The 72089-nt window shown below is 40.2% G+C and overlaps 2 protein-coding genes and 1 long non-coding RNA gene across 4 annotated transcripts; 1 reads left to right on the top strand and 2 right to left on the bottom strand.

Moving 5' to 3' along the window:
* The first annotated feature begins 1565 nt into the window (after nt 1-1565).
* ZCCHC9 (zinc finger CCHC-type containing 9) lies at nt 1566-11936 on the top strand. Of its 2 annotated transcripts, none has more exons than XM_044916968.1 (6): nt 1566-1774; nt 3006-3415; nt 6646-6796; nt 7011-7103; nt 9232-9300; nt 10543-11936. In XM_044916968.1, the coding sequence occupies exons 2-6, from the start codon at nt 3032-3034 to the stop codon at nt 10659-10661; spliced, it is 816 nt and encodes a 271-aa protein (XP_044772903.1). In that variant the 5' UTR covers nt 1566-1774; nt 3006-3031; the 3' UTR covers nt 10662-11936. The 2 variants fall into 2 exon arrangements, with proteins under 2 accessions (XP_044772903.1, XP_021557567.1); XM_021701892.1 differs by having other exon boundaries at nt 1566-1665.
* A 1503-nt stretch (nt 11937-13439) lies between these two features.
* On the bottom strand, nt 13440-57775 carry ACOT12 (acyl-CoA thioesterase 12). The gene is made up of 15 exons (XM_044916830.1): nt 57510-57775; nt 50415-50484; nt 44696-44756; nt 42463-42564; nt 36667-36799; nt 28129-28285; nt 26275-26394; nt 25000-25150; nt 24276-24331; nt 23898-23961; nt 22671-22754; nt 17518-17651; nt 15594-15722; nt 14255-14381; nt 13440-13789 (listed from the first exon to the last, which is right to left on the bottom strand). The coding sequence occupies exons 1-15, from the start codon at nt 57634-57636 to the stop codon at nt 13640-13642; spliced, it is 1665 nt and encodes a 554-aa protein (XP_044772765.1). The 5' UTR covers nt 57637-57775; the 3' UTR covers nt 13440-13639.
* Nucleotides 57776-66189: 8414 nt separating this feature from the next.
* On the bottom strand, nt 66190-70832 carry LOC110589196. Its single transcript, XR_002480873.1, has 3 exons — nt 70803-70832; nt 67509-67566; nt 66190-66247 (listed from the first exon to the last, which is right to left on the bottom strand). It is a non-coding gene; the product is annotated as an uncharacterized LOC110589196 (long non-coding RNA).
* Between the last annotated feature and the right edge of the window lie 1257 nt (nt 70833-72089).

Consider the following 72089-nt stretch of genomic DNA (forward strand, 5'->3'; position numbering starts at 1 on the left):
TAAACAACTTATTACACAATTCATTATTTGGGCGGCAGGGGAGGGGAATAGGAAAGCTTACTTAAGAATAAAATGTGAAAAGCCTTTAAGGGTAAATACCTTAGCTGAAAGAAGAAAGACTGCAGTGCAAAGACAACAGCTATAAAGGCCTCAAGATAGCGAGGTACACGCAGCATTTGAGAAACTGAGGAAAGTCTCCTGGTCAAAAAAGGGGAGATTGTGCAGGGTGAGACTAGTGAAGTAGGGAGGTATTTAATACCAAGTTGAGGAGTTTGAAGTTCATCTTAAGAACAATGGGAGGGGTGCCTGGGTGGCTCAGTGTGTTAATCGTCTGACTTTTGATTTCGACTGAGGCCATGACCTCAGGGTCATAAGATTGAGCCCTGCGTGGGACTCCACGTTGGGCATGGAGCCTGCTTAAGACCCTCTCTCCCTCTGTCCCTCTTCCCCCCACCCCCACCCCATGTGTGCTCCTTCTCTCTAAAATAAAAAAAGATGTTTAAAAAAAGAAGAAAAAGAGCAATGGGAAACTATGGAAGGGATTAAAGCAGAAGGGTAACAATTTGATTTTTTTTTTTTCTTTTAAGATTTACTTACTGATTTGCTCAGGAGTGGGAGGGGCAGAGGCAGAGAGAAAATCTCAAGCTGACTCCTTGCTGTGCATGGAGCCAAATAGGGCTCAGGACTGGATCCCAGGACCCTGAGATCTTGACCTGAGCAGAAAGCGAAGAGTCCGCGCTTAACAACGGCAACACCCAGGCGCCCCTAATTTACACTTTCAAAAGTTCACTTCGCTAAGGCATGGAAATGGATGAGGGAGTAGCGTAAAAAGTAGATGCCCAGACCAGGTGCCAGTAATCCAGGTAAGATGGGATGAAACCTGAGACAGAGGTAGCAGTGGAGATAAAGTGGAAAGATAGTTAAGGGGCAAGATGGCTTGACCATAATGATGGTAATGAAGTAGCGACCTTGGTGAACTGAGTGATGTGATAATGCCTTTTGTCCCCACTAAGTACAACTGGTGGGGGTAGCTGTTTGAAGAAGATTGAGATAATGAATTAAATGAGGGTTTTCGTCTTAAAAAGACAACATTCTTTGGCCACAAAGTATAATTATTTCAATTGAAGGCTTAACCAGCATTGGGCAGGAGGATCACGAGGCACCAACTCTCCACCCAATAGGGCCCTAAATGTCTTTTTTTAGATTTCTAGGAGAAAGACCCACTACTACTGCGCTAAGACTTTTACCTTACATCTACCTGGAAAGCCCTTAACTCATTCCCGCCCCAAATTTGGTAGACTGTTTTTAGAAGTACAGTTCAAAGGTCACCTTCTCAAATCTTTCCAGTGTTTCCCACACCCCCATCCTGCCGTACAACTCTTCCACTACACTGTGGGTTCCAGACAGCACGGATTAAGCACTCTTCATCTCTGTGTCCCCGTTGTGCAGCACTGCACCCTTCAAACGCTAGGCGCTCCACAAATACTCAGCCGCATTTACCGGCGCAGGGCACTACTCTAGCTTACGCCTCCGACACCAGCTTTGCCTGCCGGAAGTGACGCGCTGTCGGGGACAACGTGTTTCCGGTCCCGAGTGCCGACTCGGTCGCCGGGGGACGGGCTTCTCTGGCTCGCTAACTCAACTGCCGTGGAGGATTCGTGCGCGGTAAGCGGTTACGCACGGCTAAGCGAGATAGGACCCTGGGACCCCCAGATGCCGTAAAGTCCTCCCGTTCGTTCCCAGGGACCTGGCGGGAAGGCACAGCGACTGACTGGTAGGCCCCCAACAGCTCTCAGCGCCAGATGGGGCTGGAGTGCCGGGATGCGAGGCCCGCCGAGGGCGCCGTCGCGGGGACCGGTCTCAGCTGTCCGGTGCTCGCCGCCTGGGCTGGCGCATCCAGCCCCACTGGGACCCGCCGTGGGAGTGGGCTCCGTCGACTAGATCTTGATACTCAGAGCTTCCCCCTTCCCTGGTACTCAGCGGAAGGACAATCCACCTCTTGAACAGCTCCAGGCCCTACCGTGACAGTCGCAGGATCTGCAGTGATGAGTGTGCGCGCGTGGTGTAGAAGTGCTGGGTCGCGTCTCACCTATTCATTGGCTCCGCCCTTCAGCGTGTGTTGCAGGATGTTTCTAACGATGAGAGCTGAGGTTTTAACCCTGGTTGGTACACGGGATGCCGCCCTAAAGGGGGCGCGGCTTCAGAATTGCAAATGATTTGAAACCACTGGGCTGGTAGTAGTTTATACTGATTAGTAGAAGACCCAGCATTATCACGTGACCGTAAACACTTGTGTATATTTTACTTATCAATCTGCCGGGAAGAGTTGTAATGACAAACTTTGCGTCAAAGGACAGGATTTCTGAATAGTTAATTTGCTATGCAAATTGTTTTCACTGAACTAAGCAAGAAGATGGGAAGAAAGTAGCCTTGGGATTTACAGATATGAAACAGCCAGGAAAACTGCAGAATATGGGAAGAGTAACTTCATTCACTGTATTACTTTGTGATTCAAATTTTACAAAGTAATTTGGTTACTTCATGAATTGTTTTACACTTTTAAGCATTTATATACGTGTTGTTTTTGTTTTACTGGTGTGGTAGCTTTTCTGGTAAGGGCTAGATTTATAGGCATATCTATGCAGCATATTATAGAATTAAATATACAAATACCTAAATGATGGGGCGCCTGGGTGGCTCAGTTGGTTAAGCGACTGCCTTCGGCTCAGGTCATGATCCTGGAGTCCCGGGATCGAGTCCCGCATTGGGCTCCCTGCTCAGCGGGGGGGTCTGCTTCTCCCTCTGACCCTCCCCCCTCTCATGCTCTATCTCAGTCTCTCTCACAAATAAATAAATAAAATCTTAAAAAAAAACCAAATACCTAAATGATGTAAAAAGTGTTTTAATAATTAAGACTTTAATATATGGGCATAATGTGATACAGTGTGTATCTTTAGTGTTTGTTTTTTTTTAATGGTCACTAACCAGCCATGCTTGTCTTAAAGCTTTATAAGATACTGCTGATGAAATCATGACCAGGTGGGCACGAGTTACTACCGCACATAACAAGAGACCTTTGGCTGCAACATCATGGGAGGACATGAAGAAGGGGTCCTTTGAGGGAGAAGGCCAGAATCTATCAAAGAGTAAACAACTTGAAGCCAAAAGGCTCTCTGTTAGAAATGATGCTGCTCAAGCAAAACACAAAAAGAACAAAAAGAAAAAGGAGTACTTAAATGAAGATGTAAATGGATTCATGGAATACCTAAGACAAAACTCACAGATGGTTCATAATGGAGAGATGATAGCAACAGACAGTCAGGAGGTAAGGGAAGAAATTGCAGTTGCTTTGAAGAAAGATAGTCGACGGGAAGGAAGAAGATTAAAAAGACAAGCAGCAAAGAAAAATGCAATGGTAAGATCATTACTTCTACCGAAACGTTACTTTATATAGGTCATAACTATTATTCATATACTCACACATGTATATTCTAGCAGAGTCTGAATGCTCTTGCATACTAGATTTATAAAGCATCTTTTTGAGGGCTAGTAATAACATTAGGACTTTTTTTTAGCACTTCCTATATGCTAGGCACTTGATGTACTAATTATCACAATAACACTGTAAAGATGGTAGCATTATTCTCCTATGGGGAGAAAAGACTGAGGTGTAGACAGGGTACCTTGCTGACAGCCCCTCAGCGAGTATAGTAGCAGAGATGAAATTCAAACCCAGAGTTTGTCTGACTTCAGAACCTATGTTCTTAGTCCTGCCTTCCAATAGCTTCTTTTCAAACAGCCATTTAAAAAAAAAAAAAAATCAAAGTAAGGAGGAGGGTTAAGTGCAACAGGTTAAATATGTGTGGTTCCCTTGGAGAGGATATTTTGTTTTTATTCATGAAAAACTGAGGCACAGGAATGAGATCTAGTAAGAATCACACTAGTTAGTAACAGAGCAGAGTAATAAGAGTTAAAACCCCTTGGGTTTGTCCTTCCCACCTCCACACTACTCTCAGAGGAATGTTAGGGCTTCAAGTTGATTTCTATGCCTAGCACTAGATTTTTAAACTGTCAGACATAGGAAATGTAATACTTCGTATAATTCTTTCCCTTCTCTAAATGAATTTTCCAAGTCTTCTAGTAAGATACATAAAAATCAGTATTATCATTTTACACCTTCATTTTTATTTGCAAGATTAGTTTTATACATATTTGCAGATAATTATTTAGAGATAATGCTGATCAAACATTCCTTATGGATAAATTTGGATAGAAAAGGTAATCATTTTTATTTGGATCAGGATAGTTTTGTTTAAATTGTACAATTATTTAAAAATATTTTTTTATCTGGGCGCCTGGGTAGCTCGGTCAGTTAAGCATCCGACTCTTGTGAGGCTCGGGTCATGATCTCAGGGTTGTGCGATTGAGCCCTGCATTAGGCTCTATGCTCACTGAGGAGTCTGCTTGTCCCTCTCCCTCTGCTTCTCCTCCCGCTCATGTGTGCTCACACTCTCTCTCTCTCAAATAAATAAAATCTTAAAAAAAAATTTACGTTAATTTAACTCAAAGGTAATGTAACTTAAAGATAATTTCATTGACATAGGCAATATGATGACTTGCATATTATTTGAAAAAAATTAATATTGTGACCTTTTAAGAGTTTTGTATTTGTAATTAAAGGAGAAAGACATTGGTTTTCAAGAAAAAAAAATGAATGCTTTATATTAAAGCATATACTTTAAATAGTATATAGCTTGTTTTCTCGTTTTTAATACCTCATTCTAAGTATCAGTTTTTTTTTAAGATTTTATTTATTTATTTGACAGAGAGAGACACAGCAAGAGAGGGAACACAAGCAGGGGAGTGGGAGAGGGAGAAGCAGGCTCCCCACAGAGCAGGGAGCCCGATGCGGGGCTCGATCCCAGGACCCTGGGATCATGACCTGAGCCGAAGGTAGACGCTTAACGACTGAGCCACCCAGGCGCCCCTAAGTTTCAGTTCTTAATTGCTAACAAATGAAGATAATTTATGAAGTCCCATCTACATGAAGATCAGGTTTTAAAGGTAAAAACCTGGGGTGCCTGGGTGGCTCAGTCAGTTAAGTGTCTGACCAGCTCTGGTGATGATCACAGGGTCCTGGGATGCAGCCCGCCTGTAGCCCCACCTCAAGCCCCCTCCCATGGACCACCCCCACCCCAGCCCAGTGTAGGGCTCTGCACTTAGCAGGGAGTCTGCTTGTCCCTCTTCCTCTCCTCTGCCCCCCACCTTGTGCACACCCTCTAGCGAATAAATAAATAAAATCTTTAAAAAAACAAACAAACATGTAAAACCTAGTCAGTGAACTGTCAGGTTACTAGAGACCATGCTGACTTCACCAAGACTTCAAGTCTTATTATGGTGATCCAGTTTTTAGCCATAGCTTTTCTTGAACTTGTATAATAACTGCATTTTCTTTGTTTGGACCAGCTCATTCTAAATGTACAAGTTAGTGAATATTAAAGGGACTCATTCTTTTCCAGTATGTTATGAAACAGGAGAAAAAGAAAGTGAGGTCACAGTTGCAAAATATTATATGTTTGGTTTTTTTTTAAAGATTTTATTTATTTATTTGACAGAGAGAGAGAGCAAGAACACAAGCAGGGAGGAGTGGGAGAGGGAGAAGCAGGCTTCCTGCTGAGCAGGGAGCCCGATGCGGGGCTGGATCCCAGGACCCTGGGATCATGACCTGAGCCGAAGGCAGACGCTTAATGACTGAGCCACCCAGGCGCCCCAAAATATTGTATGTTTTGTCTGTTTAATTTGCTTTTTAAAAATCCCGTGCTTATTTTGAAAAAAAATTATTTTCAAAAAAATTTTTGAAAAAAACTATTTGTTATCCAAGAAATATATATACCTTTTTCAGTTTAAATAAAATAGCTTAAATATCTTCGAGTATCTACCATGTTTGATTATGACTACTGTTCTCATTCATTGCAGCGATAACTATTCTCCAAATTGCCAGGTAGTATGTAAAGCAACCAAATCATTGTTTAGTGTGATGTTGGAGCCAAATATTTCATCTTAGAATTATTCCTTTAAAATGTGTTGTGTACATATTCTAAAAATGAAACACCTAATTCTGAATATTAAGGAATATGTATTAAAGATATAAAAACTGTAAGATACATTATTGGTATGAAGTATGATTTGAGTCATAATTTAAATGGATCATTTGACTCAAATTTATTCAAATATATGAACTTTTTAAGTACTAGTATTAATTATGACCAATAATTTTTGGTCATTTTCTGTTTTCCACAGAAAACTCAGTTTTTCTAGTGGAGACATTCCCATTAATGAAATAAATAGTCCATATTTGCTTAATTCATTTAAGCAGTTTCTACGAAACCATTTTTAACTTTGTGTCTGAGATTGATGGATTTATGGATTGAGGGTTTTCAAAAGCACTGAGACTGTCTGATGGAGATGACATTTTTTATTGTTTAGGAATGTATGAGACAACTTTTTTCTATAGATAAAATATTGAGATTTTTTTAAAAAGAGCTAGATAACAAATGAGAGACGTTTTAAAGATATTTTTGATAACAAGAATTAATAAAGCCAATGTAGTTTTGTAATTTGGAAACTCATATTTTGTTTCCCCAGGTATGTTTCCATTGTAGAAAACCTGGCCATGGGATTGCAGATTGCCCAGCTGCCCTTGAGAATCAAGATATGGGCACTGGAATATGTTATCGGTGTGGGTCCACAGAGCATGAAATAACCAAGTGCAAAGCCAAAGTAGACCCAGCTCTTGGTATGTTTTCTTTCTATTGGTTTTTTATTTGGTTAATGTCGGAAGTGGGGTTTTTTTTGGACAGCAGAGTCTGTCATGAACATGGCACTTAATATTTTGAAATCAAGGTTTTGAAAAAATAAGGGTTTTTTTCCCCCAGAGTGTTTAAAGTAATATGAATTATGTAACTTGTTCTATACTTAGCCAACTTACCAGGAACTGTTGATCCTTACAGGTGAATTTCCTTTTGCAAAATGTTTTGTTTGTGGGGAAATGGGGCATCTGTCCAGATCATGTCCTGATAATCCCAAAGGACTCTATGCTGATGGTGAGTACTGTTACCCTTACATGTCAAAAAAGGTGAGTTATCATGCAGAGTTGTGATTTAACTTAACTCTTAATCAGCTCTTGAATAAATTCTTGAACAAATAAAAACACCTTAAGAATTTCAATTTTTATCAAACTCTATTCTATGTACTGGACTTTATGTGTAATATGACGATATATTAATCAAGTCAGAAAAAACTAAAGTGTATATTTCAAGCTTTGTGCTTGTTTCAGCATCATTTGTGAGAGTATGTTATAAATATCTACTTTTAGGGCGCCTGGGTGGCTCAGTCAGTTAAGTGCCTGCCTTCGGCTCAGATCATGATCCTAGGGTCCTGGGATCGAGTCCCACATCTGCCTCCCTGCTCCGTGGGGAGCCTGCTTCTCCCTTTTCCTGCCCCCTGCCCCTGCTCATGCCCTCTTTCTCTCTCCTAAAAAAGGAAAAAGAAAATAAATATCTATTTTTAAAAACAACAGAAGCAAGGGGGTTATATCTCAAGCTAAGATTTAAAAAATAGTGTTGTGAATTTAATCACAGGCTAGCATACCATTTTGGATAGATGGGCTGGTACACTCTTCAATATGTGTAGTAATCTTTGTTTCTGAATTCCTTGGTTAATAGTCTAGCATGGGATCATGTGACTTTCTTGTCTTTAGCTCAACTAACATCTTAAGCTCCTTAAATAAAGTCTGTGATGTCTAAAGCTTAAAGGAGGAAATTTTCTGTTACTGTAAGGTGTTTATGTGATAGCTGGTTCCATCAGGTTCCAGACACCTGTTGGGTGTCACGTCCTGGGTTCCATGGAAGAAGTCCAGTGAAAAGGTGTAGCTTTTGGAATCAAGCTGACTGGTTATAGCTCCAGTACCACCACTCACTAGGGTGACTTTGGCTGAGTTATTTAATTTCTCTCAGCTCAGCTTCCTCGCCTGTTAAATGGAGATGAAAAACTGTATTTCCTTGATTCTAAGATGTACATTTTTTCACATTTTAATGTCTCTGAACTCAAAATGTATCTTACCAGTGGTGAGTGCCACGTAATTGGCAGGTTTGTTTTTTTTTTTTTCTGAGAGGTATGTAAATAATGATACGTCTTATAATCAGTGGTGTCTTAGATTTGATGAATTATGGTATCCACCTTGAAGAGCTTTGAGAATTAAAATAGATTGTTCAGAGTGCTTCTCCTATTTCACTCTGGCATCTACAACAGTAAAGAAGCTGGCCCTGGAAAATGCCCAAAGGTGCCTCTCAGTTTTGAACTTACGACACAGGTCAGATGACATGACTAAAGGACAAAGATGGCTTTGCATGGTTATGCAAAATGACTACATATTTTTGAAAAGTGCAGCAAAGGAAAGAAATCACATAGAAGTGAGAATTCAGTCAGGTTTACATCCTATAGGGTCGTATTTCTGGGTAAGTCACTTCACATTATGAGCATGTCACGATAATGCTTGACCATTAAGTAATAGTGTTTGACCATTAAGGGAAAGACTAATTTTAGAAACGACGTGTGTTTTAATTCATGGTCCTGGAATGTTGCTTAAAGAAGGCAGACAGGCATTTTTATTAGGGTTAGGGTGCCTGGCAGATAGAAGGCACTAGAATGAAAGTGAATTTCATTCCTTTTGTCACGGCTCACCCCCATCTGACCTGTACAGATGAGCAGTGGGGCAATGGCTCCTAATCTTTTTTGGGGTTGTTGATCATTTGATAAGAACTATGGACGTCCTCCTCCAAAAATGTATCTGAACACCACTTTTGCTTACAGGTTCAACAGTTCACACATCTTTGCCTCTCTAACCACGGTTAAGGTCTTCTGTGCAGTGGCTCTTGGACACTCCAGAGCACAAGTACCTTCTTCCGTTACAGCTCTCCTCTCTTTGCCTCTTCTCCCCTGAAGGCCAGGTACAAGACCTGCTGTGTAGGGACAGTTTAGTGCTCTGTGGGATCCAAAAGCCTGGGGAGTGTACTTACTAATAGGAATGGTGGCACCTACCTATGTTCCTGTTTCCACCTCCCTGTGCACCTGACAAGGCTGTGAGGACAAAGGAAGATAAGAAACGTGCTTTGAGACATTACAATGCCTTGTAAGTATGAGAGGTTTTCAGTGACTTTGCTCTTTTAATAGGTGGTTGCTGCAGACTCTGTGGCTCCGTGGAACATTTTAAGAAAGATTGCCCTGAGAGTCAGAATTCAGGTGAGTTCTCTGGGCCTCCATTTAGAAGGCCTGAGGTGATTATTCTGTGTTTCTGCTGAATTTTGTTACTACTAACTCACTGAGGTACCGCTGATTTTAAGGCAGCCTGGTTTCCTACTGCAATGACAACCTAATCATTTCTCTGTCAGGAGCAGATGCAGTAGTAACTGAGCATTAGTAGCTGGTACTATCAGGTGGGGAAAAGGTGACCACTAAGCCCTAGAGGGCCCTGATTTTATAAAGCATCTTATTTATACACATTCTTATTTGCCAACTAATGAATTTAACAATAGAGCCAATTCTGTTACTAACAGAAAAATATTGATTCATTAGGAGAAAATAGTATGAAAATAACTCAATATTTTTATGATTGAGCATTCTCACATATGGTTTGCTTTATCTATACCTAAAGGATTCAGAATTGGTTGCAAGAACTTCCAAAAATACTAAAATTGTGTTAGCTACACATCAGCTGGCCAGTTGTATTTTCTTCCTAATGAAATACTACCGTTGGTCATCAAAAACTTCAAAAATGTTCACTATACCTATGTGAGGGAAGTGGAGACCATTATTATATTAGTTTACCTGGATTGGAATGATGATAATCTTGAGTGAAAGAAAGACAGGAGGGTAGAAGTAGTGCTTCTTAGGGAAAAAGCACATTTCTTTTTCTCTCAAATAGTCACAGTACGACACAAAGAAGTCTGCCCATTCTTACTTCCTACCTGAACATTTCCCTTTGAAAACCCAGAGTTCTTGTTTATGCTCTTGTCTAGATTGTAGGCAGTAAGACTGAAATGATGGAAGTGGAATTTGAATTCTCCCTCCTGGGAGGATTGCCACTTCCCGAATGACAAGACTGAAAAGCAGATGTTGTATAATTTCACAGGTGGAATCTTGTGCATTTAAAACCGATGCCTCATAAGTCCTACTGTTTATAGATTCTTGGAATTCATTGACTCTATAATGATGAACTCTGGGAAAGAATGAAAGAGCTTTCTCATCAGTTTGTGCATTGCAAAGCAGTTGCTGCATTTCCCTAATTGGGAGAGAAATTGCCTGTGGTACTCTGAAATCAAGGGTTATAATCAATTACAGGATGCTCACTCTTCTTTAGTGATGGAGTCTTCCCTCCTTGTGATTATTCATGTCAAAACTAGTTCCTTTGCTAAGCCAGTACCAAACTATGGGGATGTATTTGATTACCATTTTTCTTACATTCTAACTTCCATCCCTTGACAGATCGAATGGTCACAGTTGGTCGCTGGGCAAAGGGAATGAGCGCAGACTATGAAGAAATTTTGGATGTGCCTAAGCCACAGGAACCCAAGACAAAGATACCTAAAGTTGTTAATTTTTGATAATGATTAGTACTATCATTAGTTACCACCTCATTGTTAAACATTCTGAACCGGGCATACTTCACAAATTGGAGCTGGGCTCCCTTGGAGACCTGTTTTGTAGATACCAGTATGATCGGGGAATGGTCACATCGTTTCCTGAGTGCTGTCATTAAAGAGTGCTTCTGTCACTGGAGAAAATCACTGAAGAAGAGTAGAAGATGTTAAAATTGGATTCTCTAAAAGAACATTTTTAACAGACAGAACTTAGGTATAACTAAGTGGTTATATGCCTGATTGTAACAATCATCTTTCTTTTAAAAACCATTCATTAATGTGAACCACCCCTAAACAAAGTATAACTGCTTTGCATTTGGAATTGAATTTTTGGTTATATTGTTTTCTTGGTTCAAAATAACAATTTATTATTAGGAATTTATAAGTTGCCACAAAATCTACTGTATTTTTAAAATATTTAATAAAATTTCATTTGCTATTTACTTATTTTTCTGAATACCTTGTTCTGGATTGTACTAGCCATTGTCTGTTTATACCTGTATACAAACCCTTTGGAAACACCATCTTTTGTGAATTCTAGATGAGATTAATTTTGGTTAATGTTTGTTTTAGTTTTGACATAAAGAAGTACAAATTATTGAGGTAAAATAGAAGAATACCTTAACAGCAGCTCTTTGCTCTTGATTTTCAAGAGACATTCTAGCCAAAATTTAGTTTGGGGTATTCAACCAGAATGATGGCACTTAACAGAGTGTATTTTACACTTAATAGCATTTTGTTCACATGTCTTAGATGCGTCCAGGTGAGATGCAAGTATCACCATAATAGAACACTAATCAGAGACCCATTAGCTTCTTTGATTTGATGAATACATGCATACTTAATACATATATTTCACAAGGCTTAGGGCTCCCATTGTACTGTTTAATGGAATGACTCTAGTGGATTGTGTGTTTCATTTGGAATTTTACCTGATTGGATACATTTGTAACTAAAGGAAACAGCTGTGATTAGTCACGGATGCTTCAAAAGCAAAATATTTACCAAATAAAAGAAACACTTTTCTCTGTTTTAATGTCTGCATAGCTCAACAGTTCTAGTCTTAATAGGAGCTGTTCTTTTATTTTTGGTAAGAGAGGAAAACACGACAGAATACAGCTCAGCATCCCAGAACTTAAGGAAATGAGTGCCATTTAAAAGAAGTCACACAAGTCGTGCAGCTGGAAAAGGACAGCAGTGCTGCCTTAGACATTTAGTCCAAACATGCCCAGATTTATTTCACCCGTCCTATCAGGTGCCAAAGACTCTGGAGAGTCAAAAGCTTCCTCAAGTGAGGAAGGCAAACATTAAATTTATTTATGCACTATATATTTCTCCAGTCCCTGCTATGTTCCTGGTACTCTTTTAGGCACTTGGGATTGTGGCCATGATAAAGACAAGCAAGGCCACGTGCATTCTAATGGGGCTTTAGGATGGAGAGGAGACTTGGGGGGAAAATACATATCAGAGATATCAGTATATCAGAAAAATTTCAGAGATATTTGATTACATTTTAAAAGTATTCTGTTGAATCCCCTAGGACTTAGTCATTAGCATTCTTCCTTCAGTCCTCTGGAAATGCCACCTCTTAAAAGCTTATCTTTCACTTTTCCGTGGCTGAGTCCTAAATCCATCTGCCCTAATATCTCTGGTTTCAGTTCCTCCTTGGATGGTGTTTCACCAACACCTCAAGTCATTACTGCAGTAATTTTCAAAAACATATACATTCAAAGACCTATGATAGGCAGAAGTTAGAAACGTCTCAACTACAGGAGAGGTTTGAAATTTTACCATACAAAATTTTAGTGTAATGTAACCCCTGATTTTTTCACCTTTTTTAAAATCTAAAAATATCCTCAAAAATCTATCTACTTCTGAAATGTATAGTCATTTAAACCTGCATATCCACTCTTATTGTACATCAGTGTTAATTCATAAAATTGGAGCACAGTCTGAAATTCATGTAAATGAGAGCCTGCTGACATGGAATAAAAATAATTAACAACCAGACCTAGGCTGGGTGAATGGATGGGCTGGGGAGGGGGGGGGGGGGGGGAGGGGAAGCATGGGTAGAGATTTGACATACAGACGGCAGGATGTACCTAACCTCTTAAGTGCTCTAAACTCTAATGGAGAAGTCCTTCAACTTTTAAATGTTGTCCCGTAGAGGAGGCCAACTTGCCATGTGCTGGTTTGTCTTATGAGTTAAGACAAATCACAGAGTAGAATAATGAATGTTGAAGTCTGGGGAATAAAGTGCTAATGTAATGGTTATGAAAGAAGAGCTCGGTTAATACTCTCTGTGATAACACATTTTGCAGGTACTTTTTCTGTGTATATATAGCAATAGATACTAAATTGGTCAGCCACCTTGAATATATATGAAGTGACACTAGTAAAGTAGTTCCTATTACTAAAATTGATTGGATTCCATTATGTTTTAATGTCTTCCTAATTTAAAGCTCTAAAACATGTAATACATCTTGTCAGATGCTCCTGACATACGGATATCTGCCATATATGGAACCATCCCACACTATTAATCAACTGGCCAACTTACCATTTTTGATTTTATAAAATTTTAAACAGAACACATGTTTCACCTCTCTAGCCTAAAAATGCTTATGATCATTTAAAACCATATTTGTACCATTTTATAGTCCATACAAAATTGCATATGGGCCATTTCCACTGCCTGTGCCCCTGGAAGGGAGGAGAGCCACAGATGATCTAAAACAGTGTTAAAGCTCTTTTAATAATACGATCCAAATCACTGGTATTTGACCTGAGATGAATTTTATTTTTTAACCCCTTCCTAACTGTGTTTTGCCTAGGCCAATATTAAATTATTTTGTGGCCCAAAACCTTGCCAAGTGTCAGGGCTAAGGGTACTTGGAATTAAAGGTGGGAAATAAAATTACAGGTAATTGGAAGTTTACCATTTAAAATCTGTTTATCAACCCATCATCAGTAGCATTCTCTATGAATTGTATACAAGAGGCTGCTGTCTCTTCGATGGATTTTGACCAGCCACCAAGATTTCCAGCAAAGTAAGGAGAGATGCTAGCAGAAATCTGGTTGAAGTAGGACACCTGTTTCAAAAAGGGAATACATTACTTCAGTTGTTTATTGACCTAGAGCTTTTTTAAAATTTTTTTTTAAGATTTTATTTATTTATTTGACAGAGCGCACAAGCAGGGGGAGTGGCAGGCAGAAGCAGAAGGAAAAGCAGGCTCTCTGTTGAACAAGGAGCCCGATGCGGGGCTCTATCGCAGGACCCTGGGATCATGACCTGAGCAGAAGGCAGACGCTTAACCAACTGAGCCACCCAGTCGCCCCAAGAGCTTTTTCAAGCAGGGATCTGAATCTTGTTGGTATAGGGGAGGCTATGACTCGGATCTTCTGGGGATGTTCTGGAATGGAACTAAAAGGATGACCTTAGGATTCCCCTGATGTGGACACACATTACAGAATTACAGTTAATTAGGAAATGTGGGTAAAAGATTTCTCTGTATCTGTCGGAGCAAATTAATGTGCAGATGTTTCATCAAACTTACGGTACAGGAACTGCTGTCAATAGCATGGATGAGAAATCCAGCACAGATGATTTCACTTCTGATGTACCGTGGAGAAGGTGGGACTGATGGTAGAATAACCGATTTCATTGCCACCGTGTACGTGTCACTGAAAAATGAAAGGACATTCTCTAAGTTATTGTGAGAAATGAAGAATAGTGGTTAGAAAATAAATTCCTGCAGTTAATTCAACTTATTTATACAAGTAGAAGTGAAACTATGGAGACCCCTCTTCTAGATGAGTGTTCCACATTCGAATACAGTCTCTATGGCCACATTCAAGTGTAGGGAAGGGTAGTAAGGGCCTCAGGTGTTTTCTGCCTAAGAATTACTTACACTTTGCGTAACTCCACAAAGCTGGAGTCAAGTTCTAAGCATGTGTTGTTATGCCCCAGTGGGTTGTAAGGACCACTGTTAAAAGGTCCCTCCAGACCTTTTTATAAATAAATAACACTGATATAAGCAAATGCATATACAGATTTTTGCATAAATACAATCATTTTATAAATATTGGCCTATAATTTGATTTTTCACCTACGAGTAAATCTTTGGAGGTATTTCTCTATCAGCGCCTCTATAGCTACTTCATCCTTTTTAATGATGGCACAGTACTCTGCAGTATGGCTCTACCATAATTTGTAAGATGGACCTTCAGTTTATTTCTCTACCTTTTGCCAAATAAATAAATAAATACAGTGATACTACACTGAACGTCCATGTGCATTCATATTCACACATGTGTTTGATTTATTTCCGCAGGCCAGCTTTGACATTGGAAATGATGCTGGCCAGTTCCAGGTGTAGCCCTTAAATGTCCCAGAAGCTTCTATTCCTTATTTCTTTGAATACATAGGACACTTGCCCTTAGAACATAGACACCGTGCCCCGAGAAGTCCAATGCCCACAGAGAAGTCAAGGACAAGCGCTCTCGTCAACAACCGTAGCTGGCAGCCAGACATTTTGGATGTCTAGCATAATTGCGCCTTTGTAAATTCTAAACTGATTCTTGATGTTTTATTTGGCAGACACTGCATTTTTACTGATGATGGAATATTCTAAAGGTTTGCTAACTATCAGTGTTACGTGTGCCTACAGCAAAAGGAAAAGGAACTGCTTCAGGAATCGTGCACGGTGCTCTGCACACAGGTGGCATTTAATAGATGACTTCTTAAAATAACTAAAGGTCCAACTAGCAAAAATTCAGATGAACATCATTCAAGACCAGAAATGCCAATATTGCCTTCCTTATTTTCATATCAACTTTTTCATTCTGCTCTCTTCTACAAAACATTGTTATAACACTTGAATTGCTTATACTCACCCATCTTTGAGAGGCCTTCTTCGTGATACAAGTACTACCAAGTCTTTGGGTTTGTCACCACTCACTACAGGACAAGTGATATAATATATCTGATCAGCTTCACTCACCCAGTCTATGACTTCGCAGGACCTGTGTAAATACAACAGCAAAACAAAGGCGACACTTTTCTACCTGCTTGAATAAGGCATTCACTTCTGTTTGATGTCTACAATCACTCGTCTTCTCACATAACCATCCTGCCAGCATTATTTCTCAAAGTCTGTCTCTAGAAAGCTGTTTGGTCAGCAGGAATAATTATGCATGTGATGGAGAGAATGGTGGCCGTATGATTCTAAGGTCACTGCCCTCAACACTTTGGAGAAAGGCATTTATAGTTGTTTTCCACAAAATTATTTCTCTCTAGGATCAGGTAATAATATCTGAAGAGTAGTGAATTATATGGACAGTCATCAAAGAAGGACTCTTAGATAACAGAATATGGTATACTGGAAAGAGCACCAAGTTCAGAGTCAAACAACTTGTCTTTGAATCCTAAATGTACACTTCATATCTACGTTATGTTAGGCAAGTCACTTTATTATTTTTTTTCATTTGTAAAATGTAGATGATAATACCTATGGGGTTATTGTGAGGATTAAATGAAAACACCTGGCACAGTACCTGAATCAAGGTAGGTACACAAGACAAGTAAGTTGAATTAGAATTCATTCATTCATTCCTCCATTCATTCAAGTTCAGTTTGGCTGGAAAGTCAGGTGACATAGAAAACAGTGCGAGAAACATTTGAAATGAATTAACACCAAAGCTTAGCCATTGTTCCTGCTTAAAGCTTTGTACTTATAGAGTATCTACAAATATTGATGCAGGAAAACTGTGAAGTATTTCCTCTTCTTTCAGAGCGTTTTATTATGATAGAATTAACCATGATGTATTATTTTGGCATCTATGCAAATGTAACACATGACCCCAGAGGTGTTTCACTTTAGCGGTATTAAACTGTCTATTACAGGATATTAATCATTATCAAGTATAGCCATCTTAAAGATGAGCCTCTACCTCATCAAGATTAGGAAGTAAATGGTAATGCTTAATATAATAGGAAGCCCATCTCACCAATCCCTCTCTTTCAGCAAGATGCCCAGTGAGGGCCCAGGTGCTATGGCCCCGGAGCTGGGACTCCTCGGAGGAGAAGGGGGGCGTGGCCCGAGTGCAATCAGACCTAGTCGGCGTAGGTGACAAGGCACACAGCCTTGTACTCCAGGAAAGGAGTGAGAGTGGCAGAGATTGGATTGAGATGCAGGAGACAGGAAGTAACAGCAGGAAGAGACGTAGGCTGACAGGAGTGGGCCCTGATCAGACAGGGCAGGAAGGAATGCCTTGTACTTCAGTACTCACACAGCTGCCCTTCTGCTTCTCACCAGGGAATGCTACTTCACAGGAAAAGGAGGAACTGCTCATTAAATACCAAGAGTGGGAGGTGGGAAGGACAATTAGATAAACACTTCCTCAAGAGCAACGAAACTGTGTATTAAAGTACAAGGGTGTGGAGTTCAGAGCCTGATGGATCTGGGTTCCAATTCAGATTCGGTTGCTTAGGAAAGCAATCTTGGCAAGCCTCAGAACCTCTCTCTTGTTAAGTGGGAATAATACCAAGGGTGGAGTTGTTGGTAGGATTACAACAGATATGGGTAAAGCATGTCAACTCAAGAGAAATGATAAATAAATGATTCAAATAATTTTTGTTTTGTGTCTCTAACACTTGATGCAGTTTTCAGTGCACAGCAAGTTTTAAAACATACTCTTTATTTAATAAACAATGGGTCACATGTTGGGCAGTGGAGATGAATTGCAATATGGAGGCCACCCTTTACATGATGTCATTTACATGACATTACTTAAGAAAATATTTTAAATGTATTCTTACACATAATGGGGGTCCCACAAAGGTCTCTTGGTAAAGTCAGACAAGAGATGATAAGTCACGTGTGCTGGTCTTTCCACATGCTTTTCAACCCAAACAGATAAAATGTCATGCTCTTCCAGGGTATATATTTTTATCTAAAAGATAATAAAAATACAAATTACAAGACAAAAATGGGTGTTTTGTCTTTAAAAACTACACACAGAGTCTTAGGTTGATTGTACTCGCTAAGGCATCTTGGCACCTGGATAACAATGAAGCCAGACAATGACAATTTCACTTCAAACACTTGGATGTCTAGAGCTGAGACCAGGATGTTATCCTCTGTGCCTTCTAAATAATATGGGACTTGAGTTATTTAATTATTGTGCAACAGTTTTCTCTTGAAAAAAAAAAAAAAAAAAGTAAGCCTTTCTCTTTTTATGTCTTTGTGATGTTTCCCTGCCTCTACCCAGCAACAACAGAAAATAGCATTAAGCTGATAGGCAAGTCAGTGCCTCATCTCCCTCCAAAGAACTTGGACACTTTCTTAGGATGTCAGGCATGCCAAGGGGACCCAGGAAGCAAGCCACCACCTCTAGAACCAACTCAACCTTTCAGAAGGGCTGCTGAAGCGCCATGTTTCTTCAGCACAAAGCGTTCTTTCATTTGTGAATCACAAGGGCCCATCCTCCTGAGAGGCCAATTCCTGGGTTTCTAATGTTGTTATTCCTTACATAAGAGGACGCCTGTCTTGGGAGCCATTTGACATATACTTAAACAATAACGTATCCCCTGTTACTCCAAACTCTCCTGCTATAGCACCTTTGCTAATAATCAGAGATATGTGCTCAGCTGAGAGCACATTTCTATCCTGCCCATTTTCTCCATCTCTTTCAGGGTGCTTTGAAGTTAGTGTTGAAACGTGCCATCTTATAATCATCCCCATGGCAACAAGCTGTGAGAAGACAAACAGAGGGTTAAGACTTCACTGCAGGAATCAAGCAGATGGACAAGTCAGGCTGTGAGGGAGAAAACCTTTATTTAAACATAAACATCTTCAAGAAGAGAATGAAGAAATAAGAAATCGACTAAAGGCAGCTTAGTAAGAAAAGGAGTGGCTATTTGTTCAGACCATTTTAGCTCCCCAACTGACCTTTGTGCTAATTAAAGCCACCTTTAAACGAAGCCCACAAAGGAGGACATATCCTGGGCTGTGGACATGTATCAAACAGAAAGCCATGAATGGGGCTCCAGTTGGTGGCTGAGACTCACCCCAGCACAGTCATGCCTAACTTCGCCCCCTGTCCAGCAGGAGTAAAAAGATGGTCCCTGGTGTAAATCCTGAAGGACGTCATCTTATCAAAACTTGGCGGCCCTTGTGGCCCTAAGTCAGGTTTCTGGGGCTCTGCAGTCTCAGAGGAGGCAAGGGCAGGTGGCCAGGGTGAATTCCTTACCTTCTGTCAGATTTAGGCCTTGGGGCAGCCACCGTCTACACTGATGGACTCAGGGCAGGGAGGGATGTAATACTGGGCTGAGGGCTCACTAAGGGTTGAAGTGTGTCTCCTCAAATTCGTATGTTAAAGTTCTCTGAGTACTTCAGAATGGGACCTTATTTGGAAAGAGGGTCATTGCAGATGTACTTAGTTAAGATGAGGTTAAACTGTAGGAGGACGGGCCCCTCATCCAATAATGACTGATGTTCTTACGAAAAGGGAAAATTTGGAGGCAGGCATGCACACTGGGAGCGCACCATATGAAGATGAAGGCAGAAATCAGGTGACACATTTACAAGCCAAGGTCCACCAAAGATGGCCAGCAAAGCAAAGCAGCAGCGGCGAGAGGAGAGGCCTGGAACGGATTCTTTCTCACTTCTTCAAAAGCAATCAGCCCCGCCAACACCTTGATCTCAGACTTCCCGCTTCCGTAAGTGCGGACAATACCTTTCTGTACTTTAAGCCACCGGGTTTGTGGTACTGTTACAACAACTCTAGGAAACTATCACAGCACTTTCCCAGGAAGCTGCTCCCCAGGTTGTAGACACAGGCTTCCTGCTTCCTGAAGCCGCTGCAAACACCAAGCTGAGTAGCCGCCATTAACCTCTGCCCTCACAGAGCTCACTAAACTTATCCGGCGCCGAGGACGTCATCGGCCGAGGGAATGGTATCTTGATCCTTCTCCCAGAGGTGAAGGCAGCAGAAAGTCCTTCTCATTGCTGTGCTCTGAGAATCAATGGCACCAGTGCGGACAAAGGCCACGAGGAAGGGCGTCAGCTGGTGCTGATCTCTTTAAACCCTAGTATTTTAGAAAAGCCAACTTCTGCTTAGTGGAAAAAATTCTCCAAGACCAACTCTTCAGGAGAACATGTTCTCTTTCACGCTCAGAAGAATACAGGTTAAATTCCATCTGTAGCCAACTCAAACGTTTTTTATCGTTTGATGCCTGGCGAATTTTATTCTATGAAATGAAGCTTAAAGTGAGTAAGCTTGAAATTGCTAACAGTTCATACTGATATTGTTTTTTCATTCTAATAAGATTCTGTTTAATGGATCTGGATATCTTATACAAACAGCCGAAGAAAAAAAGAGTCTCATTTTAGAATTTTATACTATCTGTTGTTTTCGAGACAACAGTATGGGAAGGAGGACAAAACCAAGGCCTGGGTGGGGAGGGGAGGCTACCCTTCCTTGGAGGTGCCTGGGGAATGACTCCAGGGGCTGGGGGAAAGAGAACTGCACAGGTGGAGCTCTGGGACTGGCCCCTCCCCAGCTTCAGTGAGAATAGCGCCCTCTGGTCAGTTTCCTGTGCTGGGGTTTTTTTCCATGGAAAGGTTTTCAAGTGGTCCTTGCCGTTCTGGCTTTCATCATCATCACTCTGTCAGGTCAGTCTCCTACCCATGCCGATTCCTACCCTGAGGACTTGGCTGGAGCTGCTCACTGCCTGGACAGCCCCTTTCACCCTCCAGCATCTACATAAGCCGTCTGCAAAGAGGAAAGAATCATCCCCTCTCCAAAATTCTCTCTAAATAACTGTCTTGCTTTACTTTGAACTACCAAAGAGCTGACCTTTATGATTTAAATACAATTGCTCACTTGTTCATAAACTACCTGAAAATCATTCTTCCACTGTTTCACGTATATGTGTGATGTCGCCAAAATAGTCTACTAGCTCCTTTAGGGCCAGGGTGCTCCTTGCATTACTACTATTATTAATTCCATCACTGTACACAGAAATGAAATATGAGTTAAAAGAATAAGTATTGCCCAATTTAATTACAAATACCAGAAATCTTAGACTTTTGCCATTTAACTAATTTGTATCAACAATAAGTACAGATTTTTAGTGGGAGGGTGGGCAGCAAAGCAAGGTTTCTTGAGCAATAGCCAAGTGATAGTACAAAGCTCCCCAGGAGGGAGGGGACCTGAGAGGGTTGCCCAACAATAACTATGGATTTTAAAACCTGAAATGAGTATGATTCGTAACAGATAGTTTAAAAATTATTCAATGAAAAGGTGACAGAAAAAAGTAAGCTGTATTTTAAAATTAAAACAATATAAAAGCTTTAAAGAGTAGGAGAGAAGAGGATAGCCTGGAAAGGAAAAAAATTCAAGTTTTATCATAAATATAATCTAAAGAACTGGAGGGCTTCAAATTCAACAGAAATGGCATAAGAAGGTTGCTATAATTATACGGTATCTTCTAATAAGTATCCGTACAAAAATTAAGAATTAAATATTGATGGCTCGCCTTAGATACTAACAAATGCAGCATTTCTTTGTTTAGGTTTATTTTGGCCCCAAACTCCCAAAGAACTGAAGTTTTTATATATTATACGGCTTCACAAAACATGCTGTCTTCCTTCAGTCCAGACGCACGTTGCCCTTTCCGATGCTGCTTAGATGTCAGCAATGAAGCAAGAAGCAGATTTCATACTAGTAAAAAGAAAACAAAGTCTTGAAGCATCTTTGATGTGGGATAAAGAGAAAAAGATCATTTTTATAACGTGAAACCTATGTTTCGGCATCACTGAATTAGGCATACGTGGAAAGATAAGTGGATCCAAAGAGGGTAAAGGGAGATCTTGAAAGGACTCAGAAGTGAAGACAAAAACACGATAAAAGCCAACAACCCAGAACAAAACACTGGCAAGAGGTCAAAGTTGAAAAGAATCAGTAAAGTAGTATCAGAGTTTGCTTCAATTTTAGGGTAAATGAGCATGTCATTTATTGTCCAGACTGGGGCACGGAGGCATTATTAGTAATTATGATAAGACAACAGATTATGATGGACCAGTCACTAATTAGGATGGGACAACCAGGACTGTCCCAGGAAAAGCAGGACATATGATCACCCTCCTGTAGAGGCTTCACTGATGAAAACCAGTACACACTGAACGTGAGCACAGAGCTGGCATGACTGAGCACCTCCTGCGTGCCTGGCCCTGCTCTGATCTGGGACTATCTCTGGTGGTGACCTTACAGTCTAGTTAGTGTGGGCATCAGCTTCCACGGCTCTCTTAATATACCTCCGAAATTGGATAAAATTAGAATCCAAATGATACATGTGTACTTAAGTTTGATGACCCGCAAAACAGCGTAAAAGGTGCTAAGAGAGATACCAAGAAGTGAAGACAGGGCTTCTTTCTTAAGTGTTTGTCATCTAGGGTAGGGAAAAAGACCATGTGTAAAAAGTTAAACTACTACGTAAGACATTGATGTCAATTCAGTGTAGCTGTGGAAGCAATGTCACAAGACGGTGCAGAATTAATTGACAAATTAATTCTGAAAAAGTAATTGCTAAGGGGGTTCCTACAGGGGAAGTTCTTCAGTCAGGGGTGATAGGAGTGGCTTCCCGCAGAAGCATTTCGTCTCGGGCCTTGAAAACCAGTTAGGACTGGGGTAGATGGAGAGGAAAAGGAGAGACGAGTATTCCGGAATATGAGAACTAAGTTCAGAGGTAGGAATGTGTGGGGTTCACTGAAGGACCCCAAATCCACCAGCATGGAGGACTAGAGACAGCGCTGGAAAGATATCTGGCTCTTAGAAATAGTTTCCTAGAAAGGTTTTTTACCTTCTTAAAAGCAGCAGCAGAAGCAGTAGAACCCCCCCCCCCCCCGCCCACGACCACTTTCATTGGTGCTGGACAGCAGGTTGGGCATGTACCTGGATGCCTCCTACCTTTTCCACCGCACTGGTAACCTCCCAGCCACTTCTGGCTGCCAGATTGTTGAGAGCCTCCACATTGGCGTTACTCAGGGCTACCTAAAATACAAATATTGTAAAAGCCGAGGGTTTAACCCACAGATATGGGATCAAATAGTTTCTTTTCTTTCTTTTTTTTTTTTTAAGACCTTACTTATGTATTTGTCAGAGAGAGAGCACAAGCAGGGGGAGCAGCAGAAGGAGGGAGAAGCAGCAGAGGGAGAGGGAGAAGCAGGCTCCCCGCTGAGCAGGGAGCCCAATGCGGGGCTCAATCCCAGAACCCTGGGATCATGACCTGAGCTGAAGGCAGATGCTTAACCGACTGAGCCACCCAGGCATCCTGTGATCAAATGGTTTCTGCTTCGAAAATGGGAAATGTTAGAGCCAAAGTGGTAATGCTGAGCTTAGAACTAAGCTATAGGTAACATAATTTCTGTCTCCAACTCTTAATTCAGAATTCAGACAAAATAACACGAGGCCTGCATGCTTTGCAAATTAGTGGCATATTAAGTGGTGTCCTGAGCAAAGACAACATTACCTTTCAATATGACTTGGAATGAACATGTAATCAGTAAACTTGGATTTCCCTTTCTATCTTATGGTCAAAAACTTTAAAACGCCTAATACTTTATTGTTGTGTCATAAAAATGCAAGCTGGAAGGCATGTCATTCAGCACAAATCACTGAGACACCAGATCCCACCAGGTCCTGCTGCCTGAATGTATCTGATGGCAGATCCTTCCAAGTCAGTTTTGGAAACTGCATGCAATTCAAACAAGGCAGGGAAGCAACTAGTTGGTAACTGCTTACTGACTGGTTTTGCTTCGTTTGAGATGTCTGGTTGATATAATTCACCTTTTCATCTAACCTGTGCAGGCACAACCTGAATCAGTTAAACATGGGAACTGTCATTTTTTTTTTTTTTTAAAGATTTTATTTATTTATTTGACAGAGAGATAGAGAGCACAAGTAGGCAGAGAGGCAGGCAGAGGGAGAGGGAGAAGCAGACTCTCCACCGAGCAGGGAGCCCGACGTGGGGCTCGATCCCAGGACCCTGGGATCATGACCTGAGCCGAAGGCAGCCGCTTAACCGACTGAGCCACCCAGGTGTCCCGGGAACTGTCATTTTTATAATGATGTCATTTTCCATTTTTACAATGATGTGATTTTTACATGAAGAGCTCCAAATAATAAAACCATTACCTGGTTGCTTATGTCCCAGTGTACACAAAGTGGAACCTCTTCTTTGTGGGAAATAACGTATTTTCTGGAGAAAAATTAAAATGTTAAGCAACATGTTATAATAATGTTTAATAATAAATAAGTTTGCTTCCCAGCATTTAGCACACAACAGTAACCATGACACTTTCTTGAACTGAAATCAGCAGTTTTAAAAGTTGCTTTTTTTAGTAACAGAACAATCAGGAAGAACAATTTCTGTCACATTTAGCCTCCAGCCAGGAAACATCAGACCTTTTCATTTTACATTATGTGGGAACATAGACCCAGAGAGGAGCCCTTTGTTATATAATTTGTTAGATAAGAGAAGATAGCTTAAAATCCTTACACCCACATCCTTACCTGCCTAGGCGAATTCTCTTGCGGGCAATAGCTCCATGATACCGTCTAAAATCGTCCTTTAATAAAAAACAAAGTAAAATCAATAAATTTCTAATATTTTGGTGCTACAATCCTTAAGTCTCTCTCGCCTAACTCAGTTGAAAGGGCTAGCTGGGACGCACACAGTTTCTCTGTGTGAACTGTCCTCATCACCCACAAAGGGCAGGTGCATGGATAAAAAAACAACCTTTACGGCCCTGTTCTTTCCTTTTTTAAAGCAGCAATTGCTATCATTTCTGTTCCCAGAATTATACATGTATCTCACTGTAGAGTTTGTAGAAAAGGTGAGAGTTGGCACTAAGGCACCTCTCAGATGAAGGGAAGATAGAGTTCACATGGAGCAGCAGAGAGGGCTGGACGTAAAGAAGCGGGAGAAGAGAGTCAGCAGTACGCCCCGGAGGATGATGTGCTTCCCACAGCAGCACGCAGCCGAGCAGAGGTGAGGTCTCCAGGGCCTCTGTCATTCCGACAAATGATTGGAGTGACTTGGGGGATAAAAAAACAAGGAAGAAAGAAAAGAAAATCTCCATTTTACTTTGTGATGTAGAAAAGAAAAAAAATCCAAAGAGGAATAGCTTTGGAAGTTGTTACTGGTGTGAGGTGATTCTGGGTGGAGCTCTTCTGTACCCACCACTTCCCCCCAAGAAGTGATCTGATTACTGAAACTCACGTGCTAATAACTGACCTTTGACATGGGTTTGATTCTGGGAAATGTGACCAGTTCTTCCTTATCATCGACAGCATTATAAATGAGAAAAGCACTGTTGATGTGACGGCCTTGGCCCTTAGACCACTCCTGACAGTCAAAGGCTTCCACGCGCACTCCCACTTCCACACTGCAGAGGGCAACAACACACAGGTCAGTGGGTGGAGAATCCGAGCGAGCCAGGCCTCCTCTGCCCACCGAGGCCCCCGCGGCCACCGCTGGGGCCACCACCACCATCGCCACCCACTCTCCAAGTGAGAAGAAGAACGAGGGCCCTGGGCTGTCTCTCTGTTGTTGCAAAACTATGCAACTGTTAAAATCCACTTCATCAGGTCGATGGATCTGATGTCCTAGGTCCTGGAAGTATTTCTGCTTTACTTTCCCACCATCAGGTGGGAAAAAGGCCAGTTAGGACTTTATATACATTCATGAGCATATTTTGGTAATGGGGCGTCAGTGGGGTGGGGGGAGTTAATTGTACCACAGTCAAGTTTTCTCCCCTAAAAACAACTGTTCTATATTAAAAAGCATCAGACACTAAGATTGGATAGGAAACCTAGATACTCTTTTTCACATTTTAAAAGAAATAATATGAAATTAAATCTTTTCATTGTGTATCAAGAATAATAAAAATAACTGGGAAGTCATTTGGACTTCTTGGTGATAAATAACAGGTCCACTATGAGTCAGTTGACCATGAAGTCACTGGGACTCTTTCGAGAGTGAAAGGAAGAGTTAATAACCATGACAGGGACACACCAAGACCTTACTGGGCCAACTGGGGGTCACCCTTATTAAGAGACAAAAACCAGGGGCACCTGGGTGGCTCAGTCGTTAAGCGTCTGCCTTGGGCTCAGGTCATGATCCCAGGGTCCTGGGATCGAGCCCCGCATCGGGCTCCCTGCTCAGTGGGAAGCCTGTTTCTCCCTCTCCCACTCCCCCTGCTTGTGCTCCCTCTCTCGCTGTGTCTCTGTCAAATAAATAAATAAAATCTTAAAAAAAAAAAAAAGAGAGAGACAAAAACCAACCCATCACAATTTGTGAAGTACAAAGAGGCTCCAAGCAACAAAGAGGGTGAAAATGAGTGTCTACAGATGGGGACGACTGGGTGAAGTTTCAAAAACAATTAGAAGGAACGTGGTTACTTTGCAGCAGTCCCTACACTCACCTCCAGATTGAAAGGAAAATAAAAAATTATTCATGTGCAAGTTTGAATTCGTTCACAGCCGCCTAAGAGCATTAGACAGGCTTTACCAGGTCTGAAATGTATTGTTGACAATGGCATTGAAAACAAGCCGGTCTCCAACAGTAGACGGTCCCCGGAACTTAAACATGTCCACGGACTTCAGAAGGGGGTGTGCCTGACAGAGGCGGCTGAGGAAACAAAGAAAGGGAGGAGAAAGCGCTCACTCTCTAAGTATTTTCATGAACTGTTGATGTGCTTAACACATGCAATCGACAAATATTTAATGTGCTTTCTAAATAAACTCTTCTAAGAGTGAAATAAATAACTAGATGATGTATGTGGAGAGTCTGTACATTCCCCAGCAAATATTTTGGGAAACACCATGTCCCCGAGCTGTGGGGTCTTCACCAAGATGCTTGGTGCTTCTGCTCTTGTTCTGTTCCCTATAAACGTCCCCCCGAAAAACAAACCAGTGTCTTTTGTTCTCCTTTGAGGGTTCTGTTCATCCTGATAGCTCACGATCACATCACAGGAAGTTGTGACTCTCAGGCTGGAGGGGGGGCACAGTGAAGGAAGCTCCAGCTCGTACGGTTCATACTAGTTCCTTTGCTTCATAGTTAACTGAATTTACTCGTCTATCAAAAGACTTATTTTTTTCCCTACAGGAAAATTACCTGGATTGCTACACAAAACCTGAAGGGCTCCAAGGCACACATTTTACAGTTTTTGTGTGTGTGTGAAATTTTGAAATATTTATAAAGTATATTTGATCTCAGAGTTACTTTTGTAATTTTCTACATTTTAAAGATTCCCACTATAGTCATTCAATTACTCAAAGGAATTGTGCCAACACCGAGAGAACACACTCTGTCATAGTTAATAATATTGTAAGCCTTTACAATAGAACAGGTTCAAATGTTTTATTGTCATTGAGAATCACAATCTCATTTTAAAAACAAGCTCTCTTATTTGTGCATAATTTATAAGAAGGATTTCTACAGGTTTCTAACTATCGTCACAGTTATAGGCATATTCATAATCAAATTCTTTTAATTTTGGGAAAATAAAATCTTCACAATTTTCAACAGCTACAAAAATTGTTGGTAGGACAGTTCCTGTTCAAATGCATTTTCAGAATACACAATGTTCCTTAAAGCTGCTCAATTGCCTACATGGTTCCATTAAGAATAAAATGCCTTTTGGGGCGCCAGGGTGGCTCAGTCGGTTAAGCGGCTGCCTTCAGCTTAGGTCATTTTCCCAGGGTCCTGGGATCAAGCCCCGCATCAGGCTCCCTACTCAGCAGGGAGTCTGCTTCTCCCTCTCCCTCTGCCCCTCCTCTTGCTTGTGCTTGCTCTCTCCCTCACTCTGTCAAATAAATAAAATCTTAAAAAAAAAAAAAAAGAATAAAATGCCTTTTTTTGAAACTGAGGAGTACTTAAAAGTTTTCTTCCAAATTCCTCTCTCTTTCTCATCTTATTTTTCAGTTAATTCTCTGGCCATAAAGATTGTAACCAGAAACTTCAAAGGTCAAACCTAATTGTAAACTGCCTTTAAAAAAGTTTGGAACTTGACTATTTTTAAGTGCAAAAGCTGTCCTCTATTTCTATTCTGCATCCACTGTGCCATAACTATCATTACAGGGAGTTTCAAGGTTACATGACCAACATTTAGAATTCAGAATAAAGTATCAGAACAGTCATTTCATTTTTATTTTTGAACCAAGAACATAAACATTCACCTTCAAACAAAAGGACAGATTAACCCTAAGGTAAACAGGTAAATGACTTATTTTTTCACTTTGATAAAAGGCAACACTCTTCTCCCCTCGTCTCCTTGGCTAGCTCCATAACCAGGACTCAGACCCTTTCTAATCTCTCCTCACTGGAACCCAACATCACACGCCAAAGGTCAAAACCAAGAACCTTGCAGAAATAGTAGCCACGGTCTCCATCCAAGCCATAATTTGGCCACCAAATGTATTTCCATGATGGTTTGCATGGGGTGGGAGGACAAGTTCAATGCTCTGAACAGATGTGCCACTTGTGGGAACCATTCCTTCCTCTTCGTCACAGATGGGATCTGAAAGGTAGATGTAAACATTAATACTGGTGGAGGGAACCGTACAACCCGGGACTATGGCTGTTCCTTCCTAGCAGCACACTAAACTCAGGGGATAGTTAGAAAAATTAAATTATTCCCAAAGACTTAAATCTCCTGAGGAAATAAATGAATTTCGTCTACAGAGTGACTTTGACCTGAATGGTGGGTATTTATAGTGAACTGGATAAGATAATGGGTCAGAAAGGACCTTTTAGAGATTGTATTCCAACCTATCTTTCAAGTTCACAGGAATTTTGATTAAGAGAATAATCACATTTAAACTCGAGTTGTTTGGAGTGGAGGAGGGGTAGATCAGGGTGGGGAGAGGCAAAAAGAAATTTGGGGCTTAATGGATATGTTATTATCTTGATTGTGGTGATGGTTTTATGGGGATACACATGTCTCAAAACTTACCAAGCTGTACACTTCAAATATGAGCACATGAATTTATGGTATATCAATTATTTATAAGTATATATATAATTATTATTTATAATTATTTATAATAATTTTCATTCATGGTACATCGATTATACCTCAATAAGGTTGTTAAAATGAAAGGAATCGGAGTTATAAAGGGCCACCGACACTGAGAATCCGGAATAGTTTGCTCTAGTATAAACCTGAGAATGGGAACGTGGCCTCCCATGGTTACTGTTTTGCAATGAATGCAGTCACAAACAGAAAAGACACAATGAGTACTTCTCATGTCCTTCTGCTTCCTTTGAATTATATCTGCTTCATTTACTGACAAATTGGTTTTTACTCTCAACAATGGAGAAATCATTTACTCTGGCTGCAAAGCAGTAAAATGTATTCATTTATGCTCCCTGCATCATCTAGTGAATCATCAGCTCAGCTTAAATCTCGTGTGCTATTGTTGAGGAGGTAAGTGGAGGATTTACAAATCAGGGGTGCCATCCTGGTTGTGCTGTCAGAAGCAGAGCTGAGCTTGCAGCCCAAGAGCCCAGACTGGCCAGCTGTTGGGAACTGGGAATGGGGCCATTCTCGGCATAGTCACATGTAAGTGAGAAGTGTGGCTACAAAGACCTTGAACTGCATTTTCTCATGAAATTTTTAGATTTATAATTAATTGATCGTCTTTTCACTTTTTCCCCCTTCATTCCACTGATCATTTCAGTCATCTGCTTAAAAACGTGTCAGAAATATCCCATAACATCCTAGAATAAAAGCCCAAATCCTTCCTTTGGCCCTAAGCCCTTCCTTCCTTGTCTGGCCTATGCCTACCTCTCCAGCCCCCGCGAGTTGGACTGCCACTCCTACCACCCTCCCCCCATCATATTCTCTCTCAATCTCTCTCTTTGCTTCAACTACAAGATCTTTTTTCAGTCCTATAACGAAGTACTATCTTCAACACCAGGGCATTTGCTCATGCTGTTCCCTGTGTCAGCTGCAATTTCCCTGGCCACTACCACCTTCTTCCCCTTACCGCCTATTCTCTTACTGGGGAGCAAATTTTGCCACCCCAAGATACGCCTCTTTGGCATGTTGCTTCTTTTAGGCTCATTGTTTTTAAGAAACTGTAGATAGAAGAGAAGCTCTGAAAACCCAGTAGAAGTTACCCATTGGTAAGAGATATTTATGTGTCTAAAAAAAAAATCTCCATTTGTAAGGATTGTTCCCCTTGCTGTACCAGAAAGAGGGGGATGACTCTAAATCTAGAAAGTTGTCAGTGAAGAAGAAAATGACTTATATCCGCATAATAACCTTATTCTTGTTTCCTGTGCTTTTCTTGGTAACCTCCCATAACTGACTCACCACCCCCAATATCATCTTTTGTCTTTGGCTGAAGATGGCATTTAAGGTGATGGCTTCCGCCACCTCAGTGAGTTAGTGTTTTTCTGGGTCTCTCCCATGTATATAGGCAGTATACATGTAATTGAATTTTTGTTTGATTTTCTCCTGTTAATCTGGCTCATGTCAATTTAATTCTTATATCAGCTAGAAGTAGTTTATAAGGTAGAGGAAATTGTTTCCTCCTCAATACTCTGTTGGCCCATTCCAGACATCTTTTCTTCAGGAAAGACTTCCCAGACCTAACAGCTAATTCCCACTGTTAGGAGCTCTCACATGCATCTTTCTTTCATAGTTATAGTTTTATGTTTATTTGTGTGATCTTTGATTGTCTGACCCACTAGTTCCTAAGCTCCTTTGGTCAGGAACTGATTTTCTTCTTAAATTCTAATATAATTCCTGAATATGGGTGCTCAGTAAATATTTATTGAATGAATGAACTAATAAACTTAATTGTGCTGATTTATTCCACATTCATAGTCCTTGCTTTCAACAGAATTTTTTTGGTAACAAAATGACTGTACTGATTTACACTTCTGTATGTTGTTTATTAGAGTTCCCACTGCTCCGCATTTTCACTTAGACAGTATTGTAGACTCCTCAAATTTTTCTAATTTTGTGGGTGTGAAATATCTCGTGTTGGTTGTAATTTGCATTTCCCTGATTAATGAGGTCCAACATCTTCTCACATGTATATTAAACCCTCTTGTTACCTCTGAATGAAATGTCTGTATCATTTGCTTCAAATGGTACCTCTTTCCCATTCTTTTTATTCTTTCTAGAACTTTGATTAGATGCATGTTAGACTTCTTACTCCTTTCTCTATGTCTCCAAATCTTCCATATATTTCCCATTTCTTTGCCAATCCATCTGCATTCTAGGTAACTACCTCAGATCTCTCTTCCAGTTACTGTCTTATCTGTGGTTTACCCATTCACTGAGTTTTATTTATTTATTTTTTTAAAGATTTTATTTATTTATTTGACAGACAGAGAGAGAGCACAAGTAGGGGGAGCAGCAGAGGGAGAGGGAGAAGCAGACTCCCCACCAAGCAAGGAGCCCAACATAGGGCTCTATCCCAGAACCCCGGGATCATGACCTGAGCTGAAGGCAGATGCCCAACCGACTGAGCCATCCAGGCACCTCTCCAACCACTGAGTTTTAAATTTAAATTATTATATATATTTTTTTATAGAAATTCTCTTTGTTTCTTTGTCAAAACTTCTAGGTAATTTTTTATTCCTAAATAATTATACTTTTGATTCTCTTTTCTTTCTTAAAATACATTAACATTCTTATTTAATATTCTTTATATGATAAATCCAGTAACTGTAGTCTTTCTGGGCCTCCTTCTATTGTCTGGTGCTTCCTCTGGATTTTGGTGACTCATTTATTTTTATCTTTTATGATTTTTGACTAGGAGTTTATATTCCTTGGATCTATGTGTGTGGGGAATTCCTGAGAGCTGGGCTTAAAGTCATTTCTCCAGGGGTTTGCATTTATGGCTATAGATCAGCTGGGGGAACTATAACACAGTGCCACTTCCCACTAAATTTCACATGGTCTGTTTCAGTCCAAACAAGCCATGTGAATTTTGAAGCCAAATCTACATGAGAATGCACTTGTGATTGACTTCTCAAAGGTAACAGTTGCGGGGTTTTTTTGTTTGTTTGCTTGCTTGTTTGTTTGTTTGTTAATTTTTCCCATTCTACCTAGGGTTAAGGCTGAGATAGGAAAGCATCCCTACAAGAGCTGTCTGTGGATTGGGATTTTTCTACTTGACTCACCAAGAGTATCATTTTTTTAGGTTTGCAGCTATATATAAGGTTCCCTGATCCAACCTTCCACGTAACATGGGCCACTGGCTTTGTGTCCTGATTCTTTTCAGGCCCATTAAAACACAAATTCTAGGTCTTCTAGGGCCTACAGAGTCCTGAGCAAATGCCAGCTCTTCTATTTCCTTACACTGCTGCATTTGTGTTTTCTAATCATTTCTGGACTTCAAGGTTTTCTCTTATTTTCCTGTCTGCTGAGATGTATTCACAAAGATGCTTGTAAATATTTTATCCAGAAATTTTAGCTTGTTCTAGACACCCAAGTCTACCATATTGCTGTCATCAGAATTGGACTGCTTCCCGAAGTGGTCTTTAAAAGGCACATGAAATCTTCAATCCCTTTCAACTTCTTTCTTTCTTTTTTTTTTTGCTATTTCTGACTTTGTCAGATGATGTCCTATTAATATCTCAAACTAGTATTGACTGAGGTTTTTTTAAGTTAATATCTCTTTTTTGTTCAAGATAAATATAAACAATCTGTAAAATACAATGTTAAATGAAAAAAAGAAAGGTACATAGCTGTTTGAATACTGTGCTCCAAGTATATGCTAGTGTGTGTGTGTGTGTGTGTGCGTGCGTGTGTGTAACATTGGTTGTCTTTAAGGATAGGAACTGGCTAACTGGGAGATACTGATGGTAGGAAGTCTTACCTTTTAACTGAATGCCCTCTCATACCTTTTGACATTTTCACCCTGTGCGTGTGTACTACCTATTTTTAAATAATTTAAATAATTATAAAATTAAAAACTGAGTAGCCCTTATATTATGAGAGACACTGCAAAGACTCAAATATAAAGCAATTCCTTCTTTTCCGAGGGATAACTTTAAAGAAAAAACTACTCAATTCTTATAAAGACATCCATGGGATATGCTGGGATACAGAGGTGGGTTAAGGCAGGTCACGTGTGCATGAGCACCCGCTATAGCACGTATGCAGAAATATACGGAGTACAGGTGACCTCAGTGCTGAAGCATACCTATTTGCAGGTAATTGTCAATCAGTGGAGAAATATGGCTCTCCCAGGCTCAGAGACCAAGTCAGGCTCACAGCTCTGGCTGTGTACTCAGGTTAAGTATGGTAAACAAACTTCACCCTTTCTGCAGGCTTCCAAGTCAGAGCATACTTGTCCAGAGGTCAATTTCAATACTTGGACTTTGGATGTTCATTAAGTACTGTGTCATCATTCTGCTTGGGCAATTTTTGCCTTCATTCTACAATTTTGGGTCAGGAACTTTGACCTGAATTGAGGATATTCTAGTTTTCCTTCTCATAACCAGGAAGGATCAACACAGGATAATGTTCATAAAGATTTGATTTCTTGGGGTGCCTGGGTGGTTCAGTCGTTAAGCATCTGCCTTCAGCTCAGGTCATGATCCCAGAGTCCTGGGATTGAGCCCCGCATCGGACTCCCTGCTTGGCAGGAAGCCTCTTCTCCCTCTCCCACTCCCCCTGCTTGTGTTCCCTCTCTTGCTGTGTCTTTCTCTGTCAAATAAATAAAATCTTTAAAAAAAATGCTCTAAATATGAAGCCTTTTCCTACAAGCCAAGCTTCCAAACAATGACCCAGTGGTACAAGAACACATTCCAAAGAAGTCCTGCTTTTACATAATCTAATGTCATTTGTTTCCCTTTTCTTCTGAAAGCATATGGTTTTGACTCAAATTTCTTACTGTTCTAACAATATGCATTTCAACCACATAAAATCTTGAAAGAGATTCCAATTGGTTGTGATATTACTATCAATGTAGAACCTTGGGTTTTCTAAAAACATGGTTCAATAACAAAGATGATCTAGCTATCTTCCTTTAGAAGGTGTTGTCCAGTTCAAAACAAACTCCACCCAGATACACCAGGTAGCAGGTGGACAAACCATGCACTCATGGCCACTTAAAGTTCTAGGGTCCGGCTCTGACACTAAGAGAAATCGCTTTTAGGTTCTACGGTATCTTGATGGCATGAAAGCTAGTAAAATTTCTAAAAAGATCAAATCAACAAAGTTAGATTAAAAGTTGTTTTGTGCAAAGGAATGTAGAATAATCTATTCTCAGGCAGATTAGAGGACACATGATAAAAACAGACTCCTAAAAATCTATAATTCTAAACTGAACCAGACTGGTAGACGTGATCTGCCAACTTCCTAACAAACTGAAACTGAAGTCAATTACAATCGTTTAACCTCTATATTTGAATGGCTGCAGCACGTAGGAATGACTTCTGTATTCCAAGTTCAGTGGACAGTTTTTATTCCTAACTTTCTGGAACACAGTTGACCTCTCATTTCTTCATGTAACTCTACTCCCTTGGCTTATGATGCTAGTGTCTCTGGTTCTCCCTGCACCCCTCCCACTAGTCCCTCTAGGTCTCCTTTGTAGATCCATCCTCCTCCTCTAATCACCTCTTAAATGGCCATGTTCTCCAAATTTCACTCTTGGCCCACCACTTGTGCCACTGTGAGCCCTCCCTAGGTGACTTGTAGGTACTCTTTCCTTTGAATTACCATCTGTAAGCTGTTGTGTCTCAAACTAACTCTCCCCAGCCTTGGTTTTGTCCTTTTGGTTGTTCCACATGCACGTCAGACTACACTAAACTCATCATCCACCTTCATCAAGAGTGCCCCTCTCCTCCCCCTCCTATGTATTAGCTCCATTCATGATACCACCATTAGCTAACCAGTTCCTCAGACCAGAAACCTGAGAGTTACTTTCCTCACCCATCTCCCCACATGAGTGACCCTATTCTGCTGATGTTATCCCTTGCATATTTTTGGCCTTTTCCCCTCCGCTCTCTATAATCATTGCCTGGAGTAGCTGCTCCTCTCCCCTTGCCTGGCCTCCATCCCTCTAGTCTCCCTTCCTCTATGCAGAATGACCATATTAAGTGCCAGCCTAATCATGCAACCCTGCCCAAATCTTCACCAGCTTCCCTCAAGGAGAGAAGAAAGGTCAAGCCTCTTTGCCTGGCCTAAGAGAGCCTCCATGACACAGTCCTATTTTGTCATGTCCTGCCTCCTTCCACCTTGAATTTTCTCTCTAGCATGCCCTTGCTCTCATGGTTTAGCCATTTCATTACTTTAGCAAAATGCATTTTAAATATAGTTTGGTACCGAGACCATCTTTACAAAAGGATGGACTCTTCTCAGCACAGTAATTTAATGATGATGTCTTCATTTCTTTAAAAGTAGCTTGGTAATTAATGGGCATTGTCTTTTAAAGTTCTACAAGAATAGAAGCCTTTGAAAAACTTTTTTTTTCCAACGCAAAGGGCATCTGTGAGGTGGTCCCAGGACCACGATGACGTCATGAAGAGCAAAATAAAACCCCTGCCGCCCTACAGATCACCCCTGCCTCTGCCTTTTCTCTCTCCTCTGGCATCTGTGTGTCCTCTTCTTCCTTCCTCTCTTTTAATATTCTCATTCTGATCCTTTCTCATCTCCTTTCCTTCTTCTTTTTTTTTTTTTTTTTACAGATTTATCCCATTCCTATTTTATTTAAATTCAATTATCCAACATATAAGGCATCATTGGTTTTTGATGTAATGTTCAATGATTCATTATCTGTGTATAACACCCAGTGCTCATCACATCATGTGCCCTCCTTAATGCCCATCCACCCTGTTACAACCACCCCGTTACCCCCCCCCACCTCCCTTTCCACAGCCCTCAGTTTGTTTCCCAAAGTCAAGAGTCTCTCATGATTTGTCTCTCTCTCTGATTTCTTCCCATTCAGTTTTCCCTCCCTGTCCCTATGATCCTGTGCTATTCCTTATATTCCACATATTAGTGAAACCATATAATTGTCTTTTTCTGCTTGACTTATTTCACTTAGCATAATCTGCTCCAGTTCCATCCATGTTGATGTAAATGGTAGGTATTCATCCTTTCCTTCCTCTTCTACATGTGTCTGCTTTCGGAGCTCAGGAGGGAGTTGGACCTTCTATGAACTTCCTGGCCCCTCTGGCAGTGGTGAGCAGAGGGACTTGAGCTGGACCACTCCACTTCCAACCTCACCACTTTGCTCTCCCCAGTAGGTCATCTCCCCTGGGGCTGCAGGAGATGGGGTCAGAAGAAAAGGAAGGGCAGGGGAGGGGCAAGGCAGCCCTCTTTTCCCTGCCATTCTGGCCCCATGAGGCCTCAAAGAGCCTGGGAGATCACAGCCAGAGAACTAAGACACTCTGGCTCATCAAACCCAGTGTTACTGGGGAAGAGCCAGGAAACAGGAATAGAATCTTAGTGCTTCGGTTCATAGCAAGAATAGAATCAAAGTGCGTCCTGTGATCTTTAGCAAGGGTCTTCCCTGCTCAGGTTCAGTTTCCTCCTTTGTTGATATTATAATCAGCTCATATGAAGTAATGAATGAGAGACTGCTTAGTAAACTGTGAAGCACCAGATGGATATATTGCGTTGTCATTCCTTTATTCGTTGATCACTACTGAGCGCATTCTTACCGATAAGGACTGCCTGGTCCCTGTCACCCTTCTTTCCTGTCTCTTCCCATGGAGAAGCATCAATTTAAAGAGGTCTTCGGTGTCAGCAGTTATATTTTGAAGTGGCCAGGCCCTTCCTTCTCCAGCCACTAGGTTTGTTGGGGAAGATACCTAGCATCGCCAGGGCCAAATTGTAATAATAAGGTGAAAAGAAGTGTGCTCTTAAGAAAAGACCCTTTCACTTGTCACAGTCATATAATTAAAGTTCCTATAAGTAGAGTTACTGACCGTCAAACTTGTTTTCCTTCATCAAGTTTTTAAAGGTATCCTCATGATGTAATCGAACTTTCCTTCTCTCAGAAGCCAGATTATGTTCCACATGATCTTGCTCAGTTAGAAGTGTGACTGGTTTTAAATGAATCTAGAGAAAGAAAAACATTGCCTTGTTAAATTATAAGAGCACAACACGAATTTTGTAAAACTAATGATATGTTACATTGTTTTCTAACTCAAAATAAATAGAGCATTTCTGGGTCTTTTTACACATATTATTTGACTAAATTTCTTTCTTACAATATTTTTATTTTTTTTAAAGATTTTATTTATTTATTTGACAGAGAGAGACACAGCGAGAGAGGGAACACAAGCAGGGGGAGTTGGAGAGGGAGAAGCAGACTCCCTGCTGAGCAGGGAGCCTGATGCGGGGCTGGATCCCAGGACCCTGGGATCATGACCTGAGCCGAAGGCAGACGCTCAACGACTGAGCCACCCAGGCGCCCCTCTTACAATATTTTTAAACTAAAAAAATCAATATAGGCTTAATTATTTCTTCATACAATAAGATATGTGCTTTAAAGAGTTTTCTAAATATTAATTTTCCCTGCTTTTTAAATTTTTCAACAGAGCTGCAAACTAAAAAAATTCTTCAAATTAATGAATGAGGAGGGGGACTTTAAGTCCATTGAACTCTTACCAAGAAATGTCTTCTACTTCTTGCAAAATTAAGATCTCAAAGGGAGGGAATAAAGATGTTCTAGAGAAAGCTGTCAAGTACTGAGAGTTATTTCTAATTTGGAAATTTCATCACATGGTGAAAACATTATCTAATAAGCAAACTAAAAGAATCAAAAGGTCAGAACAAAGCTTTGACCTCCAGAAACCTAAAAATATGATGCAACAGAACCAAGGGCTCAAGCTCTGCCATAAATGCCTGTCTCTTGACCTGTGTGCATAAGGAAGTCACCTTGAGACTGGATGGGGATAATTCCATGCTCATTTCCAGGATACCTGAGGGCTGGCACTGACCCTTAGCCAAGAAGACGAAGCAGCTAGTGGTTCATAATATGCTGCTTTGAAGTCTAAAACTCCTGTACACTGCCTTGTCTAATTTGTTTAGGAATATATAGACTTGATAACTTATACTGGTTTAACTCCACAGCCTTGTTTTAGTTGTGTGACCACTGGGGTATAAAAGTCCACCTGGTAAACTTTTGTCTTGGGATGCCCGGGTGGCTCAGTTGGTTAAGCGTCTGCCTTAGGCTCAGGTCATGATCCCAGGGTCCTGGGATCGAGTCCCGCATCAGGCTCCCAGCTCAGTGGGGAGCCTGCTGCTCCCCTTGCTTGTGCGCTCATGTGCGCACTCTCTCTCCCTCTCTCTCTGACAAATAAATAAAATCTTAAAAAAAAAAACAACCTTGTGTCTTGGCTCTCCAATCTACAGATGAAGCATATTTTGTATATCTGAAAAGGACCCTGAGAGTGAAAAACTGAGAGCTTTTCTGCTAAGGTCAGGAACAAGACACGGCTGTCCACCTTCACCACTTTTATTCAACATAGTACTGCAAGTCCTAGCCACAGCAATTAGACAACAAAAGGAAAAAAGGGGAATCTGAATTGGTAAGGAAGAAGTAAAATTTTCACTATTTGAAGATGACATGATATAGAAAACCCTAACTCCACCAAAGAAGAAGTGATAAATAAATTTAATACAGTCACAGAATACAAAATCAATGTACAGAAATCTGTTCCATTCCTATACACTAATAATGAAGCAGCAGAGAATGAAATTAAGAAAATAATCCTATTTACAAATGCACTAAAAACAATAAAATATCTGTGAATAAACCTGACCAAAGACATGAAAGATCTGTACTCTGAAAACTATAAAACACTGATAAAAGAAATTCAAGACAATACAAAGAAATGGAAAGACATTCCATGCTCATGGATTGGAAGAACAAATATTGTTAAAATGTCAATACACCCAAAGCAATCTACATATTTAATGTAATCCCTATCAAAATACCAACAGCATTTTCACAGAGCTAGAACAAATAATCCTTAAATTTATATGGAACCACAAAAGACCTCGAATAGCCAAAACAATCTTGAAAAAGAAAAACAAGGGGCACCTGGGTGGCTCAGTCGTTAAGCATCTGCCTTCAGCTCAGGTAATGATCCCAGGGTCCTGGGATTGAGCCCCACATTGGGCTCCCTGCTCAGCGGGAAGCCTGCTTCTCCCTCTCCCACTCTCCTGCTTGTGTTCCCTCTCTAGCTGTCTCTCTCTCTCTGTCAAATAATAAAAAACAAAAACAAAAACAAAAACAAAACTTGAGGTGTCATGGGGCGCCTGGGTGGCTCAGTCGTTAAGCGTCTGCCTTCGGCTCAGGTCATGATCCCAGGGTCCTGGGATCGAGCCCCGCATCAGGCTCCCTGCTCTGCAGGAAACCTGCTTCTCCCTCTTCTACTCCCCCTGCTTGTGTTCCCTTTCTCGCTGTGTCTCTCTCTGTCAAATAAATAAATAAAATCTTTAAAAAAAAAAAAAACAAAAAACTTGAGGTGTCACAATTCTAGTTGGCAAGTTATATTACAAAGTGCTAGTAATTAAAACAGTATGGTACTGGCAAAAATAGACACATAGATCAATGGAATAGAACAGGAAACCCAGATATAAACCCACAATTACATGGTCAATTAATCTTTGACAAAGGAGGAATGAATATACAATAAGAAAAAGACAGTCTCTGCAACAAACAGTGATGGGAAAATTGGACAGTCACATGCAAAAAAATGAAATTGGACCCCTTTCTTTCATCATACAAAAAAATAAACTCAAAATGGGTTAAAGACCTAAATGTGAGACCTGAAACCATAAAAATCCTTGAAGAAAGCACAGGCAGTAATTCCTCTGACATTGGCTGTAGCAACATTTTTCTAGATATGTCTCCTGAGGCAAGGAAAATAAAAATAAAAATAAACTATTGGGAGTACAACAAAATAAAAAGTTTCTGAGGAGCAAAGAAAATAATTGACAAAACTAAAAGGCAACCTACTGAATGGGAGAAGATATTTGCAAATGACATATCTGATACAGGGTTAGTATCCAAAATATAGGAAGAACTGATACAACTCAACACCCAAAAACCAAATAATCCAAATTAAAAATGGACAGAAGACATGAACAGACATTGCTCCAAAGAAGACATCCAGATGGACAACAAACACATGAAAAGATGCTCAACATCACTAGCTATCAGAGAAATACAAATCAAAACTACAATGAGATATCACCTCACACCTGTCAGAATGGCTAAAATTCAACACCACAAGAAACAACAGGTATTGGTGAGGACGTGGAGAAAGGGGAACCCTCTTGCACTGTTGGTGGGAATGAAAACTGATGCAGCCACTCTGGAGAACAGTATGGAGGTTCCTCAGAAAGTTAAAGATAGAACTGCCCTATGATCCAGTAATAGCACTATGGGGTATTTATCCCCAAAATACAAAAAGACTAATTCAGAGGGATACATGTACCCCTATGTTTATAACAGTATTATCTACAATATCCAAACTATGAAAGCAGCCCAGGTGTCCACTGATAGATGAATGGGTAAAGAAGATGTGGATGTGGTATATACATATACAATGGAATATTGCCATTGAAGAATGAAATCTTGCCATTTGCTATTACAAGGATGAAGCAGAGAGTATAATGCTAAGCGAAACAAATCAGAGAAAGACAAATACCATATGATCTCACTCATATGTGGACTTGAAGAAACAAAAACAAATGAGAAAGGAAAAAAAAGAGAGAGAGACAAACCAAGAAACACTCTTAAATATGAATAACAAACTGATGGTTACCAGAGGGGAGGTGGGTAGGGGGATGGGTGAAATAGGGGATAGGGATTAAAGACAGCACTTATCATGATGAGAAAATAAAATAAAATAATAAAAAAAAAAAAAAGGAAAAAGACCCTAAGAACTATGCCTGGAAGCCCTGACCTTCTTTGATGTTTGCCTGTGCTTTCTTTCTCCTGCTATACCATTTCTTTTAGTTTTAGTGAAGCCCTGCACGAGCATCCCCTTCGGAGTTTTGTGAGTCCTTCGATGATCCAGTCTGTGCAACTGATGAACTAAGCCTAGTCACTGCCCATCTCATCCTGGAATAAACTCACTTTGGACAGAGATGCACATAGGCCTGCAGTTTTAGACCAAACCTCTGATTTTTCATGGCTTTCTTAGTGATGCACCACTGAACAAGAATGGTCTTAGCTGGAAAGTCTGGGAAAGGTGCTTTACGTAAAGGTTACCTGAGCCAACCTATTATGGCAGCACCGCAAGGCACCAACCTTCCAGAACCACTTTCAGAAAACAGTTCTTCAGGCTCAGCAGAGGCTGAACTGAAGTGTGACTATTATATTCTTAACCCATGAGTCCCTGAGGTCAGAATGAGAACATGGAACAGGACGGTGATGCAGACTCTTATTGGTCACTTGCACTCACCCCCATATTCCCTCATTCTCAAATGTTTGGAGATTTGGGGGCACTCCCAGAAAAACAGAATGGTTTGCAAGACCTATCTCAATGTCTTCGATTTTAATGAACATAGGATACCTGGGATGCTTTGTCAAAGTACAGATTCCAAGTTCCTATACTAGTTATTCTCATTCAGTAGGTCTGAGACACAGCCCAGAAAGCTGCATTTTATTTTATTTTCAGAAAGCTGCATTTTAAATAACAGCTGATATGAACTTCAGTTTGAAAAAGCAGGCCCTTGGGCAATGTGAATATGTCTTGTGGTGTGTCTAATATTGGACAGGGACTGGGAGAAGTGTCCTGGTGCATGAAAGTCTGCAGGGACACCTACCACCCAGCCATCAGGGCAGGCTAATTCAGACCCACCCATCTCTTTGCCTCCTGGCCCAAGTGAGGAGTAGCTTGTGAGTGCTGTTCTGCTGTCCCCTCTGTTGGGTACACAGAAAACATGGCTTTGTCCCAGCTCTAAAGTTGGAGGCAGTCTGAGGAAGAACGCTTTTGTAGAGTGAGAAGTACTCCTTGTCGCTTCAAAGTGGAACTAGGAAAAACCACTGTGCCCACCTCTGGAGTGATCCTTGCAGTGAAAGATTTAAATTCTAAATTAGATTATGACATTTAAAAACGCTTAGACTAAATGTGAACCCTCTCCTAGGTACCCTGACCCTGAAAAGGAAAACCAAGAAACGATAATAAGTAAACCCCCGGCAGACTAGAGACAAGCTGCTTTTGGCCAATGGTCATGCAAGCCCCCTGGGCACACACATCAGAACAACATATTTATTTTAAGGCTGTTTTTACTTCATATGCCTTGAAGCTTATTTCTAAACTTCACTAGTTTAGCCTCTTTGACATTCTTCCATCAGGTATAAACAAATGACTGGACCATAACATGCAACTGCTTACTAAGTTGCTCTTGCTTTAAAGGAAAAAAAAATTATTTTAACTCAATTTTGAGTTATATAACCACAAAAGAAAAGAACAAAACCAGTAAACACTATTTTTGAGAAACCGATAGACCCTTCAGATCATTTAAAACAGTATTTTTTTTCTATTTTCACCAACTGGCAACATCTCCCTTTCTCTAAGGTACATAACGCTGTATTACCACACAATGACAACTTTTACAGAAATAGGGGTGGATAACAAATCCTCGGAAAGCATATGTCACAGTAAGAAGAAAGGTCTTTTTTTCCATAATAATTCTGATGCCATCATTAACATGTCCCTGAATAACATGCTAGGTACTCCTTCACACAGAAAATTTACCTTTTCTTCTCCAACTGGTTTGGCTACAAATGTAGAGAAAGCCACACTAACAAGTTTCTCAATACCAGTGAACATGTCCTGTACTATGACCTTGATGCTGATCTAAAACGAAAAGAAAAATAAATCAGTAAACTTCCAGCCATCCAGATAACACACGAGATTGCAGCAATCAAGATTCAGTGATATACTTCATCATTCTTTTTTGAATAAAATCAGCATTTTATTACTTTTATTTATTTATTTTTAAGATTTTATTTATTTGACAGAGAGAGAGACAGCAAGAGAGGGAACACAAGCAGGGGGAGTGGGAGAGGAAGAAGCAGGCTCTCCACTGAGCAGGGAGCCTGATGTGGGCTCGATCCCAGGACCCTGGGATCGTGACCTGAGCCGAAGGCAGATGCTTAATGACTGAGTCACCCAGGGGCCCCTAAAATCAGCATTTTAATTTCTTTTTAAGCAACACTGTTTGTTCAGTGATGTTCCATAAAATTAAAAAATAACTTTTTTCTGGTTATAGAAAAATACGTATTTACCATGGAAAGTTTGGTAAATATAAAAATAGATAAAAATGGAACCTGATTATTCAGAGCAAATATTATTAGTAATTCTGCCACCCAGACTAATAATTACTAATGTTTAGGTAAATTTTCTTCCAGTTTTACGTGTGTGTTATGTAAAGACACACATAAAGTTATCATACTGTATTTATAGTTTTATATTATAATTTAAAAAACTGGCATTATTTGACAAGCATTTTCTAATCCCATTGTTACTAAACATGCTTTTGAAAACAAGATATTCATGAATGGCTTGTTGATCATTAGAGAGATGTACCACAACTCTTTAAAATCTTTAGTCTCTCAGTTTTATAATGAAATTAATGTGGACAAAATGGCATCGTGTTATCTATAGCTTTTTCCTTTGGAAATTTTAGCTTATCTCAGGGAATAGAAGGAAAAGGAGAAAGGAAAGGGAGCTGTTATCCATGTTTGGGCTGAATATAAAGAGCACTAGCCCTCAGGAGAGAGGCCAAGCCCAGTGGGGAGCCCACAGCTGAGAGAGCATCATCACAACTGCTGCTGAGAGATCTGGTTTTTAACACAAACATTTCTCTTGTGATTGCAAGTGTTCTGTATTCTGTTCATATGGATACTGGGGTAAAGCCATCACCATACATGTGGTTATTGCCAAACAGTTTTATTGAATCAGAATATGGGTTGAATTGTGTCCCCCACCAAATCCAGTATGTTACAATGTGACCTGACTTTGGAAATGGGGTGGTTCAGATGTAATTGGTTAAGATGAGGTCACACCAGAGTAGGGTGCGCTCCTAATCCAATGTGCCTGATGTCTTTCTAAAAAGGGGGAATTTGGACACAGACACACACACTGTAAGAACACCCCGTGAAGATGAAGGCAGAGATGGGGGTGATGCAGAAGCCAAGGACATCAAAGACTGCCAGCAAATCACCAGAAGCCAGAAGAGAGCATTGGGGCACATTCTCTTGCATAGTCCTCAGAAAGAGTCAACCTTACTGACACCTTGGTTTAGGACTTCTAGCTTCTAGAGCTGTGACACAATACATTTCTGTTGGTTAAGCCACCTAGTCTGCAGGACTCTGTTACGGGAGCCCTAACAAACAAATGTAAGTCCCATCCTGTCTTTTGTGTCCAGAGATCAAAGGGACTGGTACTAACCAACCTAGAAGTTGCAATATAGGATCCAGTAACTCCTTTCCTGCTAGTTTCACCTGGACAGCGATTTCAAAAGCCTCTGAAAATGTTGCTTTCACAACCATGGTAAAGAAAATAAAACCAAGTGGATGTAGAAGAAAGGAGGACGTCTTCTCCCTTCAGTTACTCTGCCTTGCAAAAACTAGCTAATGATGGGGCTAGTTTCCAGTAGAAGGTGAAGAGATGGAGCACAAGTAGAGTCAGAATAATTAGGAAATAAAACCCATACTTTGCAAAGAACCAAGAGAGTACCCTTCTCCCTTGTATGTTTACTGTCTGTGTATCCTTCTCTGTTAAAATAGTACATTGCATCACATTTCATTTTAGTAGCAGAGTTGACTGGGAAACACAAGGCCCTTATTATTTACCTGTGAGCCTGACCACAGATTCCAGGGCCTTGTGAAATTCAGAATCTCATGAGCTCCAAATTATTCCAGAACTCCTCTTCTGCTCTCTGAAGAGATGGGCACCAATAGTCAGAAGAAAAGGGGTCACTTACCTCCATGCTTGTGCTGAATGCTCTGGTAACTTTTGCTTTGATGGTTATAACTTGTCCAATTCTAGTTAAAAAGAGAGGGAGGGACTTTAGTAATCCTAGCACATCTCATTTCAGACTTAAAGATTCACTTAAATGCACATGCCATGGAGCAGTCCCCGTGTATCATGCTGATAATGTTCATACATGAAACCTTGGGTTAATGATAACAGAAAAAGACAGCTGTAAAAACAGATGCCAAGCACTGTAAGCCACATGTAGGTTAGCTAACTTCTATTCAAACAGAAAAGGGCCTTTGCAAAGATGGTGTGCAAAATGACTTCCAAAATCTGCAACAGATACTTTGATTATATCACAGCTGTTTCCTTAAGAGAAGATAAAACAAACACACAAGCCAAACCATAGAACTGACATTTATTTTTAAATGTCTGTTCACAAATAAATGGATACAAACTAGCGAGCGAGCAAACTGATAAACTTCACCAGGTTTACATGGACTCTCAGGACGGCTGGGGGACCCATTCACTCTTCACGATTACAGGAATCCTGGTCATACAATCTGAAAGTGTTCCAGACCTTTTGTGTTCAGGACCCCCAGTTACCTTCTGTCCCTTTACTTTACCTTAAGGGTCTACCCAATGTAAGCCTCCTCAATTTTTCTCCCTTACTTTCAAAGTTAAACTACACTCCCTTTTCTTCGCCTTACTCTTCTGTTTCGGAGGAAGAAGACAGGTCTCTTCCAGACCTTTTTCTGTACCTGTGCCCTTAACCCACCTCCTCATTACCTTTCTTCCCTACTGAGGCCTGCTTAGCTCTTTCCTCTTTTGTACCCTCAATCTCTGCCCCTTCCCTGACTTCTTATCAGTCTACGAAAATGCTCAAGACTTCTTCTTTCTAAAGATTTTTCTCTCAAGCCTATTCTTTCTTAAAATTTTTTCTCTTCTCCTCCATATTCAAACTCCCTAAAATATTTCTTTTTTTTTTCCTAACTCATGCATTTAGGAAATGTTTACTGAGTTACAACTAGTCCTGGCATTAAGCTAAGACCTCAGGAATACAGTGCTGAACAAAATAAGGTTTGCTAACTGCAAGGGAACCAGTCTTCACTTGGGACACCAGTATGTAGACAGATGAAGGGCAGTGCTATGAAATTTTTCAAGAAAGAAAGGATTGAGTATTACAAAAGCACCTATAAGAAGAGGCTAATTCAGAAAGTTGGGAAAGGAGTCACAGAAGAGGTGACATTGAGATGGCTCTTCAAAGATGAGGATTTTGCCAGGGGCCTAAGTTCAAGGGCTTCATTTCCCATTCACTTCTCAACCTCTCAAATATGGCTACTGCCTCCACATCTCACTTCTGATTCCTCCACAGTCACTTCCTAACAGCTAAATCCAACACCTCATCTCATTTAATGTCTTTCTTCAGGAGGCTTTCACTTCCCTTGGATTCCAAAACAGCATCCTCTCTTCTATCTCAGTTTCCTTCACTGATTTTTGTTCCTTAATCCATCCCTTCAGTGTAGACATCGCCTTAATTTCTGTCCTTTGTCCTATTCGCTTCCCACTTCACCCTCTTCCTAGAAGACCTTGTTCTTGTCCATGATCCTGTCATCTTTATAGAAATGATTACAAACCTACATTTTAACCTGGACCTCATTCTTGAAACTCAGAGCCATATTTCCAAATTTCTCTCAACAGATTCAACTAATAGTCATGGAGGCTCTACTAAGGCTCAGTGTTAGCTATCTTCACACACATCACCCAGTTTATCTTAATCTCCACATCCAGCACATGTAAACCCAAATCAATTTTCTTTCTTCCTTGTAAACTTCCTAGCTCTGTTTGGTAAAGTTTCTAGGAGAGATTCACAGTAATCCTGCCAGGCAGAGTTAGAGTACCTCTTCAAAACTATAGTAGTATTTGTACTCATCAACTATAAAAATCTTATGCCTCTCTGTCAGTCAGACCTGAGCGGGGGGAAAGCACAGGCCACTTTGTCTCTTCTCAGAACCGTGTCCTGCCTTTAGAAGTAGGGGAATTCCAGGGGCACCTGGGTGGCTCAGTCAGTTGAGTGTCTGACTCTTGGTTTCAGCTCAGGTCATGATCTCAGGGTTGTGGTGTCGAACCCTGTGTCGAGCCCCATGTTGAGCCCCGTATTGAGCCCCACACTCAGTGGGGAGTCTGCTTGGGATTTTCTCTCTCCCTCTCCCTCTGCCCCTCCCCCGTGTGTGTTCACGGACACTCTCTAAATAAATAAATAAATCTTTTTTAAAAAATAAAAATAGGGGCGCCTGGGTGGCTCAGCCGTTAAGCGTCTGCCTTCGGCTCGGGTCATGATCCCAGGGTCCTGGGATCTAGCCCCGCATCGGGCTCCCTGCTCTGTGGGAAGCCTGCTTCTCCCTCTCCCACTCCCTCTGCTTGTGTTCCCTCTCTCGCTGTGTCTCTCTCTGTCAAATAAATCAAATCAAATCAATCAATCAATCAATCAATCAATCAATAAATAAATAAGAGCAGGGGAATTCCAAAGAACCTGGTTGTCCACCAAACCAGACTCTCAACACTGAATGTCAAATGAGTGGAATGACCAGAATTTCAACTAAATAAAACCTGCTTCATAGCATGGCATTCAAGGTCTTCTGTTACGTGGCCCCAGTCTACAGCTGGGGCATCACCTCTTTGCAGATCAGGCTCTTCCTGAGCACTTTCTGCTCCTTCTTACACTCGTGCTTAGATTTGTACACATGCCTCATTAGGTGAAGTCCTTTTCCTATTCACCAGATGAAAATCTATACCTCATTTGAGGCACACATTAAATGCTATCACTCTCATTGATTTTCCAGTCAAAATGTACACCTTTTAAACTACCCCACAGAATGGAGTTTATCTTTCACCCTAGGCTTGCATCCTATCATGCTTTCTATTCTGATGATTATGTATTTGTCTGACTCTCACCAGACTCAGTGACCGCTACATTCCAAAATTGTGCCATAATCATTCATATATCCTACTGAGTCCAGAGCAGTACTTTTCGTATTGGCAATAAGTATTTGAGAATTTAAACAATATCCAATGTGGTTTATAACCAAATTATATGGCTTTCTATATGTAGCTTTCAATTTTCTCTTTTTGTGGTTCAGGTCCCATGTAAAAAATACAAGCAGGTCCGTTTCCATGTTAGTGGCCACAAATCCTTTCTGATAACACAAACACAAAATGGTGCAAAATGGAGCAAAATGGCAACCCACATTTCACTGATGAGGTTACTAGTTAAGTCTAATTTACAGAATTTAAGTTTGAAAACTATATAATAGATATTTTATTACAACACACTGTTGCCACTCCTAAATTTAATAATGGTGCTTCTTTGTAGTCCTAAATAAGTTTGGATTTGTAGTAATTTGTAATTTTGCTGAGATACAAACACATGTCAATTTTTTTCTACTTAAGGGAAAATCACATAGCTAGTATGCGAGCTTAGTCCTTGGACCTTTATCTGCATCCACAAGACTCTAGAATGTCCAGAGCTCTTTCCGTAACACTCCAGCTGCCTAGGAGAACCACCATTGGGAAGTGTTCAGTAAAAGTTGCTGGTCACAAACACAGAAGCAGTGGGTCCGGGAAAGCACTGGATTAAGGGTAAGAAGATCCAGGCTCAAAGCACCCTCTGTCCCCGGGTTTGCTCAGGGCATCAGGCCTCAGTTTCTCATGGATACAAAGAGAAGGCTGGGCTGAGCTATAAAGGTCTTATCATGTCTGTGATTTTAATTCCTGCCAAAAATTTCTTCTGTGTCAGTTTTGAAGTAATTTCTTCACGCATGTGGTTTTATTTAACTTAATTTTGTTTGTATCTAAATAAATAAATGTCAAATAGATAAATGTGAACAGTAAGGCTGGAGAAACAGACTGAGCATCTCACTGGACAGACTACTTAGGGCTTGAAAACCGTGGCAACTACCTCCATGGTCTTTGAGAACCATCCAAGACCAGAAACAGATGACCTTCTCTTTTCCTTTTCCTTGTTAAGTTATGTTCATGTCTTCAAGGATCAAGATATTCAGGGAAAAACAAAAACAAAAAACGGAGATACAAACATAAAATCAAAGAAATTAAGTAAAACCATATAATCCCATTTATTACAGGTATTAGAATAAACCCTTTAAAAAACAAATAATTCTTAATTCTGTCCCCCGAAAAAAACCTAGAAATAATGACCAACCCTTTATAAATGAGTACATGATCTCTACTTACTATTTCTTTTGAAGAAATTTGTGACTAGGTTTTTGTAAGGAAATAAAAAAGATGAGTCCACTTTGTCATACCAGAAAGCAAAGGAGTTATTAAAGGCTTCTAACTTTGCGGTTATGACCAAAGAACTTAGGAACCAAATTGAAGAATCTCCCACTGCTCAAAGATGAGGCAGTTTGAGCACCCATAAGAATAACCACATCCAAATTGAAATGTATCAAATATGCTAAAGTCCACAGGCTTATAATGACACTAAATAAAGGAAAAGAATTAAGCCTGTCTTTCCTGGACAAACTTTACCTAAGGGTAACCAAGTAATTAATGAGATAAAGAGTCTCTCTATACAAATAATTCAAGAAAATAAATGAAGAAGAAATGATAGGATTGGCATATCACCATTTTACCAATATCTAATGAAATAATGCTTTAGGTAATGATCATCAGACATTATGTGCTCTTGATAAGAACTAGCTTTACCAAAATATCAAAACTTCATCAAATCAATTTTTAGATGTTGCTATCATTTTACAAGAAATACAAAGAATGGGTGAACTTCTAAAACAGGGATACAATGAGCAAATACAAAATGTCGTAAACTCTATAAGACAAATGACCAGGTTTCTTTAATAAATAAACGAAGAGAAAAGAAAGGAGAGAAAATTATATGTTAAAAGACTTATCAACCATATTGAATCCTGATTCAAGATACCAATTGTTTAATTAAAAAAACACATTTTTTGAGACCATTGGGAATAACGATTTGTTAATGGTGTTGTGATTATGTTATTATGTTTTCTAAAAGAGCCCTTATCATATAGAAATATATAATGAAATATTCACAGACGATGCCTGAGATTTCCTTCGAAATAATCCAGGTGTGTGGGGGAGTATGGACAGGTGCTGATAAAACAGGAGTGTCCATCAGTTGATCACTGTTGTAGTTAGGTGACAGTCCTTGGGGATATACTATACTAATCTCTCTACTTTTGTGTATGTTTGAAATCTTCGTTGATCTTGAAATTTTCTGCAATATGAGATGGTAAAGCACATACACACTCCCACACATAATATGTTTTTCATAATTTAACATCTGTAGTCAGATGAATTAATGTTTACCCAACAACCTAATGATGAAATTCACCATCATAGACCTACTTGTTATCATTAATTATTCTTCTAGTAGAGGAAGAAGCCATTAAGCAGCAGCTTTTAGAAATTCTGCTCTATCTCTACCAAAATGCATCTATTCTGAGAGCTGTGTCTCACAAAATCAGGACTATGAATTTACACTTAAAAGTCTTTACTAAAAGTAGATCCTGCAATTATTATTTTACTGATTTACATGAGGTCAATTGTTATTTATTTTATTAACAAATTGGATCACTGAGTCCAAATAAATAAGCAAAGGTGCCACAAATCTATGTTGTAAATGAGGCAATAAGCCCAGGAGAAACGTGTGGTAGAGTGATGCCACTTACCTAGCTGTCTCCTCAAATTGTATGTCATCCACTGAGGCTGTAACACAGGAAACCCCAGCATGTTTTTCAGCTTCAAAAAACAGGTAAAAATGTGCTACATTAATAGTTATGTCTAAATCTTTCAGCATAAGGAAAAGAAATAAAAAATTAAATGGACTTATTCTAGTAACTCATCCTCTGGTTCAGTAAAGTACCACTTTGCCCACACTTGTGGATGATCTGGATCAGTAACAGTTCTTTCGTTCTGTAAGTTGTATTTCTACTGCATGGAAATTACTGTACTTTCTTCTAAGTTTTAACTTACACTGTCTTTGATTTGAAATTCAATATCTAGTATACCTAGTTATTGAAATAGCAATTTTAGTAAGTTGGTACCAACTTTAAATATTTTGTCAGATACTACCCTCCTTTTGTTTTAAAAACAATGCATTAAAGCTGTGTCCATTATCCCACATAAACAGAAGCTACATATATTTAGACCAGTTAACATGTATAAACATTGAACAGTATGGAGACCCTGAGATCATACCCCAAATCAGAGAGCAACTTCTCTGGGTATCAGAGAAATACTCAGCACATACTAGGTATTTAGTCAATACTTATTGTTCATTATTACCAAATTCAGTATGTATTAATTATGTTGGAGAGGAGAGTATTAAAATAGTGTGGAAAGAGATTAAGGAAGAACCCTAGCTATTTCCATATTACATTTAATTGGTTGAGGGTTTTTTTATTATTGATTTTGTTTTATATAAAAATATCAGAACTTATTCTCTTTAGGAAAAATGTGGACATGCGCTTCTGCCAGAATCTGATTTTGATGAACAGTCAGTTAAAATCGAAATAGATTGCACTGGCTTTTTAGGAAATTTTAACCCCATTTTAATTTTGGAGACATCGCTCCTGCTGCCACATTATGGAAGAGATTGAATTACACTGACATTGTCTTCTTTGTGTGGAAACTTTAACTGCAATAATAATTGACAGTGCAAGGTAAAGAGAGGTGAGAAAATACTCCAGAGAGCAGGTATTTAGGACACTCTTCCCTATAATCTCATTTGTAGGAAATTGGACATTTTGGTTTTACCAATTGGAAATAATTAACTGTTCTTCCAAACATGCACATAATATAAACTGAGTTAGCAGAAAAGTAACCATAGGGGCACTGTGTGTGTGAGTAACGGAGAGGGGACGACTGGCTTCCCAGCTATTAAGTTCAGTGAGAGAAAGGGAATGTAAAAGGACCAGACTCTAGAAATACTCAAGTTGGGTTCAACTGAATTCAGTGTATCAAACACCTATTAAATTTCTACTGATTTCCAGACACTGAGCTAAGTCAGTCCTACCTCTTACCAAGTGTACTCGGTGGCAATTAGAGAGCTAGCCATAGTCGGTGCCCTTTTAGACCTTAAGATTTCCAGAGAACTACTGGATCCTTGCAAATATATGCTATAAAACATTGACTAAGGAGTACCTAATACACATTCATTCCACTTACCTGACATGAAGGAACAGGATGTGGAGTTTATTAAACTATTCTTGTTAATAAAGTGTTACCATGTGTGGCAACGTAAGTGACCAATTTTGAATGATTTAAATGATAACTAAAGTGCTAAAGCACACTCTGTGATGAGTGTGGAGCCCTCCACACTCATTTAGCCCCAAGGCTAAATTTTCATTTTATATATCAAGCATCTATTTTATATATATGTAAATATATATCATTTATGTCACATATATATAGCACTATATATAATTTATATGTCATATATATAATTTATATGCCATATATATAATATATAGCACTATACTAGATTGGGATCATGAACAAACATTATTATAATAGTAGTTACCATTTATTAAACACTTATTATTGACCAGGCACTGAGCTAAGTATTTATGCATGTCAATTACATGAGGTTGGTACAATTATTAGTTTAATTTTACAAATGAGGAAATTTAGGTTTAGAACGATGGACTCCATTGTTCTAAATAGTGATTTTGACTACAGAAGCAATAGGAACTCTCAGAAAAGAGCAGTCAAGGAACACTCTTTAGAGAAGTGCTTAGCTAAATATGGGCCTCAGAGGCTCAATAGCCATGGTTTAGACTATAGACTTTTAAGGGTCATAAATTAAAAAGAAAAAACAAAAATATGGGGACCCAACATAGGACCACAATTTGTACATGTGATTCTATGTGATTGTTTTATTTTGTTTACAATTGTGTCATGTATGAATTTAAAAGACCAGCTTGCTCTGATTCTTGATTTTGATTGTCTTTCATACAGTACACCAATAAAAGTGGAGAAACTCTAAAGCTATTACTGATTTCCTTGAGAAACTGAGAGAGGCTGGGAATAGTAGCAGACTAGCTAAGTGACTGTAATCCAGATATGAGATGATGATTGTTTAAAATGGTGGAATCTCCATTCATTCATTCCTTTAAATAATGTTGAATGAATTACCTGTGATATGCTAGCCTCTATGTAAGGGGCTGACAATATAAAGCAGCCATGCTCTCTGTTCTCACAGAGTCTAGTGGAGAAGCCAGGGATTAATAAAATGAATAATTAATAACAAAATGAGTTAAGTGCTCTGAAGAAAACATGATTGGATGGGAATCGTAACTGAGAAACCAGACCTAGGTGGGATGTCAGGGAAGATTTCCATGTGGGGGGGATGCTTCAGCAGAGATCTGAAGGATGATTAAGACTAAAATACATGTGTTGGGGAGGAAGAACAGAGAAAAGGTGAGCAAAATGAGCAGAGGGAAACAACAATTACAAAGATCCTGATCAAAGTCTTTGAGGATAAAATGCAGAAAGCAAGAGGGGTGCCTGGGTGGCTCAGTTGGTTAAGCGTCTGACTCTTGATTTCAACTCAGGTCATGATCTTTTTTTTTTTTTTTAAATGTTTTATTTATTCATGAGAGTCAGAGAGAGAGATAGAGAGAGGCAGCGGCAGAGGGAGAAGCAGGCTCCCCACTGAGCAGGGAGCCCGATGCGGGACTCGATCCCAGGACCCTGGGATCGTGACCTGAGCCGAAGGCAGAGGCTTAACCATCTGAGCCACCCAGGCGCCCAACTCAGGTCATGATCTTGGGCTCCACACTCATCACAGAGTCTGCTTGAGATTCTCTCTTTCCCTCTCCCTCTGTCCCTCTCCCCACTTGAGTGTGCACACATACACTCTCTCTCTAATAAATAATAAAATCTTTGGGAAAAAATGCAGAAAGCAAGGACAACTGGTAAGCTGAAGGGTTGGCTGAGAATGGACTATGCACAGGGCCTTGAATTTCTTGGTTAACAGTTTTATAATTATTATTAAAGATATTGTTCTACTGTCTTGCTATGATCTTCTTCAATCTGTAAATGTATGTCTTTCATCATATGTGGGAAAATTTTAGGTACTATTTCTTTAAATATTTGTTTTATGCTTCATACTTTTTCTCATCTCTTTTGGGGCTCCAATGACAAGTATGTTACACCTTTGGAAGTATTTTTTCAAATCTGTTCATTTTTGAACTTCATCTTTTCCCTTTTCTTCAGACTATATAATTTCTATTGTCCATTTTTATGTTTACTCACTCTTTGTCTCCTCCAGTCTGCTGTTAAGCCTAACCAGTGAATTTTTTTTATTTCAGATACTGTAATTTTCAGTTCGGGAATTTCCACTTGGTTCTTTTTTTGTGTTTCTATTTCTCTGCTGAAACTTACTATCTTTTCATTCTTTATGATCATAGTTTTTATTACATCCTCAAGCATAGTTATAATAGCTGCTACAGAATCCCAGAAGCTTAATTCTAGCACATGGGTCATCTAGGGATTGATCTCCATTATCTTTTCATTTAAGAATGCATCATATTTCCCTGTTTCTTTGTATATCAAGTAATTTCGGACTGTATTGTAGTCATTATGAGTGATACATCGTAGAAATTGTGGATTCTTAACATGTTCCTCTGAAGAGTAATATTTTGTTTTGTTTTTTTTTTCAAGTAAGCAGTTAACTAAGCTCAAACTATAAAACTCTTGTCTCCCTAGAGGTTGGGATAGCCCTTTTCAGTTCTTTTGGCATTATCTAGGAAGGTTGGAGTTTCTCCCATGCATACATGATTCAAGGTTCACCAGAGATTTGAGCAAAAAACATAGATTTTAGGGCACTGCCTCTCTGGTTCACTCCTTTCTTGAATTCTCCTCCTCACATTTCAGTAGCTGTGTTTTCCCCAAATCCTCTGGCACTTCAAATAAGCAAGTCTGTGGGTTTTCCATCAGAAATTTAGTTGGCAACAGAATGGAGTCTTTCTTCAGGCTTAAAGTCATTAAAAAATAAACAAAATGAAACAGAGAAAGTTAGCTAGTACCACTCTCTTCTTCTAAGTGTTGACTTCCAAATGTTCTAAATCAGCTTTTGTTCACTTGTCAGTTGCCGTGAGTAGCTTTTATTTAATGTTTTTTCCAGAGTTTATAGTTGTTATCTCTGTGACTTTTTGTTTTTTTAATTGGAGATACTAACCATGCTAGATACTTAAAGCCCTTGATAAGGAAGACAATGGGGGAAGATAAACAACCTATGATATGATCAGATTAGCACCTTCAAAAAATACTTCAGATGCAGGGTGGAGAAGAGACCAGAATGAATAGAGAAGATCAGTTTAGAAACCACTGTGGAAGTTCACATGAAGGATGATGGTAGCTTGGCCTAGGTGGTGGCAATGGAAGCACAGCAAAGTGGGTGGGTTTGAGTGATTCCTTTAAGGTAACACTGACAGGACCTGGTTCATGGGTTGAATATGTAGAGGGCGAAGCAAGGTAGAAAGAGGTATCAAGAATGGATGACCCCTAGATTTCTGATTTGCCCAACTGGATGGCTTGCATGCCATTCCTGAGAGAGTGAACCCGTGAAAAGATTCAGAAGTGAAACAGAGGGAAATGTGAGTTTGTGATATTTCAAAATAAGAAACGGATATGAAGGGTGGAGGACGCCTCAGATACAGCTGCAATCCTCTAGGCTTAAGGAACCAGAAAAATGGGGCTACTGACAGAAATGAGGTTTAATGCCAAAATGATAGTGAACATATTAAATCTTTTTTTAAATATTAATAAGATATTTTGGAATCTAGCAGTGTCTGGGAGTCACGGCTGTGCCTTGGGGGCTATGACTATATGATCATTATTTATCATAGTAAGTGGCTATAAAGAAGTGCTGGTCAATAAGGAACTCTGGCTGGGAAAATGCCAGGAAAAGCAGATTTTGTATTATCCTTATTATATAAAGTAAAGCACTATGGTGCAACATTTCTCTGCCACAGATTCTGTTAGACCTTCACTAAATAAAGTCCCCTGCTTATGTGGTGCTTCTCACCATGGAGTGTTTAACACAGGTATCTCCATGCATCCAAACAAACTGTATCTTAAAGGTTTCTTTAATGTTGTATTGTTAGTAATCTAACTATTCATCCAGAGTAATTGGTTATCAATTGAATCAGTCTATGGTCTGAGTTCCCCAAGAAATTTTTGTGACAGTTGCAGAAGGCCAACTGTTTATCCTTTACAGGACAGAGGCACAAAGTGAGGTAACTAAAAGTCACTTCAATATTCACATAATATATTCAGTTGCCTTGGCAATAGGAATCGTTATTATTAGCAACCTCAATGATTTTTACACTTGTTTCTCTTAGATGTGAATTAATTTTATATTCATGCCTCCATTATTTATGTTATTATAATCGACCTCAAATACTGATAAAAACTGTTAAGACAGAAACCAAACAGACCTATCAACAAACAGAAAACAAACAAGCAGATTGGCATAAATACATGACTAAATTTTGTGGGCGGTTAACACACAGGGGATTAGAAACCCTATTGATGTTCAGTGAGAAAAGCAAGGTTCTGTAAATCATCTGAGCTTTACTTTTGTCCTCTGTAAAATAAGAGTCCTAAGATACATGATCTTAAGCTCCTTCCAGCTTTAGTGTTTTATCCTAACATATTTTCCTTCAAAATGTACTTTTGCTGAGTCTGTTAAGTGCCATATGCAAAGCCTGACTTCATTTTAGAAATGAGATTCCAAGTTCTGGACCCATCCGTCACCAACCTACCCATCCATAAAAGCAAGAGGTTTTTATTTAGAGCTTACTAAGCACTGGAGAACTAGCTTTAGTTCACATGCTAATTACCCAGGCAAGAAATAAAGAGGTGAACAGATCAATACACAAAATAATTACAGATTGTGCTACGTGGTATGAAGGAAATAAAAAGGGCATTGTGATCAAACTGTTGAAAGGGTACAAACGTAAACAGGTGGCCAAGAAAGACTTCTCTGAGGAAAGGATATTTAAGCTGAGATATAATAACGGAAAGGGCCAAGAGAAGAGCCTAATGGTAAAATGAGAAGCAGGTGCAAAGGTCCTGAGAAGAGACTTAAATAAGGGTGTGGTAGCCACAGACTGAATGCAGGAGCAGGTATGAGAGGTGAGTAATCTCCTATCAAGCCAGACATTAAAGAGATGTGCAGAAATGTAAACCAATACCATGCCTCTAAGTATATTTTCTTATTGTTGAAAATATAGTTGTTTTTTTCAATAAAACTACATCATGGGTTTATTCTTGTTCTTTTTCAATGAATTAATTTTTAAAGATTTCGATTATAGTAAGCATCAAAAATAACCCGCATAAACAAAAGCTCTCGGGGTCCTCACTTAATGGAGTAAAGTAGTCCTAAGACTAAAACGTTTGAGAATCACTGGTCTATGTCATTCCCAGTGTTGGATGAACTATCTCAGTCCTTACGGTACCCAGCTGCACAGGGCTCACAACTGTAAATACGCTCTCCAGTCTTCGCTCTCCTCACCGATCCGGGGTCCAGCAACCGTGCGGGCTGAGGCTCCGAGCGTCAGTGGGTCGGCGCGCACCCGGGTCCTCGGGATCCCCCCTTGTCCCGACCCCCCATCCCCACACCGAAGCCCGCGCGCCACTTCCCAGACACCCCCTACCACCACACGCGCTCCGGACACCCCCGCCACCCGGGCCTTCCGGCCTCCCGCGCTCCCCCGCTAGCCCCCACAGCACCCCGCCCCGTCCCAGCCCCCTACCCGCCAGGCAGGCGGTGGCGTCGATCCACTTGAGCAGCTGCCCCGCGCTCAGCTCGCCGCGCAGGTTGGCGTGCGCGGGCTGGATGGCCTGGCTCATGCGCACCTCTCTGGGCGCAGGGCGCTCCATGGCTCGGCCCGCAGCGAAGCCCGGGGGCCGAGGGCGTCGGGCCGGGTCGGGCCGCGCTGAGCCCGCCCCCGCTCCGCAGGGCACCGGCGCCGCCCGCCCCCGCAGGCCCTGAAGCCGGCTCTCAGCTGGCCGCCAGGCCCCGCCAGTGCACAGGGAGGTGGGATTTGGGGTGCCAGGAATATCAGCCAAATCCGGGGCCGCCGAGGTTGGCAAAGCTGGGAACGGCTCGAGTTTCTTACCTGTGAGGGGAGGATAGCAGTACTTAGGTCAGAGGACTGTGGACAGAATTAAATGAGGTAATGTACGCATTACCTTATCCGCCTGGCTAGGCGGATACAGGTGTTTGCTAAGTAAGTAGTGAGGTTAACATCCGTCCGAAGAACCCGACAGGACTGATTAGTTAAATGCTATACAGACAGTGTGGACTTTGGCATTAGAAGCTGGCTTCCGAGTATTTGACTACCTTCCCCCCCCTGGCTGTTGACGGCCAGGTAGAGTGGGCACCTTCTCATTCTTAGGATGTTATCATAGCTCCCCAAAACCCTTTGTTATTGATCATTTTGTTATGAAATTACCCCCACTGCCAAACACACACACACACACACACACACAGTGTTGATGTTTGCAGGCACATCAGAGTCACTCAACGGAGAAAGGCAATCTTTTGGTTTTAATCTAGAGCATTCAAGACTAGAAACTGTCACCTCACTATTAATGATCCCAGCAAATCCCAAGACACTCTCATCTTTACAGAAGACAAAATCTAGAGTATTAAATGAGAATTTTCATTCTCAGCTGTTAACACACAAAGCTGTTACACTTACTAGAGTTGAAATCAGTGACTTTACAAAGCAGTTCTCATTAAGGAAATGGTGGCAGCAGAAAACCTCCAGCATGTGATACATTCCTAGTTCCTGTATTGTTAGGGCCGGCTGCACCTGGGAGAGCATTTACAGGTGAAGACATGGAAGCCGGCGGAGATGACGCAACGCGGCAGGCATGCAGCTGACGTCATAGGAGCAGCTAAGGAAGTAGGAGCATCTGGTTTGAACTCAGGGCTCCTGACTGTCCAGAGTAGCTTACCACAAAACCTAACCGACTCCAGCAAATTGGTGATGCTTTCTCATCCTTCTGCAGCCTGCCAAACCCCAGCCTAGAGATATCAGATTGGAGAGTCTGGTCATTTTGCTTCTCCTTTTAAAGATCTTATGAAAGAGAAGAACGAATGCAACATAGGCTTAACAACTTTTAGGATCCTTTGTGGGTAGGTTTTGGTCCCATACAAGCATAAATAAAATGCTTAGGCAAGCATTAAGTTTGGTTTTTATAAAAAGCATAAAAATGACTTTTTAAAACAAAGTAAAACTCATGCCTCCCAGACGGTCCTCATATGCAAGTATATCCTTATTTCAGTAATAGTGTTACTACTCATACCACCCCTCTTTAGAAAACGCCTCTGGAGTTCTTAATACCATTTTAGCAGATTTGATTATTGTTCAGCACATATTCATTCCATCCACTGATAACTTCATGGGAGGCACATATTAATGTCGGGCTAGGCCACATGACTTGCTTTGGAATGGAACATGGGGAGGTAAGAGTGTATCAATTCCAAGCCTAGCCCTTCGAAGCAGCACGTGTTCTTATTCTTGGGACTACGTGACCTCTGCCATGGGAAGATGATAGGCCTGAGGAGCTTTCGCCAGCAGCATCTGGGTGCTATGCTGAATTCACCTATTGCAGAGCCACCCAGCCAACCTGCAGACTTGCAGCTGGAAGCTAAGCCACCCAGCAGGCATGCAGACTCATATATGGGACATAACTACTTGTTGTATGCCCTGTGATTTGGAGATTATATGTTACACAGCAATAACTGATGGTTACATAATAAATTTCATTTATTAATATTTTAGAAAATTTATTAAGTTACCAGAAATAAGGTTTGCATTATGTTGGTTTTCTCATTTTGGATAAAAAAATGGCGACTAAAATGGGAATATTACGTATATACTCATTAACTTGGTTTCTTGTAAATTAGAGGAATTTCAAAATATTTTAAGCATAGGTGTGAGAAGGTAGCTTTTCAGAGTGACTATCCGGAAGGGGACAGCTTATATTTGCATATGTATGTGTAGGGATGTTTGATCCAAAAGCAGACAAGTTCACAAACTCACTATTGTGTTTTCTTATGTGTATTATCTCCTATTTAGATGTCTTTGATTATGGTTTCATATCTTTTGTTGGTTTCTTACTGATTTTCGTTTTCAGCCTCTGTCTGAAACTACTGTTCTTATGTTTTTGTGAATGGTCTCTTTTTCTCCCACACAATGCAAATGTCATCTGCATGTGTGAACATTTGCTGTATCCTTTATCTGTCAAGGATTTTTGCTATTATGTTTAAAGAAAAGGCTTTCATTTTCCATTTCTGTTTAGAGACATCTTTTGAAGATGAACAGAATGTGAAGCCAGCTTGATTTTTTAAAGGTCGTGCACAAGAGCAGGAAAGCAGATCGGGGGGAGTGTGGAAAGTATGATAATCACTAGAATAATGAGAACTTCTTTAGGATGTTGGAGTGGGAAGGAAACTAGACAGTCTAACCCCCTCATTCTGGAGATGAGGAAATGAAATGTTTGCTCTGGGTCACACTGCAATGTAGTGGTCAAGCTTATAGAAAACTGAGAACCAGGAGCACAAAACATAAGAAGAGAGATGGAAAAAAGTATTTTCCCCAAAGCATACCCTCCAACAAGAATTTGAAAGCAAACAGTTTATTTAGGAGGAAAGTGCAGAGAGCACTGGTAGGGGAATCAAAGTGTGGTCCCCAGACCAGCAGCATAGGCATTGACTAGGAGCTTGTTAGAAAGGTAGAATCTCAGGCCCCACCCCAGACCTGCTGAATCAGAATCTGCATTTTATTAAGCTTCCCGGGTAAGTCATAAGCACATGAAAGTTTGTGAAGAACAGCCTAAGTTACCCTCCTAGAGACACAGGAGCTGGAGTCTTTATTTTCCAGCTTCGCCCCACCCCCACCCCCACCCCCATCCTTCATTGACTAAGGGCTGCTCTGGGGAGCACTAACTCCCTAGCACTTATGCTGACTACAGGGCAAGAGCTCTCCCTCAGGAGGCAGTGAGACCCTGTCAGCTTGCGCTGTGTACTGGAATGGTGAGTGCTGAGCACATTCAGGCAAGGCACAGAAAGCCATGATACTTAAACTGTGCTGAATAGAGTCTTTGCATTTTAGGAGTTGCCAACTTTTTCCAGGTTCTCTTCCTCTTCTTTGCTCTTGGTCCCTACTCTTGGGATCAGTCTCACCTTAGGGAATTGGACTGTCCCATTTAGCACCTGGAACCTCAAGCCAACCTTTCCCCTCTTGGTCCCTGTGCTTCCAGTGGCCCCAGCTCGGCAGACAGACAAGCATTAGCTGTACAACCTAGGAGTCACCTAATGTGTGTGGAGCGCAGCACTTTGTTTGAACAAAAGCCATGTATATGGAGTCCACGTTTTTCACTTCCCCAGATTTGCTGCGCCCCACCTTCATCCCAGGCACCGCTCAGTGGAGACCCCTGCATTCCAACACCACTACTTGTCAATATGCTGGACTATAGTGATTGTTTTCAAATACTGAACCAGGCTTGCATCCTAGAATAAATCCCACTTGGTCATGGTGTGTAATTCGTTTTATATATTGCTGAATTCTATTTGCTAATATTTTTTTTAAAGATTTTATTTATTTATTTGAGAGAGAGAGAACGAGAGGCAGAGAGCAGGAGAGGGAGGAGGGTCAGAGGGAGGAGAAGCAGACTCCCCGCTGAGCAGGGAGCCCGATGCGGGACTTGATCCAGGATCATGACCTGAGCCGAAGGCAGACGCTTAACCATCTGAGCCACCCAGGCGCCCCCATTTGCTAATATTTTGTTAAGGATTTTTACATTTATATTTTTGAGAGATATTGGTCAGTAGTTCTCTTTCTTTCTTTTTACTTTCTTTCTTTGTCTGGTTTTGATGTCAGGTTCATAAAGTGAATCAGGAAGTATTCCCTCTATATTCTGGAAGAGGTTGTATAGATTTCAATGTTTTTCTAGAATTCTTCAGTGAAACCATCTGAGTGCTGGAGACTTTTTTAATAGGTTTCCAAATTATATATTCAATTATAAAAATAGTTTTAGAGCTGCTCAACTTAGATATTTCGTACGGGGTGAGTTGTGGTAGTTTCTGGCGTTTGAGGAATTGGTCCTGTTTGTCTCAGAGGTGGTTCACCAAAGATAGAGATTGAGCTAACGTCTGATCAGGTGCTTTGACGCTATGTGGCAGAGTGCCCGCATCGCTTCTTAGCCCCTGAAGTTGACCTTCCTTTGCCCCTAGTTTCCAGTCAGGTGTCTTCAGTCTCCCGCCCTCAGCATTCCCTTGCTTGCTAAGCTGGCTCTCAAGGAATTCCTTCTCTAACAGTGGTTCTCAAAATTCTCTGGCCCTACCCAATGTGCTAGGTCAGGAACTGTGGGGTGGGGCAATAATCTGTGTTTGAACAAAAATTGCATGTGATTCTGTTGCACACTAATGTTTAAGAATCCTTGGGATGGAGCTGTCATCGCAGTCTTTCCCAAGCATGTCTTCAGTTTAACAGGGGCCCTTTGTCATCATTAAAGGATTTAGTGACGGAGGAGAAAGAGCCACAGCCTCGGGTCCAGAGAGATGTGTTTGTGTCTGCACTGGACTCTCCTCTTGCTGGTGTTGATCTTGAATATATCACTCAGCTGATTTGTGTCATTAGGTTTTCTTCTTTTTATAAAAGGGGGATGCTCTCCCTACTTCATAAGATTGTAATTTGATAACAAATGTAATCATGATAAACACTATTTACTGAGGGTCCTTTAATCCTCACAACAACCCTGAAAGTAATAATTCCTTTTTAGAGTTGAGAACTCAAGCCCAGATAATGTAATAAATACTCCTAACATGTTCCACGGCCCTGTGAAGTGGGGAACTATTATAATGGCTATTTCATAGATGAGGAAACTGAAGCAACTTACCCAAGACCATACAAGGAAGTCATAAAGCCAGGATTCAAATCCAGTAGTCTGGCTGTTGTCTCAGCAAGGCTGAGAAGTTGACCAATGGGGTCAGGATTGCACAATTAGGAAATAGGAGAGATGGGAGTTTACACAGATCTTTCTAACTCTAAAGGCCATGCTTCTTCTAGTCTAAGCCACTTCGTTCGTTCGTTCATTCATTATTCACTCATTTAGTGCCTATTCATGAGTGCCTACTGTGTCCCAGGGACTGTTCTAGGCATTGGATACATGAAATGGTGAGTGAAACAGAAGGAGTCTGTGACTTTATAGAATTCGTAGTTTAGCAGATAACATAGGAAAGTGTGATAGAAACACACATTGTTCTAATAAGGATGAAACAGACTGATAAATACGGATGGAAACATGCTGATGGCTGTGGGCAGCTCCTCAGATTATAACCTACAGTTGACCATCTACTAGACTGAAGGTCAATCTTGATTTGTGTACATGTTTTTTAAACAATCACAAACTTACAGAAAAGTTGGAAGTACCCATACAAAGAACTTATTTTTCCCTGAAATATTTGAGAGTAAGTTGCCAACCCGATGGTCCCAAATACTTTAGTGTGAATTTCCTATAAATAAGACATTTTCCTGTTGAACCAGAATACACTGTCAAAGTGAGGAAGTTAACCTAAACACTTTATTACCACTAATCCTCAGACTCATTTATGTTTCACCAGTTGTCCTAACGATGCTTTGTGTTAGATACAGTGATTATCTCTCTTTCGTCTCCTGCTGTCTGAAAGGAGTCTTCAGTCTTTTTTTTTTTTTTTCCCATGACCTTACCACTTTTGAAGGCTACAGGGCAGTTATTTTGTAGAAGGACCCTCGATTTGGGTGTTGTCTGACATCTCCTCATAACTAGTAGAGTTTATGCATCTTTAGCAGGAATGTCACAAAATGATGCTGCGTTCTTTGTGCATTATCAGGTAATGCCCATTTTTAATCTGTCCCATTTTTGATGATGTTCAATTTAGTCATTTGATTAAAGTGCTGCTTGCAGGCTTTCCTCCAGAAAATTTCCCCTTTGTAATTTATAAGCATTTTGTGTGGAGGTACTTTGACACTATCTAAATATCTTATTCTTTATTAAGCTTTCGATTTATACATTAACTTATTTATATCTCTGTGGACTCATGGTTTCCTATTTTATTCAATGGGCTATACTCTCTTATTATCATTATTTATTTTGATGCTCAAATTGTCCTCAGTTGGGCCAGAAGAAATCCCCTCAAGCTGGCTTCTGTGTTGTTGTTGTTGTTGTTGTTGTTGAGATATCTGTTTTATTCTTTTATAATTCTTCATTCTCCAGTACAAACAGATGTTCCAGGCTCATCTTGTATTTTTTTCTTTCCTCAGCCCTAGAACTAGGCATTTCTTGAAGGAAGCCTTGTTCCTTTTAGTGGGAAACAAAGAGCGTGCAACAATATTTCATAAAACAGCCTAAAAATGTTCTTCCTGGCAGTTCCACACTTTGTAAAGAGCCCTATGCTTTCTGCTTAATAATATACTGCCTTAAATTTTAGAATCATTTAATACAAGCATGTCTTTTCTCTCCAAGTAGATTATTTAATTAATTTAACACATTATTTTATATGCCTAGTATTGACCAGACACTGGGCTAAGCATAAGCTAAGACCCCTGTTCTTAGGGAGCTCTCAGTTTGATAGGGAACACAGACGGATAAATCAGAGTGTAATGTGATAAGGGCATATCAAAAGATATTATACACAGGGGCCTCTGGGTGGCTCAGTCAGTTAAGCGACTGCCTTCGGCTCGGGTCATGATCCCCTAGTCCTGGGATCGAGCCCTGTGTCAGGCTCCCTGCTCGGCAGGGGGCCTGCTTCTCCTTCTCTCTCTGCTGATTCCATTGCTAGTACTCTCCTGCTCTCTTGTTCTGTCAAATGAATAAATAAAATCTTTAAAAAAAAAAAAAAGATACAATACACAGTGCCATGGGAACACAGAAAAGGGAAGATCTCCTCTGCATGGCCATGCCCCAAAAGTCTTCACCGCTTTGGCAATCAAGCAGCAGGACCTAAACATCCTAAGCAAGGGAGAATGCTTCTGGGACTCTAACAATTGACTAGATATGGAGAATCAGGCTATGTTTCGGAGCTGGGAAGCACAGCGAAGTTGCTTATTAAGAAGATTCTGGGGACGCCTGGGTGGCTCAGTTGTTAAGCGTCTGTCTTTGGCTCAGGTCATGATCCCAGGGTCCTGGGATCGAGCCCCGCATCGGGCTCCCTGCTCAGCAGGAAGCCTGCTTCTCCCTCTCCCACTCCCCCTGCTTGTGTTCCCTCTCTCACTGTGTCTCTCTCTGTCAAATAAATAAATAAAATCTTAAAAAAAAAATGAAGAAGATTCTGGTATGGCTTGCCTCTGCTCCTTCCTTGTGGACCATGGTCAAGATCTAAAGTCCCAAGATAGAACATTTACCTGATTAAGCTTAAGTCGTATGTCTGTTCGTGACCCTAGGGCTCAGGAAGAGTACAGGGAGGAGTGAAGTCTGTTTCTCTCAGTTTCAGTGGAGGTGAGACAGGTGCCTGGAATTAGCTTCTTTTTTTTTTTTTTCTTTTGAAGATTCCACCATTTATCTGTCAGAGAGAGAGAGCACAAGCAGGGGGAGCGGCAGGCAGAGGGAGAAGCAGGCTCCCCGCTGAGCAAGGAGCCCGATGTGGGGCTCGATCCCAGTACCCTGGGACCATGACCTGAGCCGAAGGCAGATGCTTAACTGACTGAGCCACCCAGACATCCTGGAATTACCTTCTCACTAAGATTAAACAGTTATTCTCCAGGGGCACCTGGGTGGCTCAGTCAGTTAAGTGTCCGGCTCTTGATTTTGACTCGGGGCTGTAAGATTGAGCCCCACATTGGGCTCTGTGCTCAGTGTGGAGTCTACTTGAGATTCTCTCTCTCTGCCCCTTTCTCCCACTTGTGTATGTGCACATGTACTCTCTCTCTCTCTCTCATAAATAAATCTTAAAAAAAAAAAACACCACTAACAGTTATTCTCCAAAAGGCTCTGATTAGGAATGGATAGTGGAAGCTAGAGAAATTTTAAAAATTACCAATGAGCCATACAAGAGCATTCAGACATGTAGAAGACTATGGGGAAAGGCAAGTTCTCAGTAATGTTGTTGAACTGCTGGATCAAGCTTCACCTGAAAGCAACCCTTTGGAGATTTCCAGTTACATGAACAAATAAGTCTTTCCTATGTCCCCTCCTATTCTCCCTCCCCCTCTTTTTGCTTTAAGACCATTTGAGTTCGGTTATCTGTCATGTGTAACCAAAAGATTTCTGATACACTACACAATGCTCTTACACAATTGCTGGCAGTTCTTTTTCTTTTATTTCCTATGAAAATATTCATTTCTTTACTTTTTCAATCTTTGAGTGACATAAGAGCTGCTCATTTTTAGCTCATATCAGGTGAGTGATCCAGCTCACAGTATCATACTTTTCCTTTAAGTCATTCTTCTCAGATAGATGATATACTTGTATAATGATGTTGGATTGTACCCTTTGTAGCATCCTAATAAAACAAAGGAAACATTATATTGGAAATAGTTTTTTCTTACAGCAATTTTGAAATCAATTTTTCAGCCATGCAGCTGATTGTGCTAGAGATACAGAAACGTACAGTCATCAGTGTGTTCTCAAATCAGGCACTGGGCCTCACCTCACATGCCCTACATAGGTGCTATTGGATACACAAAGCAGTGTCAAACAGATCGAGGTCAGTTCTTGTCCCTATAAAAGACTAAGATAATAACCTAAGAAGAATGGGGACTTGAAACGTCTCCATTGAATGATGGATCTGCGTCCATTCCCCTTAAATCTGGGGAGGCTTGTGACAGCTTCATACAATAAGGCACACACTTTGTGACTCTGTGATATTATGTGACTTCCAAGGCTTGGTCATAAAATGCCATGAGTTTCTGCCTGGTTCTCTTGGGGCTCTTTCTCGGGGCAGCCAGCTGCCCTGTAAAATCCAAGGGCCTTGAGAGTGCCATGCCCAAGAGGTATGTGGTAGGCCTCTGGTCAACATTCCTGGCTCAGCTCCCAGCTGATGGCTTTACCTGTCAATCATCTGCATGAGCCCTCTTGGATAACCAATCTGATCAAGCCTTGAGAAAGACAGAGCTCAGTTGACATCTTGCAAGTGCATGAGGGACCCCAAGCAAGAACTGGCCAGCCAAAGAGTTTTTATATTCCTGATACACAGTTGTTTTCATAATAAAATGGTTGTTGTAAGCCGCTGAGTTTGGGGGTAATTTGTTATGCAGTAATAGTAACCAGAACAGGGATCCAGAGTGGACACATTCTCTTCATTTGTAGTCCTGTCTCTAAAAGTTGTGGGTCTTAGAGCAAGAGTCCAAATGGAGGCCCACACACCATATGTCTAACTATTTAAGGCTATAAATCAAGTGAGCAAATCGTTAAATAAAATATGTGCTATCATCTCATCTTAAAAATAGACATTCATGATGACAAAATAGAGAGTTGGCAAAATGTAAAATATAACCAAATTTAATTATTGTCATACATGTCTGTTCTGTGGATGGGCTGGTGATGTTTGGGTGAGTAACTGTTCCATATTACGTGGCCACTATGCACCACTGTTGTAAGTACTGCCTCAATTCGCAAGGTCTCCAGAGTCAGGCATTAGAACAAGAGGGGGGGAAAAAAAGAGCATTCCTGGGAAGTATCTTGGCATGCCATAGAATCTATAGCATACATAACCATCCCACAGGAAAGTTTGGTCAAGTGAGTTAATTTCTCATTTCACTTACCTGAGAAATTCTCCCACTCAGAATCTCAGACTCTCTAAAGCAGTGTTTATCGCTGATACTGAAAACAAAGAAACCTTTATTAAATTCAAACACAGCCCCCTTTTGATTGAGAACGTAAGGCAAGCAAGGTGGAGAGGCATTTTCCTAGGGCCTGGACAGTATTACCCATCAGATGGATATTTAGGCTTAAGGATCATGCCATATCAGTGCTGTGGGCCTGATCCAAAGAGGCAGAATATCTCTTACATGTCCTAATGTACATTTGGGTGAGTGCACTAGTGATACATGGAGCCCTTAAAGTGTGGGATCAGGGCAGAGGCCCCTTTTTCTGTAAGGGCATTGCTACTTCATTGTTCCATGACATAGGGACAGGTGTCTGGGAAACAACGGTGGTAATCTAATTATGTGGGATTTTATCCACCTCCGGCTCCCAAGCCCCAGCAATCGAGAACAATGATGAGACTGCACACCTACTGTTTAGTGATTCATGTTCAGCCACTGCTTTCATTCATTCAGCCCCTACTACGTGGCAGATGCTCTTAGTCTAGGCACAGTAATGAGCAAGGCAGTCAGAGAGCTCACATTCCAGTGAGAAAAGACCAAGGATAAACACACAGATGAACTAAAAAGTAAGATAATTTGACATCAAAATAAATTCTATGAAGAAAATAAAACACAAAATGGGGTGAGGGCAGGCAGCTCTGGCTGTGGGGTCAGGAAGGAGCGCTCTGGGGCAGGGGACCATTGCGCTGAGACCCAGAATAAGAGTGGGAGGCAGTAATGCAAACATTGGGCAGATTAGCTAACTGGATTTCTTGATATTAGAGGGCTAAGAAAGGCCCCTTTTTAAACCTCAGTACCTGCTGAACTTCAGTACTTTCTTGGCCCACTTTCTTGGTATAGTCTGTAGAATAACAAATGTAAAATCTTTCATACTTATGGAACTTTCGCCACCTCGATGATTAATGCACAGAATATAGATGTAGAATATGTTGTGATTAGACCAAATCTAACCTGGAATCCAGAACATACCCTACAAAATATATAGCTCTATTAGATTTTTTATATTAGCTTACTTTTCCGCTTCTTTCTCAAAAAGCAAAGTAATAGCAAATTAGGTCTCTGAGACTTCTGATTAATTGTCTATACCTGATTTTAATATGAAAGACAATTTATCTAGGTAAGTTTTTAAAGAGCTAAATCTACTTAGAATGTGATTCTTTAGGTCTATATGTGTCATGAGATTTTTAATTAAAGATACTTGAAGTTGTAAATTCTTAGTCAGCCAGTGTATTTCATAGGCTGAAATAGAGCAAAATATTAATTTTTTTTCAAATTAAAAAAAGGAAATTTACCAGTTGGTTTTCAGAGAATATATGCATGTATAATTTGAGATTTTGGTTTTTTTTTGGCAAGTGGTAGATATTCATTCATATAATTGAATCAATCTAAGAATCTTTTTTTCAGTATTTTTTAATTATAAAGAATAATTACACTTTATTATTAGTAATCTTAGTAATATTTATAGTTGTGTGTGCCAAACAATATACAAGGTGATTTATATGCATGATTTCATATAATTGTCATGAGACCCTGCATGGATTGTTGTAGGTACTATTAATAATTCCTATTTTATATTTGAGAAAATAAACATCTTGCTACATGCTGGGAGATGGTGAAGCCAGGAACTGAACCTGACTTCAGAGTCAATTTAATGCTTGAGATTATGACAATAATTTTCCAGATATTTTGTACTATTTTATTATTCTTTACAATATTGCCATGATTATATTCTTAATTTCATAATTAACTTGAAACTTATTTTATCCTTAAGAGTTTGTTTTTTTAAAAATAATTATAACTCCAGAAATTCAGCATATTTTATCAAAATTTTTTTTGTAAAGTGAAACTTTATTCTAAAACATATCCAAAATTGCAGACAAAAGTATCACTGAAACAGGTAAATGTATATGTATAGAGAATGGTTAAACATAAAAAATGTAATTTTAGTCGTTTAAAGAAGTCTTCATTAATAAAGCCCAACTTAAAAATTTTTTTGTTTTAAAACAGTTTAAATTATATACATTAACTCTGGTGTAATTCCAAAAATGTTGTCAAAGTAAAATACAAAACTATATAAAAGCTGTGAATTCAAGTACAAAAACAACATACATATCTACATTTGATGATTCTGTGCAGATATACAGTACATCAAATTAACTGTAGTCTAGTTCAGAACAAATTGCACAACCAAGTAAAGAAAAATGTCCATAATAAATCATAGACAAATCAATGAAGATTTTTAAAAATGACTGTCAAAGGATTTATTTCTAAAATCTCCTATATGATCGGGCAACTGCCTCCTCTGCCTCTTTCCCTATCTCCAAAAACAATCAGGTTCTGAGGGCGCCTGGGTGGCTCAGTCAGTTAAACATCTGCCTTTAGCTCTGGTCATGATCCCAGAGTCCTGGGATCAAGCCCTACATCAGGCTCCCTGCTTAGCGGGGAGTCTGCTTCTCCTTTTGCCCCTCCCCCTGCTCATGCTCTCTCTCTCTCTTAAAAAAATAAATAAAATCTTAAAAAAAAATCAGATTCTGTCAAGTCTGATGTTTACCACTGCATGGCTTATTAGACAATGGGCATTTTAAGACCTTTTCATTAAAATTACTTTCCTGTGACATCTTTTTCTCATCAGTATGTCGTCTTCATTTTCTAAACATTTCAGGTATTAAAGTCTCATTACTACATCAGTGTATTTTTTATTAACTTTTTTTTAAAGATTTTATTTATTTATTTGACAGAGAGAGACACAGCGAGAGAGGGAACCCAAGCAGGGTGGGTGGGAGAGGGAGAAGCAGGCTTCCTGCGAAGCAGGGAGCCCGATGCGGGGCTCGATCCCAGGACCCTGGGACCATGACCTGAGCCGAAGGCAGACGCTTAACAACTGAGCCACCCAGGCGCCCCCATTAGTGTATTTTTAAGGTAGCTTTCTTCCCTGACATGGACATTTAAAATTCTCTTCAAATGAATGAAAAAGAATAGACAATCTCCACAAGAACATGATGATGTCATAAAATATATTTTTATGCTTTAATACCTCAGTGCTTGAAATATTATTAGCAACTTCACCAGGTCAGAGTTTTGGAGCTTAGACACAGTAAAAGTTCAGAATGTCAAGGAGATAAAAGTCTTATACAGATACAGGCATTTTAAAAATTCTTGGTAAATATATGAATAGGCTTAACGCATCAAGCTGGGAACATATTTAATCACGTCACTTCTGGCTCTCATTACCTCTTAGGTGCTTCATCTGAGCGGGTGTTGTTTTTTTGCTTTTTGGTTTTTTTCCTAGAGGTTACACATATTCCTTATTAGGAACATATCTTCATCTTCCCATTTGGGGGGGAGTCAAATTTTTATGTTTTGTTTCACTTAAACGTATTCATTCATTCACTTAAACATTTTCCTAGAAGAAAATATAGAGTAAAAGCTCTTTGTCTTGGCAATGATTTCTTGGTTAAGACACCAAAAGCACAGGCAACAAAAGCAAAATAATTAAGTGGGATTATACCAAATTAAAAAGCTTCTGCACAGCAAAGTAAACAATCAACAACACAGAAAAGTAACCTACAGAATGGGAGAAAATATTTTCAAACCATAGATCTGATAGGGGTTAATATCCAAAACATAAAAGGAATTTCTACCAAAAAAAAAAAATCTGAAAACCTGGTTAAAATGTGAGCAAAGTACCTGAAGAAGACAAGCACATGGCCAACAGGTGCCCAACATCACTCACCATCAGGGAAATGCAAATCAAAACTCAATAAGCTATCACCTCACACCTGTTAGGATGTTACTTATTAAAACAACAACAACAACAAGAAAAGATAAAAAATTGCTGACAAGGATGTGGAGAAAAGGGAAACTTTGTACGCTACCGGTAAGAATGTAAATGGGTACACCATTATGGAAAATCATATTTAGGTTTCTCAGAAAATTAAAAATAAAACTACATATTGTCCAGTTATCCCAATTTTGGGTATTTATCCCAAGGAATTGACATCAGGATCCCAGAGAGATACCTGCATTCCTCCGTTCATTGCAGCATTATTCACAAGAGCCAAGATACGGAAACAACCTCAATGTCCACCCATAGATGAATAGATTTAAAAATGTTATTTGTATTACAATGGGAAATTATTTAGCCTTAAAAAAAAGGAAATATTGCTCTTTGCAACAACATAGATGGATCTGGAGGATATTATGCTAAGTGAAGTAAACCAGACACAAAAACAAATACTGCATGATTAGACTTATATGTGGAATCTAAAATAGTGAAACTGAGAGAAACAGAGGGTACAGTAGTGATAATCAGGGGTTGGGGTGAGGGGGAAATGGGGAAGTGATGTCCAAAGGGTAGGAAGTTTTGGTTGTGCAGGATAAGTCTAGAGATCTGATATACAGTATTGTGCCTACAGCTAATAATACTGTATTAGGGACTTAAATTTTTCTAAGAGGGTGTATCTTCTGTTAAGTGTTTTTACCACATACATACACACAAATAATAATAATAAAGGGGCA

The sequence above is a fragment of the Neomonachus schauinslandi genome, chromosome 7 (assembly GCF_002201575.2).
Source record: "Neomonachus schauinslandi chromosome 7, ASM220157v2, whole genome shotgun sequence".
Lineage (NCBI taxonomy): Eukaryota > Metazoa > Chordata > Mammalia > Carnivora > Phocidae > Neomonachus > Neomonachus schauinslandi.

Excerpts from the sequence above, each read along its gene's own strand:
- ZCCHC9 (XM_044916968.1), top strand. The coding sequence starts at position 3,032 with ATGACCAGGTGGGCACGAGTTACTACCGCACATAACAAGAGACCTTTG. Across the intron at positions 3,416-6,645 it reads CAGCAAAGAAAAATGCAATG|GTATGTTTCCATTGTAGAAA; the intron begins GTAAGATCATTA and ends TTGTTTCCCCAG. Across the intron at positions 9,301-10,542 it reads CCCTGAGAGTCAGAATTCAG|ATCGAATGGTCACAGTTGGT; the intron begins GTGAGTTCTCTG and ends ATCCCTTGACAG.
- ACOT12 (XM_044916830.1), bottom strand. The coding sequence starts at position 57,636 with ATGGAGCGCCCTGCGCCCAGAGAGGTGCGCATGAGCCAGGCCATCCAG. Across the intron at positions 42,565-44,695 it reads CATTCAGCACAAGCATGGAG|ATCAGCATCAAGGTCATAGT; the intron begins GTAAGTGACCCC and ends TTTTCGTTTTAG. Across the intron at positions 15,723-17,517 it reads TTGTGGGACCCCCATTATGT|GTCCTGCGAAGTCATAGACT; the intron begins GTAAGAATACAT and ends GTATTTACACAG.